Source organism: Halichoerus grypus, chromosome 6 (assembly GCF_964656455.1).
Source record: "Halichoerus grypus chromosome 6, mHalGry1.hap1.1, whole genome shotgun sequence".
Classification (NCBI taxonomy): domain Eukaryota; kingdom Metazoa; phylum Chordata; class Mammalia; order Carnivora; family Phocidae; genus Halichoerus; species Halichoerus grypus.
The window spans coordinates 1,898,123-1,964,688 of NC_135717.1; the positions used below are offsets into that span (position 1 = coordinate 1,898,123).

The 66,566-nt window shown below is 64.4% G+C and overlaps 2 protein-coding genes and 1 long non-coding RNA gene across 6 annotated transcripts; 1 reads left to right on the top strand and 2 right to left on the bottom strand.

The window, feature by feature from the left end:
- The first annotated feature begins 13,440 nt into the window (after nucleotides 1-13,440).
- On the top strand, nucleotides 13,441-23,289 carry LFNG (LFNG O-fucosylpeptide 3-beta-N-acetylglucosaminyltransferase). Of its 3 annotated transcripts, none has more exons than XM_036101696.2 (8): nucleotides 13,441-13,953; nucleotides 18,433-18,481; nucleotides 18,985-19,102; nucleotides 19,212-19,365; nucleotides 19,465-19,550; nucleotides 19,964-20,126; nucleotides 20,583-20,668; nucleotides 21,352-23,289. In XM_036101696.2, the coding sequence occupies exons 1-8, from the start codon at nucleotides 13,525-13,527 to the stop codon at nucleotides 21,416-21,418; spliced, it is 1,152 nt and encodes a 383-aa protein (XP_035957589.2). In that variant the 5' UTR covers nucleotides 13,441-13,524; the 3' UTR covers nucleotides 21,419-23,289. The 3 variants fall into 3 exon arrangements, with proteins under 3 accessions (XP_035957589.2, XP_035957588.2, XP_035957590.2); XM_036101695.2 differs by having other exon boundaries at nucleotides 13,443-13,953; nucleotides 19,961-20,126; XM_036101697.2 differs by having other exon boundaries at nucleotides 13,445-13,953; nucleotides 19,003-19,102; nucleotides 19,961-20,126.
- Nucleotides 23,088-28,008, bottom strand: LOC118541846 (uncharacterized). The gene is made up of 4 exons (XR_004920294.2): nucleotides 27,920-28,008; nucleotides 25,092-25,280; nucleotides 23,839-23,912; nucleotides 23,088-23,251 (listed from the first exon to the last, which is right to left on the bottom strand). It is a non-coding gene; the product is annotated as an uncharacterized LOC118541846 (long non-coding RNA).
- A 645-nt stretch (nucleotides 28,009-28,653) lies between these two features.
- TTYH3 (tweety family member 3) lies at nucleotides 28,654-60,603 on the bottom strand. Of its 2 annotated transcripts, XM_078074247.1 has the most exons (14): nucleotides 60,275-60,603; nucleotides 46,253-46,422; nucleotides 45,927-46,038; nucleotides 45,573-45,793; nucleotides 45,228-45,323; nucleotides 43,997-44,069; nucleotides 43,650-43,725; nucleotides 41,591-41,646; nucleotides 40,874-40,966; nucleotides 39,139-39,231; nucleotides 38,400-38,536; nucleotides 34,460-34,633; nucleotides 33,958-34,033; nucleotides 28,654-31,732 (listed from the first exon to the last, which is right to left on the bottom strand). In XM_078074247.1, exons 1-14 carry the CDS (start codon nucleotides 60,395-60,397, stop codon nucleotides 31,658-31,660), a joined length of 1,575 nt encoding a protein of 524 aa, XP_077930373.1. In that variant the 5' UTR covers nucleotides 60,398-60,603; the 3' UTR covers nucleotides 28,654-31,657. The 2 variants fall into 2 exon arrangements, 1 of the variants encoding a protein (XP_077930373.1); XR_013448657.1 differs by lacking the exons at nucleotides 28,654-31,732; nucleotides 33,958-34,033; nucleotides 38,400-38,536; ... (8 more) ...; nucleotides 46,253-46,422; nucleotides 60,275-60,603 and adding an exon at nucleotides 34,725-38,393 and having other exon boundaries at nucleotides 34,496-34,633.
- Between the last annotated feature and the right edge of the window lie 5,963 nt (nucleotides 60,604-66,566).

Here is a 66,566-nt window from a genome sequence, read left to right on the forward strand (position 1 = left end):
GGCCAGTGCTCGGGGCCAAGGACGGCACCCTCCGCATGGGGGCCCAGGGACCCGGCTTCGGTCCGGGCTGGTCACCCCCCGCCGGGTGAGGCCACACCAGGCTTCCTCATCGTGTACAAGGTGTGTTGAAGGATGTGGTGAGCCCGTGTCTTGGCACAGGTGATTGCCAGACGGAAGGCGCCTTCCGGTCGTTGGGGCAACCACAGCGGGGCAAGTGCTGGGCCTTGCTGGCCCGGGGCCTGGTGGCCACTTGCCCGCTGCTCATGCCCAGACCTGAGGCTGAGACAGAGATGTGCTTCTAGTGAGAAGGCCCAGCAGAGCACTGGGTGTTGGGGGGTGCTGGCCCCCTATCCTTGTGCCAGGCAGGTGCCTGGGGCCCCCAGAATGGGCCGGGGGCACAGAGGCAGGTCACCTGTCTGTCCGTCCATCCCGTGCAGAGGAGGGGGCCACAGGCTGCCCACTCTCGATGCGGCCACCCCCGCCTCCACCATCAGGCAGGCTCTCTGGGAGATGTCAGGGGGCCCCCATGGCCTGAGGCTGCTGGGATGAAGGGCAGAGGGAAGGTGCAGCCGCCCAGATCACTGGCATTTAGGGTGTTTCGGGTTGAATGGTGGCCCCCCCCCCACAAAGATAGGTTCAAGTCCTACTCTCTAGAACCTGCAAAGGGACCTTCTTTGGAGAAAGGATCTTTGCAGATCTAATTAAATCAACGGTCTCAAGATGGGGTCATCCTGGGTTTAGGGCAGGCCCTGAATGCCAAGACAGGTGTCTAAGAAGAGGGGAGGACACAGAGGTACAGAGGGAAGGCCAGCCGTGGCCAGCCGTGGCCAGCAGCTTCCAGGGGCTGGGAAAGGGGCCTCTGGAGGGAACACCCCTGCCCGCACCTTGATCTCGGACTTCTGGCCTCCAGAATTGGAGGACAGTAAGTATCTGTTTTAAGGCAAGTTTGCAGTAATTTGTTACAGCAGCCCCAGGACACTAATGTAGGGGGAAAGGCGTGTGAAAAGGCTCATCCCCCAAACCCGGGTGGCTGGGGGAGGAGCAGGGGCCTGGGAGAGGGGCCCAGCCAGGGGGACGGCTTGGGCCGGCCCTCCCCCAATAGCCTCTGGGGACACGAGTCCCACAGACCCCTGCCCCAACTTGGGTCCACAGCCCATTGGCCCAGGTGAGGCTCACAGCAGACCAGACCTCCTGGGCCCACAGGACTGGCTGGGAGCTCCTCCCGAAGCCCAGCCACGGGTCCCTCCCAGCGGCCACTTTCCCACAGACTGGTCCCCCTGATAGGGAGCCTTCCTTCTCTCTCCTCAAGTTCTAGCTCCTCCAGGACGGACATCTCCCCGTGGCCGCCCAGCCCTCACCCATCCACCCTGGACAGGCCATCCCTAACATGACCTCCCTCTGAGACCCGATCCGTCGCCCACATAGCTCTGGCTCATGGGATATGCCGCATGAATGCCCCATGACGGGTGAGCAGTTGGTCAGGGGGCCTTGGTCGACCCCAGTGCCTTTGCACCTGCTGTTTCCTCTGGCATCTGCCTACATGTCGCCTCCCCCATTCTCTCCTTGACTGTCCAGCCCAGGCATGTTCCCTGGGCAGCTCAATCTCTATCCCCTTCCTATATTTTACTCTGCTGACCCTGATGTGAGCTACATCTGCTTGCTTACAGTCTCTGCTGGTCCCCAGGATACCATGAACCCAGAGGGTAAGCCTGGGTCTGTCTTGCTCCCGTTCTATCTCCAGGTCCATCATAGGGCCTGCAGCCTCCATATGCTGCCAGCTACATGAAAGGGAGGGTTTGGGGGCTGCTCAGGAGGACTGTGAAGGTGGGGTGACCTGAGGATTCCCCAGCAGGAGCCCCCAGCTGTCTGCCCAATGCCCGCCTCTTGGCAACCTCAGTATGGGCTACCTCTGGGCCCCTAACCTCTCTCTGTGTATCTAGAGGGTTTGCCAGGCCTGGCCCAACCTGGAGGATGCACCAGCCCCGAGTCCCAGAACCAGGCTCAGCAGGGCCCAGAGTCGCTGCCCAGATAGAAGGATGCTCTGGAATCAGTGGTCCAGGGAGGGTCTGTGGCTGCCAAAATCAGGAGGGTGCTGAACAGGAGGAAGGTTCCCTAGCGTCCTGCCCTATCTCTCCAGGGCTGGCTATGTACCCCTAAGCACACCCTGCCATCTCGCAGCCCCCAGACCCTCCTGAGGGCAATGAGAACATGGGGACTGTATCTCTCAGGGAAGTAGGGACTCTGCCCAGGAGTGCCAGGGACCCCAAGAGGGTCTCAGCCTGCCCTTGGGTGCCACACTCAGGCCCGTGGGGCAGGTGGAGGGAGGTCCCAGAGCTTCAGCTCGCTCTGGGGCAGCAGGAGCCTCAGAGGCCGGGGAAGGCTCTGGAGGAAGTGCTGGGAGAGGGTCGGGATGAACTCCGGGGGAAGCTGACTCAGCCTCCACGAGCCCACTTCTCCGGCAGCGCCTTCCCGGTGGGGCCAATCTTCCGTCCAAATTGCCGCCACCGGCCGGACAGGAAGTGCGTGGTGGGGCCGCGCCCTGGCCTCAGCCTCCCACCTTGGCCTGGCCGCCCCTCTGGGGAGCAAGGCTGAGGCCAGCCCAGCTGACTCCCCGTTTCCAGGCCTGCCGCTGCGCCGGAGGGACAGGTCCCGCTCCGCGTGTGTGTGCGCACGCTCACCCACACGTCCTCTGCACACGCTCACGTGTGCTTTCCGGCTCACGCCTGCAGCACCTCACCCCTGCACGCAGGCTTCCCCGCACGTGTGAAGGTGTGCACATAGGCTCACACTGGAGGACTTGAGTCTGGGGCACCGAGAGAGTGCTCGGGGCCCCTCCCTGCCGGGCTGGCCTCAGCCTTGCAGCCTTGCAGCCTTGCACGGTCCTCGGGACGCAGCTGAGGAAGGGAGGGTGATGGAGAGGCGGCATGCTCAGGCCCGGGCAGCCGGGGCATCCCACCCGCCCTCCAACAGTCCTACTCATTCCCACACTTGATCCCTCAGGGAAGAAAGGCCGGGCCTGGAGGTCAGCTCCTGAAAGTGGCAGCCTGCTCCCCCTTCTCCCTGCCCCACCTCTGCTTTCTCATCACACCAGCAGGGCCTGGCCTCTGGCTCCGTCAGCAGAGAACAGCCTTGCAATCTGAGCTGGGAGCTGGGCAGCACTTTGCCAAAGGGACTAGAAGGGGTGGAAGAAAGCCTCCAGAGAGGTGGCGGGCAGCCGGGGGAAGCGGGAGGGCCACCGGGCACATGTGTGTGTGCGGACGGGGCACCGACCCAGGGGAAGCGCCTGAGCTCAGCCCGCGCTCTGCTCACCAGACTGCGCCTTTCCCCGAGCAGGGCACGAGGTGCCTGGCAGGGTCTGAGGACCCAGCCCGCCTGGCCGGAGTCCCCGCTTCCCCAACACCCTGTGTGGACGCGCGGTCATATGTACCCGCACCTGCTCTGGCCCAGAGGGTGCCGGGTCGGCCCCCAGGCCAGGGCTCCTGTGGGCAGGGAGGCGCATCCCTGTCTGGCCCACGGTTCCCCTCGGTTCCCACGCCGTCACAATGGCCACACAACGGGGCCCCCAGGGATGGAACCTAATCTCGGGCTATTGAAGACCTAAAAGCCATGGCCCCTGCCCCTAGCCCGCAGACGGCCCCGCCCGGGACATCTGATCCACCGCTGCCCTCGCCTCAAAGGGGGACACTGTCTCCCCAGGGCCCCCTGCCCCACTGGCGTAGACAAGGAGGGAAACTGGGTCACTGGGATAGAGTGACAACAGTGGCCAGCAGGGATGACACTGGAGTGGGAGCGAGGGCCAGCCCCTGAGGATGCTCCAGGCCTGAGGAGCTGCCCCAGAGCACCCAGCCCTCCAGGGGCAGGGAGACTGCCCTCAGAGCCCCACAGAGGGCTTGAAGTTTGGGGAGAACAGCGGAGATGAGAAACTGCCTGCCTAAGACCAGCACATTGTGTTGGGGACGGAGCTAGACTGGGGACCCTCCCTTCCCCCACATCGAGAGGGGCCCATAGGCCACCCTGCTCCCCGCCCCTCCTGGAGCAGGCCAGCCAGCCAGCCGTGCTGCCCCTCTCCCCACCCTTCCCCCCTCCCCCCCACCCTGGGGTATGCCCAGCTCCTGCTTGGTTTCCTGGCCCTCGGTGTCAGGCCTGGCCAGGAGCTACTTCTGGGAGCAGAGAGCCAGTCCTTTGCTGGCTGCGGTCCATTCAGCATCACCACCCTGCCTCTGAGCCGAGCACCGCACCCTCCTGCAGACCCCGCCTGGGGGTCCTGGAGCTCAGTGCTGCTGGGGACCACAGGAGGTTTGAGCCTACAGATTCTTGCTCTCCAGGGTGGCTGGAGATGCATGCTCACCGCTGCGTGGCCTTGGGCAGGACCCTGCCTTCTACCTGTGAAATGGCCTTAGCCCTTAATGCCCCTTCGTAGGTCTAGCAAGTTCTTAGCTCTGTTCTGGGTGTGTGCGGGGGGCTGGGAGGGACCCAGGAATAGATAAGAGGGAGTGAACCCGGAAGCTTCTCCAAGGAGGTGGCCGCTGAGTGGGGAGGCTGGGACGGAGGGGCTGAGGCTTCCAGGCAGAGGAAGTTGGGGGCTGGCTGGAAGGGAATGCCAGGGGCAGGGCCAGCCCTCCCAGGAGGGGAGCGGGGAGGCAGGGATGCTGTCAGACCAGGAGCCCGTTTCTAGGATTAGGGGGCCAGCCCTTGCGTGCATCCAAGACTGCAGGGCCCACTCCTCAGTGAGCCCACGGTTCCCGGGCATAGAATGGGCCTAGAATTATGATTCACCTCCCACCTCGGGCGGCCACGGAATCTGGCGTTCAAGATGGTCCAAAGGGCCAGCCAGCTTTAACCCTGCCTGCTGGACATTAGCCTCACGGAATAAGCCGCCTGGGAGGAGAAAGGGGCCACTGGGCTCTCGCCGGCCTGATGTCACTGTCAGGCGCAGTGGCCACCCAGACTGACCCCAGAGCGGCCTGGGGCATGCCTACCCTGCTCGTTCCTGCAGCTTCCTCTGGCCATGGAGAGATTTACAGCCTGGGCAGCCTGGAGCCAGGTCCCCCCAACCTTGGGTGCCCCGGGGAGGGTTGGGTTCCAGACAGGAGGGTGCTTGGGAGTCCACTTGGGCCTTTTGCTTGTCAGCACTGACCCAAGCATGTTCCAGAACTGGGGTGGGGGCCCCCCGGGTGGACAACCCCCCGCCACCGCTGTGTGACCCAGGCCAGCTCACTTCCCTCCCTGAGCCTCAACTTCCTCATTTGCAAAATGAGAGCGGGAGACACGCCCTGCTAAGCCTGTCACCCTGGCCCCCCCTTCCCCTCCACTTTCCTGCCCCCCCACACCCCCCTGCAGTTGGCAAGCCGGCTGGGGTGCCCTCTCTCCAAGGCCTGGTCGGCACAGGGTGGCACAGCTTAGGGGCTGTGGGATGGGGGTGGGAGCCTGTGTATTTGAGGGCAGGAGCTTTGGGGAGGCCCCCCAGCATGGGGGCAGGAGGAGGGGGGCCCCGGGAGCTTAACCTGGCAGGCGCTTCCGCAGTTCCGTCTGCTGCTTCTGTCAATACGAGCCTTCCTGTTTTGGAGATTAAACCTCGGCTGAGCAAACAGCTTTCAAGGAGGCCCCTCCCTGCCACCTTTCCAAACCCGGGCCAGGCCGGGGCTAGAACCACCTGGAGGCTGGGCGGGGGGAGGGGGTAACAGGGTCCAGCTCGGCCACCCCCAGCCCCCGGCCCAGGGCCACAGGGCAGGCGGCCCCGCCCAGCCCCCGCCCCCACTGAGCTCGCCAAGGCCAGCGCACCAGACGCCCCCTGTGTCATCCTTCCGCTCCCGGGCTGGCGCTCTGTCCCAACAGCCCTGCCCACGGCATCCTCTGCCCTCACGTAACCTCCTGCAGGAACTGGAGAGCAAGCTGCTCCTTGGGCCCTCACCGCCGGGCACGGGCCTACCTGGGGGGGACCGGGGGCACGGCAGGAGAGCCACCCCGAGCGCCCCACAGCGGCCCGTGCCTCGGGAGCGAGGCCCATCACCTCGCTGGCCATTCTTCCACCTGGCTCACCTGACACGGTGGGCTGGGAAATTCTTTGTTTGGGGCCTTAGACGCCATAGGGCATTTAGCAGCATCTCTGGCTCGTAGCGACTCGATGCAGTCCTTCTGCCTTTCCCCAAAAACGTCTCCCAGAGCCCCAGAACCTCTGGGCCAGTCCCCGCAGACCATGTGTATACAAGGAAACCAGGCTGCAGAGAGAGGCCTGGCCTTCCCTCGGATGCGCTCAGCCCCGTCTCTGTCCTATCCCACCAGGGCCCACCTACCCCTGAGGGTCCTGGTCCTGCCCTCCTCCAGGAACCCTCCCTGAACTAGCTTTCCTGTTGGGAGCCACGCGAGGAAAGGAGGAGGGAAAGCAAAGCCCTGGCCGCAGGACACAAGGCCTGGAGGGAGGCTCACGATGGACTCCTGTTGTCTCAGCTGGACCTTCTATAATGCAGCTCGAGCCACATCCCTTTTGCTCACAGACCTTTGGTGGCTCCCCATTGCCTCCCCAGCCTGACCCGGAGCCTGGACTCGGAGGCTCCTGCTCTCCAGCTTCCTGTCCCACCGCTCTGGTAACCACACCCCCACCAAAGCGCACCACCTCTCCAGACCCCTCTGGGCGGCACCCCTTCCCCGCCTTCCCACCCACCTCTGCCTGCTGAACCTTCGAGCTACTGGTCGATGGTCACCATCTTTCCCTGGAAGCCTTGCCCGAAGCACCCTACTCCCAGCCCCAGCACACAGTGGATTACCCCTCGCCCAGGCCCCAGGCACACTTGGGCTTGACCCATCTTCCAACCCCGACCATGCTCTACCTCTTTGGAGGACACCTGGGAGCTGAGGAAGACTGTGAGCTCCCTGGGGCCAGGGGCTGTGTCTGAGTCACCCCCTCAACTACCCGAGAGCCAAGCAGAGCCGGGGGTGGAGAAAGTGCCCAGGGATCCTGTTGAATGGTTGGGTGAAGTGGACAGATGTATGGACAGATAGACAGGTGGATGGATAGGTCCCGTGGTGGTGGCTTATCTCTTTGTGGGTGTGATGGCCACTCCTGGGCATATAACCTTGCCCAGCCCTCACTTCCAGGGCAGCCAAAAATAGATGTCAATGCCATGTCCTTCTCCACCCCTGTGAGTGAGGGGACTTACTCCTTACTCACCTCCAGTCCTGTTGCAGAGAAGGAGCCTGAGGTCAGGGAGTTACAGAGATGAGGCCAGGATCATGCACTGAGCAGGGCCCCCTCTGAGCCAAGACTCGGATGCCCACTACCTCCATCCGGTCAGGAGCCCCTCCTTCCACCGCCCCCAGGCTCTGGTCCCACTGAAATGGGCAGGGTCAGGACTGGGGCGAGGGGTCATGCCTGGGGCCTGGCAGGCACCAGGCAGCCACACCCCACCCCATGGCCACAGCACAAGCTAGCCATTCTTGGCAAGACAAAGGCTGCCTGGGGCAAAGTGGCTCTGGTATCTCCCCGGTGGGTGTCTGGCCTCTGTAGGACGTCAGTCATGTGTGCTCATGGCCAGGGTTCTGCTTCTGGGGGCTGCAAATCAGATTAGCCCCGTCTGGCCCCCGCGCAGAGCCACCAGGAAGAGACGCAGCTGCCCCATGGTCGAGAGATGCCCCCTCCTCGACTGGCTGTGGGGTCAAGGACATGCCTCTTCTCCTCTCTGGACCCCCATGTCCAAAATGCAAGATCAGGAGTTTGAGTGAGACCTTTAGAAGCCTTCAGGCGGTGGTGTTTGGAAACGCCCCCAGTGCAGGGTGGGCACACAGTATACGGTCACTGAGAACTTCTAGGGGCATCAGCCCCTGCCACCCGCCACAGCTCTGCCTTCTGGCCTCATCTCCGTGCCAGCCCGGAGTGCAGTGGGCAGCCATGCCTCCTTACCCTGAAACCCACATTCCCCGAGGCTGGGTGCTTGAGGGAAAGAGGTAGGGGGTGCTCCCTTGAGCCTCTGTATGTCCATATATCTACATCTCTCCATCCCTCCATCCATCTATCCGTCCATCCACCCACCCAGTCTGTTCATCCATCCATCCATCCACCCACCCACCCACCCAATCTGTTCACCCACCCGTCCACCCACCCACCCATCCATCCATCCATCCACCCATCCATCCATCCATCCACCCATCCATCCATCTGTTCATCTACCCACCCACCCAGTCTGTTCATCCATATCCACCCACCCAGGCTGTTCATCCATCCATCTATCCACCCAATCTGTTCATGCACCCATCCACCCACCCATCCATCCATCCATCCATCCATCCATCTGTGATCTAACAAATGTTTCTCAGGTACCTAATACATGCCATGTACTTTTCTAAGCACTGGGGCACAGTCCCAAATGACACAGTGTTTCTGCCCTCATGTAGCCAGCATCTTAGCACCTTCCCAGCCATCCACAGACATCTCTTCTGTCTTTTTGTCTTTCCATCCCTCTGTCTATTCCCTTTACTCATCTGTTCAGCCAGTGTTTACTGAGCACCTACTTTGGGACAGGCACCAATGAGGATCACGATGGGGCCCCTGTCCTTACAGGGCTCCCAGGCTAGCTGGGGAGGCAGGCAAGGACATGGGCAGTTATAATCTCATGTGGTCAGTACTAGGATGGGGGCGGATACCACTGGGGCTTCGGGAGGACTTCCTGGAAGAGGTAGCACTTAGCTAGCCTTGAAAGGTATCCCCTGAAGCCTTACTCGGCCACCTAGGCCAAGGCCCCTGGCCACTCCGACCACGCCAGGCCCCGGGGTTCAGGCCGAAGGGCCAGGCCACCAGTGGTCATTGGCTCTCCATGCCTGCAGAGTACCAGCCCGGGGTGGGTAGGGCAGGGCAGGCAGCAGCCACGCCCTATTACAAAGTCAAGTAAAATTCTGAGCTCCACAGAGAGAGGGAACTGGCCCAAGACCACACAAAGCGTGGCCTGGGGGTGAGGGGCTCCGGGCAGAGGGGGCGTGCAGGCGGGCCGGGCCGGGCCGGGGGCTCCATTCACAGCTGCAGGCTGTCTATTCTTCTCGTGGGGGCAGCGCCCGCCCCAGCTGCAGTAATGGGAATCAGCTGCTGCCGCCTGCAGCCTCTCCCTCCTGCCATGGGGCCGGCTGCACTGGGCTTCTGAGCCAAGCCCTCTTCGTTACCTCTCCTCCTGCCAGCAGGACTCTTTGTCCAGAAGCTTTGGGGCCCCTGTGGCCAGGCCACTCATTGCCTGCGAGGGGGCTCGTGGGCACCCTGGCATGTAGAAGGCTCCGTTACTGCCAGGTACCCTCCCACACCCTCCCAGCAGCACGGAGCGGGGGGCAGGCAGCCTCATGTCCGTCTGTCCGGCCGGGCCGCGCGAGGCCCAGCTTTTCCTGCCACCAGCTCTCATAGAGGCAGAGGCTTCGGTCTCTGGGCTTGGCCGCTGGGTTGGAGAAGGCTTGCACTGGGGACGTGGAACAGACCTGCTTCGGATGACTTCCTGCGAGTTAACCGGTCACCCGTTATGTCTCCGGGATCTTCCCAGAAAAGAGACAGTCCAGACGAAGCCAGCCTCAACGTCCCCAGGAGCCTGTGGAGAAGCAGCTTCCAGAAACTGGTAGGACTGACTCCATCCACAGGAGGCCCCAGGCTGAGCCCCAGCAGGAAAAGCAGGCCCGAACTCAAGTGGGGGCACCATACGGCCTCCGAGCCTGATGGGGGGCAGAGTAGAGCCCCGCGGGGCCTCGTGGTCATGTGGGCCCCCTTTCCTTGGCCACCTCTCTATACACCTTCAATGGGCAGCTCTGAAGCCGTTCAGCCGCCTGCTGCCCAGGAGCCCCACGGACCCACGTGCCTGCTTGTGTGACGATTTGCCCACGAGCACCTTGTAAAGTGGACGGCAGTGCTACCCTCATGCTACGGGAGGAAAACTGAGGCTCAGAGCAGGAACATCCCAGGTCTGAGGTCTGGGAGCAGAGAAGGGGCCCCTCTGGGTTTGCAAGGCTGGTGGGCTGGCTCCAGAGGGGTCCCCAGCCCCTGGGCTGTGCTCGGCCTGCCTGCAGCCTGTGCTCCCAGCCCCCTTCCCCAGGACCCTAAGGCCCCCAGGGGCTTCCTGGCAACCTGGTCAGCCCTCCCCATCCCCTCTGAGCTCCCCATTTCCTGTCCTGAGCCCAGCACCTCCCCTTCCCCCAGGGCTGGGCTAGCCGGCTGGCTGTTTGGCTCAGTGGGTCCCTAGTGGGGGGAGCCTTTGGGCCTAGGGCAAGGGCAGGGGAGGAGAGTGCCCTAGGCTTGGGGAAGGGGGAGGGGGGAGCTAAGCCGGCCACCCCCTTACAGTTTTTAGACCTCAAGGAGTCACCACGAAATTCCATTCTCCTGACAGCAAAGAAACTGAATCACTCTTGCCAAAGCCCACGGCCCCCACAAGAATGCTATAAGGCTTTGTCCGGCTGTTCCCAGACAGGCAGCCACACCCGGGACCCCCCACTCCCCCAGCCTGGCTGCAGAGAGGCGCAGGAAAGCCCCCGCCAGGCTGGAGCGGTCCCTCTCTACAGGTGCTCCCTCTCCTCACTCCCCGCGTGCAAGGCAGCGGTGCACCGAGCTTCACCTTGCTTTCTGTACAACGGGCAGGCTGGAGCCAGGTCACAAGTCAGGGAGAGCAAGGAGTGCCATGTCCTCGGCAGGGCCTTGTCAGGTGGGTGTGTGGGGTACCACGCGGTGTGCTGCTCCCCCTTGACCTCTCAGAGAACGCTCAGCATCTAGAGGGCACCAAGTATGGTGACCTGAATCCCAGGTACGGGGCACAGCTCATGCAAAGATTTGGGGGCACAATGGTGCTTGGGCTGCTGGGGAATAGGGAGGATTGCAGGGTTCAGCAAGAAATGGGGCTGGGAATAGGTAGGCACCAGGCCAGGATTTGAACTCAGAGCAACGGGGAGCTCTGATGGAGCTTCCTCATGGAAGATTCTGATCTGTGTGTGTGTGTGGAGGGGGTGGGGTATGATTAGAGCCGTCTGGTTCGGAGTGCAGAAGAAAACAGAGCAGGTAGATGGGGGACAGGGAGACCAGGGTGGAGACTGCCCAAGAGGTCCAGAGGAGAGATGAAGGTGGCGGAGGAGAGTCCTCAAAATAGCCCAGATCTGGGATAGATGGGAGTTGGTGGTGGGGCAAGGGACATGGGGACTTCAGACTTGAGGCTGGGCTGGGGCTCAGCCTACTGTTTGGGGGCAGCCCATGCAGCCATAGGGAACTTTTCTCCCCTGCCCACCCCCACCCCTCCAGCTGCCTCGAGGCTCCGAGGCTCCGAGGCTGGGCTGATGGGGGAGGGGTTTATGGCAGGAGGTGACACCACGGGGGACTTATCACTCGGGCACAGCCAGGACCATCTGCTCGGGCATCTGCCTGCCTGAGGTGGCGCCTGCTAATTACCTGGGGCGGGGGGGAGCAGGAAGAGGCCTGGGAACCGCTGTCCCCCATCACACCCCATGACAGAGGGGCTGGAGTAGGGCCCCAGGACCCTACGAGCAAATGGGCCACAGCCTCCCTGCTCCCCGGTGGGGGTGGGCAGACATCCACCCAGTGAATCCTTACAGAGCACCTACTACGTTCCAGCCCTGTTCCGCACTTGACCTTCTGGGGGGCAGACACCTACCCAGTGAATCCTTACAGAGCACCTACTACGTTCCAGCCCTGTTCCGCACTTGACCCTCTCGGGGGGCAGACATCTACCCAGTAAATCCTTACAGAGCACCTACTACGTTCCAGCCCTGTTCCGCACTTGACCTTCTGGGGGGCAGACACCTACCCAGTGAATCCTTACAGAGCACCTACTACGTTCCAGCCCTGTTCTGCACTTGACCCTCTCGGGGGGCAGACATCTACCCAGTGAATCCTTACAGAGCACCTACTACGTTCCAGCCCTGTTCCACACTTGACCCTCTCGGGGGCAGACATCTACCCAGTGAATCCATACAGAGCACCTACTACGTTCCAGCCCTGTTCCGCACTTGACCTTCTGGGGGGCAGACATCTACCCAGTGAATCCTTACAGAGCACCTACTACGTTCCAGTCCTGTTCCGCACTTGACCTTCTGGGGGGCAGACATCTACCCAGTGAATCCTTACAGAGCACCTACTACGTTCCAGCCCTGTTCCGCACTTGACCTTCTGGGGGGCAGACATCTACCCAATGAATCCATACAGAGCACCCACTACGCCCTGTTCTCCTGCACTGGACCTTCGGTGCAGGAAGGGGGACCCACTGCAGGCAGAGGGCTAAGGGCTGTGAGGAGAACTGGCCGGTGGGCAGAGCGAGCGCTAAATGGGCCCGGGGCCCCGGGGGTCACAGAGGGCCTCCTGAGGAGGGGACGTCAGAGCCGAGAGGGAGGGGAGGGAGGCTCAGCCAAGCGGAGAGCCGCCCCCAGCTGCGCTTCCGGAAGATGCTGAGGGCAGGGAGCTCAGACCCTGATCCTGCGCCAGGGGCCCCCCGGCCACTTCCGGGCCCCTCGCCCCTCACCCTCACCCCGGCTGCCGGCGCGCATTCCTGCCGCCCCTGCTCGTGCGGTGGGCCGGCCCGGCCCGTGGGAAGGCCTGGGGGTGGGGGCCGCCGTGTGCCGGGGAGGCGGGGCGGGGGCACAGCTGGGCCACATCTGGCCTGAGCGTAGAGGGACCAAATGGGACAGAAAGCAGCCTTTCATCCCGCGAGGGGCGGGGCGACTTCAGTTTCTTGTCGCCACGGGGCGCCCGGAGGACTTCGGGGACCAGCTCCGCACCCCCGCCGCTGGGCTGGAATTCGAGGAAATTAGCTCGGGGCGGGGGGGGGGCAGGGCGCTGAAGGTGGAATTTAGTACAGGTGCTTTCTCGGTGGAAACACGTGTCTCCGCCCGTGGCTCGGCGGGGGGGAGGGGGGCTCAACTCCGCAGTATTAATCACCGCTGCCTTAGGTGCGCTCAGGTCCACCCAGGCGCCGCCCCCTATGCTGGGCACGCAGCACCCCAAGGGGAGGCCGCCGGGCTTGGGAGGGGCAGGGCACCGCGAGCACGTGAGGACGTCTCCTGCGGGACTGCGGAGCCTGAAGCCCCCGGGCCGGAACCCCCTCCGCGTGCCAGACGCCCCGTGCGGTCCCGCCGGCGCTGGCCAGCCTGGCTTCCCCTTCGGGGCCACCGGGGCGAGCCGGGCCCACGGCCCCACGCCCCTCGGCCGCCCGCGGGGGACGACCTGGGCGGGGCGGGCGTGCACGTGCTCACAGGGGGCGGGGCGGCGGCGCCCGCCGGGCCTTTCCCAGACCCCCGCCGCGGCCCCACGTGGGCGCTGCGAGTCTCGGGGGGGCGACCCGCGCGAGGTCCCGCCCCAGGGCCCCGGAGCCAGTGAGCGCGCGGTAGGGGCGGAGCCTCGCGGAGGACCACGCCCCCCGGAGGGCGGAGTCCGGCGGGGAGGTTTAAGAGCGCGGGCCGCGGGCAGTGGACAGCCGAACGCGCCGCGGGACCCGGGCTCCTGGGCGCCGGTGTGCGGGGCAGGGCAGGGCGCAGCGGGCAGGGCGCGCCGGCGGCCGCCACCCCACCATGCTCAAGCGCTGCGGCCGACGCCTGCTGCTGGCGCTGGCGGGCGCGCTGCTCGCCTGCCTGCTGGTGCTCACGGCCGACCCGCCGCCGCCCCCGGTGCCCGCAGAGCGCGGCCGACGCGCGCTGCGCAGCCTGGCGGGCCCCGCGGGGGCGGCCCCGGCGCCCGGGCTGGAGGCGGCGGCGGCGCCCGCTGCGCTCGCCCGCGAGGTGCACAGTCTGTCCGAGTACTTCAGCCTGCTGACCCGCGCGCGCAGAGACGCGCGCCCGCCGCCCGGGGGCGCCCCCCGCCCCGCCGACGGCCCCCGGCAGCCCCCGGCCGAGTCGCTGGCGCCCCACGACGTCTTCATCGCGGTCAAGACCACCAGAAAGTTTCACCGCGCGCGCCTCGATCTGCTGCTGGAGACCTGGATCTCGCGCCACAAGGAGATGGTGAGCCCCCACGGCCTGGGCGGGGTAGGGGGGTGCCGTCTTGTGCAGCCGGGGGCAGTATCCGATGGGCGCCAGGCTGCACATCTGTCCAGCTGCCGGGACTATGTGGGGGGAGTGACGCCAGTCCATCCCTTTCCAGCCCGGTCTGCCTGATGGGGCCACTCTCCCCATTGAGTTGTGCAAGTGTCAGAGGGGGACCCGACCCCATCCAACTTCCAGAGCCCTGGATGGTGTGAATTGATCCTACCAGCTGCCATTGCTTGGGGTTGGTGCTCTGTGATGTTTCTCCCCCCCCCCGCCCAAGCATTGGAGTGCATTAATAAGGTGCTATTGTCCCCAAACCTCCACAAGGCAGATTCTTCGTGCGGCATCCACCTGGGCTCAGACCCTGCCCTGGGGAGGAAGACTTTTTCCTGAGTGGTGGAGTGGGGGGTTAGAACCCCCGGTATAGGGCTGGTCCCCTCTCTCATGAGTCTTTTCTATGGGATGGGGGGCCAGTCATTGTTAAAGATAATTTGGAGTTGGGGTGTGTGTTGGTGAGCCCTGGAGAATCCCTTTCCAGAGAGAGCACTGGGGTTTGGGGGTCTGTGCAGAGATCCTGTCCCCAGAGCACAGGAGTCTCTGGAGCCTTGAACTTTGTGCTTACTGCACCCTAGTTGAGCATTGACTTCCTACACATAATAAAGACACACCCCACTTTGAAAATCTCCCTCGAGGCTGCAGCAGAACGGTTGGGTTGGGGCGGGACGGGGCAGTGTGGGCCCTGCCAGGGGAGGGGTAGTGAGGGAACAGCCGTGGGCTGGGAGATTCAAGGGACTAAGTGGGCATCTGGGGTGAAGCTGAGGGACTCTTGACCAGGGTGAGGGCTCAGAGAGGACCTCACACCCCTTCCTCCCTGTTTAAACCTCAAGGCCTGGGATCTTCTGGCGTGGTGGAGCCCTGTTTGGGGACAGGGTTCTGGTGAGGTCATGATGGGGTCCGGGGGCTGGGGGTGGGGAAGGGTTCTTTCTGGTTCCAGTGTGGGGAGGGGGCCCTGGGAGCCCCGTGGCAGCCTCCTGGGAAAGCAGCAACCCCTTTCCCAGGGGCTCAGCGGGCTGGCGGGAGGGGGCGGCGGGGGCCGTGGGTTTTGTTTGGCCGCCGGGCCGTTAGGATTCCCAGCGCCCAGCGGCTCTCACGCCGGCCGCTTGGGCAAGGTAACAAAGCCCCTTTCTCCAACGGAGAAAGGCGTCCGGCCTCTTGTGCGCAGCTATGCGCTCCATGGGAACCGCCACTGCGTGCTGGCCACTCAGGTTGCTTGGTGATGAGAGGGCCGCCGGGCCCCCCCCCCCATCCCTGACTGACAGCCCTTGTGGGGCACCATCCTTGAGCCAGGCACCCTACCCCCCAGGACCCTGCCTCCCTGCTGGGTGACCTTTGGCAGCATTCGGCTCCTGCTGGGCCACCACCAGCTCCGAGGGAGCACCTCTCGTCTTGGACTTGGGGGGCTTTCTCCAGCAGAGGGGATGTGGTCGAAGGGTCTTGGGTACCAGTCCCAAACCCAGGTGGGTAATCTTGGGCAAGACCTGAGGCCTCTCTGACCCTCCGTCGCCTCATCTCTGGAAGGGGACTGGCAAAACCTGGAGGCAGAGGGAATGAGCCCAACAGTTACCCAGGGTCGGGGTGGGGGCCGTCACTCTCCCGGGCCTTGAGGTCCCTGTTGAAGGGCCACTCAGGTTTCCTTCTTGCCGGCTGAACCCACCCAGGAGAGGCTGCGTCTGCCCCCAGCATCGGCTCATGTGTCACAGCAAGCCGAGGCTGCACATTGCGTTGTGGGGGAGGGGGTCCTTGAAACTGTCATGACCCAGGGCCCTCCTCTTCCAGTCCTGCGCATGGTGAATCAGGCCCAGTCTGATGGGGGGGGACGCAGAGGAGTCAGGGCTTTGGTGGGGGGAAACCCAGAGAGGCTGTGCAAGCTGAGAGTGGGCATCTGACCCACGTGGAGGGTTGGAGGACTTCCTGGAGGAGGTGCCATTTGAGCTAGACAGACAGGACCGGCATGGAGCATGTGTAAGAAGAAACTTCCAGCAACTGGAGTGATGGGGGGTGGGGGTTGGTCAGCAGGGGCCACACTGAGACAGTCCTCAAAGTCCAGGATGAGGGGCTGGACCTTCGGCCCCCACATCCCTCCCCCACCCCTCCCAGGAGCGGGCCAGGCTGCAGCGGCTGCCACCACAGCGGCCACAATTGCTGGGGGAGAGCTTGGCATCCTGTGTTTCTTTGAATCGCAGCTCCAGGAACAATGTCGCTTCCTGTGGGTGTCCCCCCGCCCGCTCTGGGCCAGCCCTGCCGCCCTCGCTGCCCTGCTCTTCCTCCTCCAGCCCCATCGTCGGGGAAGTGGGGAGGAGGCCTGGCCGGCCAGGCGGCGGGGTGGGGCGGGCTCAGTCCCGGAAGGCACTTGGGGCTTGGCTGGCACCACGTCTGCCCCCGCGTATGACCACAGGCTGGAGGCTGCCCCTCTCTGGTCCTCAGCGTCCCCAGTATCCGCTCAGGTAGTAATGGTGCCCACCTCTCAGGGCCGTTAGGGAGACCAGAGAAGGGAGTCCGTGTCCGTGCTTTGCTCTGGGTACAGGTGAGCTCTTGTGCCCATTTGACAGAAGGGGATCCTGAGGCTCTGAACCGCCAGGCAGCCTGTCCCCTCCTCTGCCGGTCGCTCTGATGTAGGGAGACGGGAGGCCTGGCACCCTCACACCCCCACAGCCCCACCCTCCCTTTACTCCTCTCCAGGCCGCCCGCCTTGCTCTCCCCCCAGCTGAACAAAGGTGACTTTAATCTCCGTAGCCTTGGGCTGGGTTTTTAGGGCACCACCAGAGCGCGGGAGAACAGGCCCCGCTTGATCTCATTAAGAAAGCATTTTCCTTCTAATCCGGAGACGGCAGTGGCGCGTCCGCACTGGCCGCCTCAGCCTCCCACAGCATTCCTGGGCTGCGATGCTGGGGAGTGGGCGGGGGGCTGGGTGCGAGTCCGTGCGTGCGGGCTGCCTTGGGGTGCCTGCAGGGCTCTGGAAGGAGGGGCTGCGAGTATGGAGAGGGTGTCCACCGGGCCTGCCCCTTCCCCAGCGCACAACAAGGTGTGATCGGCACCTTGTGGCTTCACCTGAGTCTGGGCTCCGGTCTGGGGTCAGGCTGGGCAAGCAGCCGCGGCCGCCGAAAGGAGGGTGGGGACCCCAGCTGGGTCTCCCAGGTTGCTGGATGCGTACTGTGCTCTGGGCCTGCACATGCTGGATCCTCCCTTGGACCCATACGAGGAAACTGAGGTCTGGTGGGCATGGAGGTGGGGGTTCTGCTGCCTGTGCTCAGAGCACCCGCCCCCACCAGGCCCCAGGCTTGCATTCAGCCAGGCCTGGGTGCGCTGGGCGGCACGCGCTGGGCGGGCCGGGCAGAGGAAGGAACATTCCTCCCCGTGTGCTGACGGGCCCAGGCGGGTGCCGGCAGCTCCTGGCTCCGCCCCGGTGCCCCCCCTCCTCGGAGCGATCTTGGCAGGGGTGGCGCTGTGCTGGCCCAGGTAGAGCCTTGATGTGGCCTTGGGCAAAGCCTGTGTGCCAGCCTGGATTTCCTTGCCTGAGCAGGAGGGTGGGGGGTGCTGATCTGCAGGCTGGCGCACCCGCCGTTTCCCGCCTCAACCCTCCTGCCCGCTGGAGTTTCCAGAGCACAGTGGTGCCTTCTTAGTCTCAGGGAAGGTGACCCGGCCGGCTAGTCACACCGGCCGGGGCGTGGGGGGGCGGCCTTGAAGGCCCAGCCCCAGGACTGCAGTGCTGTGGCCGCACCCCTGCCCGGCGGACCTCTCGCCCAGCGCAGCCCAGTTAACCAGGCCAGCTGTATGGTAATGGGCAGCGCGGCCACTCCCGCTTAACGCGGCCGAGTTAAGGCCAGCCCGGCGCCCCTCGCCGTGCGGCCCAGGACAAAGCTGGCGGACAATGCCTGGTGATTCATCCTCCCTCCGGGCCCTTTGTCCGCCAGGGCTTGGCAGCCGCCCAGCAGAGGCCTTTGTCCCTGACTGATTGAGACTTGGCTTCCCAAAGCCGACCTCCTCTGCCTGTCCCCCCCCACGGCCCTCTGCCCCCTCCCGCAGGCTGGGTGCTGTGTCAATAAGGGTGTGTGCCCTGCCAGGTGTGCGGGGCGGGCGAGGAGCCGGTCACCTGGCGGGTGGGCGGGGCGCCCCACCTGGCTCGTGCCGGCACAGCCGCCGGGCGACCTTGGGCCCAGCTGTCGACATGGGAGGGTGGGGTCTGCAGGAGTCCCGGCCCTGCTTCTGCTTAGGCTGGACACTTGAGACTACCTACATGGGTGCACGTGGGGAAACTGAGGCCCACGGGAGGGTGGAGAGTGGGTGTGACTGAGCTGTAGCTGCTGAAGCCTCAGGGTGCCCGGGCCTGCACCCCCTCCGTGGCCTGGGGCTGGGGGACACAGAGCCGCCTGTTCAAGGCCACGTTTCTCCTTCCAGACGTTCATTTTCACCGACGGGGACGATGAAGCCCTGGCCAGGCGCACGGGTGAGCCCTGGACTTGGGGAGGCCGGGGGGGCTCCACTCCTGGGAGGAACTGTCCCCTCCCTCCTCCGCTCCCCCCTCCCCTCCGGAGAGGTCACGGAGGCCACGGGCCAGAGAGGGCAGTTTACTCAACTGGTTTGCTCAATGCCCCGCCCCATCACTGGGGGGGGCACCCAATTCTCATGCAAATGAGGTCCTTTCAGCTCCCGGGGCCCTTTGAGCTGATGTGGCGGCAACAGGTGGCCGGTGCTGGGAAAAAGCCGCCTGAATGGGCAGGGGCGGGCCGGGGTTGCCCCGGAGGGGGTTGGGCTGGGGGTGGGGGGAATGTGATCCCCGGGCGGGAGCCCTGTGCTGGGGAGGGGGCAGTGGGAGGAGGCCGCCTCGGGGCACAGCTTGAACCCAGGGCGCCCTGGGACGGTCACCCGCCCCGTCCGCTCTGCTCTCACGGGTGGGGGGGGGCGGGTGTCGGCCGCTGACCTCTCTGAGCCAGCTCGACCCGCTTACAGCCCCTCCCTCGCTCCCAGGCAACGTGGTCAACACCAACTGCTCGGCTGCGCACAGCCGCCAGGCGCTGTCCTGCAAGATGGCAGTGGAGTACGACCACTTCATCGAATCGGGGAGGAAGTGAGTGTCCCGAGGAGCGCGCCCCGTCCGTCCCCTGCAGGTCCCCGCCCTGGCGGCCCGCCACTCTTGACGCGCTCTCTCTCTCCCTCTCCCGGTGGCTTCTCCGCAGGTGGTTCTGCCACGTGGACGACGACAACTACGTCAACGTCAGGGCTTTGCTGCGGCTGCTGGCCGGCTACCCGCACACGCAGGACGTGTACATCGGCAAGCCCAGCCTGGACAGGCCCATCCAGGCCACAGAGAGGGTCAGCGAGAACAAGATGGTGAGTGCGCCGCCCTCGCGGGCCCAAGCCGGGGGGCCAGGACGCCTACGGGGTCCCTGGAGCCTGGGGCGAGGGTCTCACCACGCTCCCGTCCCGCAGCGCCCTGTCCACTTCTGGTTTGCCACCGGCGGGGCGGGTTTCTGCATCAGCCGTGGGCTCGCCCTGAAGATGAGCCCGTGGGCCAGGTGAGTGCCCTTGGGCCCCGGGCTGAGCCTGCCCTGGGTGCCAAGGCCTTCCCAGCGACGGGTGTCCCCAGCCTCACGTGCAAGGGCGGGCTGAGTCACAACCCCCCCCCACCGGTCACTACCAACGGGCAGGACTCCTTTCTCCGCTCGCCTGGTAACCCCGACTCAGAATTATCCAGCCGGTTCAGAGGAGGGTGCTGTGCGGGGCCTCTGGGAGGGACGGAGCTGCTGACGGGCCAGCTGGTCAGTGTTCTGGTCCACATCCTGCTCTGCAGGGGGCATGTTCCCCTCCTCTCCTCCCGGGTCTGGCTTCTTCATCCCCGGCTGGGTTCTGGCTGGCTGGGTCCGGCTGGGCTCCCAGTAGGTGTCCAGCTCCCGCCTTTGCTCATGGGCCGGGCCCTGTCCTGCAGCAGGGGCCACTTCATGAGCACGGCCGAGCGGATCCGCCTGCCGGATGACTGCACCATCGGCTACATCGTGGAGGCCCTGCTGGGCGTGCCCCTCATCCGCAGCGGGCTCTTCCACTCCCACCTGGAGAACCTGCAGCAGGTGCCCACCTCGGAGCTCCATGAGCAGGTGCGCCTCCCAGGCCCGGGGGGGAAGGGGAAAATCCAACCAAACGAAGTGGTATGGGGGGGTGGGGGAGGGAGGAGGGAGGGTGGAATCACTGTTTTAAACAGGGAACATAGCAAGGGCCCCACTGTTAGCTGCCCCTCGGACACCCAACCCCACCCCCCCACCAGCGGGACCCTGCTCAAATCCTGGGACACCTACTCTGTGCTGTTTGGGGGTTCTCCTGGCCCTGGCCGGGCACTCCACTAGCCTTCGCTGAGGCCTCCACCCTAGACTTTTCCTGGGTTGTGCGGAGCAGGTGGGGTGTGGTACAGCGGGACTCAGGCCTGCCTTCTTGGGCCGAGGGAGGGCAGAAGGTAAGGCTGTTCCCTCTCGCAGAACCATATGGACAGCCGTGGACAGAGCCGGGGACGTGGGGGCCTCTCCTGGTCTCACCTAGGCCCTCCCTTCCCCCCACAGGTGACCCTCAGCTACGGCATGTTTGAGAGTAAGCGGAATGCCATCCACATGAAGGGGCCCTTCTCGGTGGAGGCTGACCCGTCCAGGTGAGGAAGCAGGTCCAGAGAGAGGCTGGGCCTTACGTTGGATTCCTTGGGGGTCTGCTGGGGCTGGAGGGGTTGTCTGGGGGGGTCTGCTGGGGCTGGTGGGGTGCCCTGGGGGGGATGTTGGGGCACCCTGGGGGGGTCTGCTGGGGCTGGAGGGGTGTCCTGGGGGGATCTATTGGGGCTGGAGGGGTGCCCTGGGGGGATCTGCTGGGGCTGGAGGGGTGCCCTGGGGGGGGGTCTGCTGGGGCTGGAGGGGTGCCCTGGGGGGGGGTCTGCTGGGGCTGGAGGGGTGCCCTGGGGGGGTCTGCTGGGGCTGGAGGGGTGTCCTGGGGGGGGTCTGCTGGGGCTGGAGGGGTGCCCTGGGGGGGTCTGCTGGGGCTGGAGGGGTGCCCTGGGGGATCTGTTGGGGCTGGAGGGGTGCCCTGGGGGGATCTGTTGGGGCTGGAGGGGTGCCCTGGGGGGATCTGTTGGGGCTGGAGGGGTTGTCTGGGGGGGGGTCTGCTGGGGCTGGAGGGGTGCCCTGGGGGGGTCTGCTGGGGCTGGTACACTGAAGCAGCAGGACTACAGACCCCCAGGAGCCTTGCTCAGGGTGGACCAGGGCCCCTCTGCTGCTGTGGGTCTGAAGGTGGGTGCTCAGCACCCTCTCCCCCCCCAACAGACCTGACCCTACTCTGTCCCCACAGGTTCCGCTCCATCCACTGCCACCTGTACCCGGACACACCGTGGTGTCCCCACAGCGCCGTCTTCTAGCAGCCGTGGTTGAGACCCCGTCCTCGGGCGCCCCTGGTATCCAAAGGGCCCGGGGACCTGTGTTGTGCCGCCCTGGCCTTGGCATTCGAGGCTCCCCCAGGGCCGTGCCTACGTGTGTGTGCGCGCGCACCGCGTGCCCGTCCATGGAGCAGGCTGCTGGGCAGTTCTGTTCTGCCGAGAAGCAAGCACAAGGGCCACTTGTCTGCCCCGTGGGGCCGCGGGCTCCAGAGCCCCATCCCAGAGGATGTGCATCAGAGGTCACTCTGAGGGCAGTTTTCTTATTACTGCGGGGTCTTTCGGCAGCGTGGGGATCAGGGGCTGCCCTGCAGGGATACGCAGGTGCCTTTCCCTCCCTGTCGGGTGCAGGCCCTGTGCTGGGGGGGGGGCCCAGAGCCCCCAGCACAGCCGAGCCAGGCTCAGTGCAAGGAAGCTGGGTTTGGGAGGAGCGGCCCGAGCCCCCTTCTCCCGCTGAGCTCTGGACTTAGAGGACTAGCAGCCAGCCCCCACCCCCCCGGAAGCCCCTAGTGGCCGTGGGGCTAGGGAAACGGGCTCCCCTCCCAACCCTCCCTCACCGCCGTCTCTTTGTCTCCCCATGATGGAGAGACAGAGCTGAGCATTTTATCTCCTCTCCGAAGTCGAGAGAACGTCGCCCATAGTGGGCGTGCCTGTAAATATTTGTGACAGTATTTTTTTACTGTGCTTGTTTTTCGTAAGGGGGTGGGTAAAAGGTAGGGTGTTTTTGTTTTTTTTGGGGGGGTGGGTTTATCTTTTCTGTGGATCAGAAAAAGCAGAAGCCAAACTTGAGATAATCTTTGTTGTTTAAACGGAGGGAGATGTCCGCCACTCCGTGTATTTATATGTCCCGGCCTCCGGACTGCCCGCGCCCCGTCCTGCACGGTGCCCGTCTCCCGCAGGCCCATGGGGCGTGTTCTGTCTTCTGTTTTTCTTTCTGCAAAGACATAGCTAGGAAAGCGAACGATAATGGAAAAGTTCTCAGGGAATTGAAGTGTGGTTGCTATGGTGACGTCCTTTGCTGTGAATAAAGGTGCTCTTTGGGGCAACCCGGGGGGTCCTGGTCTTGCTGGAAGTTGGGCCAGAGACACAGATCTGTCACAGGTCTGTCGGAGGGCTCCAGGGGGCCTGGGGGCCTGTTCGCGCTCCTGTGGGGGAGACGGATAGAAGGGACTCCCGAGAGCCACCTGCAGGTGCCCGAGAGGCGCAGCCAGCCCAGGGCGCCGTGGAAGTGGTCGGGGCGGGGGCTGGATCGGCAGGTCTCACCCAGAGGAGCAGCCCATAGGCTCTGTAGCTCCAGCCTGTGTGGGCCTAGCCTTCCCCGGAGGAGGGAGGGGGCTCGTGGGGGCCCAGGCTGGGACCTCCTCATCTGGCTTCATCCCCATCACAAACTCACAAGAGGCCATATTCTTGTCCCATTTTGCAGATGGCAAAACTAAGGCTCAGAGCCAGTGACAGCCGAGGTCAGGCAACTGAGCTGGCGGGGGTGGTAAAGAGCTCAAACTCAGAGGCCTGGTGGTATTGGATCCTGGCCTCCCCTTGTGCTGGGGACCCCACATTCGACCTCGCCTCTGTGAAGGGGCTCCATGCCTGGACTGGTCCCGGAGCTGGGCCCCCAGGCCAGCTGGACGGAGGCTGGACGAGGATTCACACCGACCTTGTTTTCTGCCCACTCCCTGCTGCTCGCTCTTCCTCACATGCAGCCTTGGCAGGGTGGGGGGGCAGCCGGCACGCCCTCTTCCTCACACAGAGCCCCGCTGCACCCCCTGGGCTCCAAGTTCCCTGGGACCTCCATGTTGGCCGCTCTGCTCCACGGTTAACCTTCTCAACATGTCAGAATAAAGACAAGTGTTTGCAAAGCGCCTCCTGTCCCCACCCGACCTGCCGATGCCAGTCCCATCCCAGTAGCCCCGTGCTCACATACCCAGCACCCCCACGTGCAGTGTGTGGCCCGGGAGGCCCCCCCCTTCCTCACAAGGCTTGCTGGAGGCTCCTCGGGCCTGGGGGCAACTGGCCAGGGCCTGACCCCACCTCGGCCTTGTGTAGCCCTAAGTCAGTGGAGTGGGGTTTGCAGAAGGGCTGGAGGGGCAGCTGTCCCAGGGGTGTAGGCAGTGACGGGGGGGGGATGGGGGGACCTCAGCATCACAGCCTGATCCCTGTCCGGAGGGCACTCTCGCGGACATGCTGAGGAAAGGGGGCTGCTCAGGTTTTGGGGGGCAACCACCTGCGGGCAGACGCCAAGGGCCTCCTTCCTGCCCCCCACCCCGGGGGGAGTCAGAGGAGCCCCCTGCCCTGGCCCGAGTGTCGACCCAGGGCCCAGCCACTGGCAGGACCCTCCCCGCGGAGCTGGCGGGGCCCTGCAGCCCTCGCGGGGACAGGTGGAGCCTGCCCCAGAGTTGGGGACGTACCTGGTCACGTGGTCGTCACAGCTGGTCCAAACTGTCCAGTGTGGGGAGGAGGCCCTGGGAGCTGAGGCCTTCATCTGAGAACAGGGATAAATGAGTCCTCAGGGCTCTGGGAGGCATGGGGGTGGGGGCTCAAGCCCTGGGGCCCTTCCCTCTTCTCAAGGAAAAGCTGGGTGGGGGAGGGACGGAGAGGGGAGGGACGGAGGGAGGGAGGATGGTTCCTCCTCAGAAGGGGAAGCAGGTCCAGCAGGGGCAGATTTCTCCCATCTGCTGCCCTCAGGGGTGTGAGGAAGGGGCCCTCCCCCAAGATGAGTCACACAGCAGAAGCGTTGACCTCGCTCTCCCCCAGGGCAGGGCTGAGGGGTGTCATGCTCCCCCCCTCAAAGTACCCATCATTTGTGGGCTTTCAAGATAACACTGCAACCATAGGGGCTGCTGGGTGCCCCTCCACCCCCTCGGCTTCCGTGGTCCAGGTCCGGGAGGGGCCGAGGGGTGCGGGTGGGGCCCTTCCCTGCTCAGTTTAAACACACTTCCCTTCACCTGGGGCCATCCCAGCCCACTGGCCCCAGAGGTGCATCTGAGCCCGATGGAAAGGAGGGCTTTCCAGAGGTGGGGTGGGAGAGGCGGCCACCTGGGTCTCGGCACAGCCCGGCAGGGGTGTGGAGGGGGAACTGCTCAGGATGCCTGGAAGGCTGGGAGGGAGGACGGGCAGCGGACTGGGTCGCCATAAGGCTCTCTTCCCTGCTGGGGGCTTCAGCCAGTCCTGCCCCTTCTAGGCCTGGGCTGGGGGTAAGGGGAAGACCAGAGCCAGCCCCATCTTTCTGTCAGACCAACTGGCCCATCCGGCTGCTGCCCACCCCAGCCCTGGCCTGGCCGAACGTTCTTGGAGGTGACCCCCGCTTCCCAAGCCCTTTCTGAGCCCAGCATTTGGTCCATCACCAGGAGGAACCCAGGGGCCTGGGGGGGGGGGGGGAGGCTCCTGTCTGAGCCCCCTCGCGGTGGTCGAGGTTATGTCAGCATACTGAGTTAGGGCTGAGAGCTGTGCTGCCCCCCCCACGTGCCCCCTACTGGCTCCGGGCAGGCTTCTGGGACCCCCCGACTCAGGGTGCAATCCACCTCGGTCCTCGGGTACCAGCTGGTGGTGAGAGCTGGTGCTTTCTCCCCCTGCCCAAACCCACCTTCCCCAGGACCCCCCAGCACCCCGGGGCACGCCCCTTGCCCTTCGAAGGTCACATCACAAACCTGAAAGTTCTTACCAGTATGTGGTTGGCCAAGAGGCAAGCTCCAGCCGGCCACCCCGGCCACCCCGGCCACCGTCCCGCGCTCTGGCTCTGAGGGGGGCTGGTCGCTGCATGTCCTCGTGGCCCGTCCTGGCGGGATCTTTGGGTCGTCCCCTCAGCAGAGCCACGGTGAGCCCCAGACCGGCCGCGCCGCGGTCAGGGGGACTGGCAGGGAATGCAGAATGTCCTGAGCTCCTGGACGGGTCCCCCCGCAGTCTCCCGTCCTCTGGGCGCCCAGCGCCGCCTGCTGGACATGCCTGCCTCACTCCTGGAGAGATGCTCTTTCCACCACCGACAGACCCTCCTCGTTCCTGGCCTCCCGGTGGTGGGATCGCCACGCCTGCTGCCCACTGTGGGGGTCCGCAGGCCCCTCCTTCCGGAAAATGTTGGCTCCTGGCTCACACAGGCTCTCTCTCCCACCCTGCTCCTGCGTCCACTCCTGCGTCACTCCCCAGACCTTGCCTGCCCTGCGACCCCACTCTGCCTCCACCTCTTGTCTGTCCAGCTCCCTCCCTCCCATTTCCTGACCCTGCTGGACCCCCAGCCCCCTCACACCTCATGGGCTCGTCCTCCCCTGCTTGAAGTCCCAGGTCCACTCAGGCCCGTGAACTCACCTGCACCTCCTGTGGCCTCTTGCTTCCACGTCCTTTGGTATCTGACCTCCTGCGCCCGCCCTCCCCACCTGGTCAGCTGCACGGAAACACTGCCCCCTGGGGAGTCTCACCCTGAGCTCCAGATGGAGCCTCGGGCCCTTGGGGGATCTCCTGTCCCCGCTCTGTCCCTCCTCTCTGGCTCTTCCACAGCCGCAGGGTGGGGGGGGGCTGTACCTTCTTTGCCCCCAGCCCCCCACTTCCTCTGGCCTCCCTACTTCATGAGACCCCCCCAACCCCCACCCATGCCCAAATGCTCTGACCACCAGGCCAGCAGGGGGGCCACACTCCTGTCTATGGACTTGGGTCCCACCCTTCTTGGTGACTCAGGAAGGCCACTCCACCGACGAGCTATGCCCGCGGCCTCCCCCAGGCTCTCCCGAGCCAGCCATCAGGCTTCATCACAGCTGCTCTTGTCCAAGACTCCAGCGGTGTCCAGGTGGCTGAGCACACGGGTCACTTCCTGCACTCGTGGAACCTCGCGATCGGCAGCACGTGACACGGTCCCTTGTCTCTCCTCCACACTGTCTTCGTGCGGCTCTCAGGATGCCCCCTGTCCTGGACTCCTCCTGCCTCGCTGGTCGCTCCTCCCCACTCCCGACCCCAAACATGGGCTCTGCTGTCTCCTCTTTGGCACCCACTCCCTGGGGGACGTCACCCTGGCTCGTGGCTTTCAACACAGTACCCAAGACAAACACTCCAGCTGGCTGTCGCCGCCCAGTGCTCTCCCCTGACCCCCCCGATTCGCTGTTCCCCCTGCTCTCCATACCTCCCCGGGGGGACCCAATAGACATCTTAGGCTCAACATGTCCAAAGTGGACCACTGACCCCTGATCGCAAACCTGCTTCCTCCCCAGCTGCCCATCTCCGTTTATGACACCACAGACCCCCCCCCCCCCGCCACAGCTCCACCCAAACCTCACACCCACCCCCACAGTGTGCCAGAAAGTGCTGTTGGCGTTCCTTCCAGAACCCAGGGCTTTCTCACCACTGCTTGGCTGGCCAGCACCCCGCCCGGGCTGCCCTCAGCTCTGGCCTGCACCGTGGCCAAAGCTTCCTCTCTGCTCTCCTGCTTCTGCCCTGGCTCCCTTCCCAACTCGCCAGCTCGGCCCATACCGTTAAAACGAACGGTATGAGGTGGTGTCGGTCCGCTCAGATCCTCCATGGCTTCCCCTCCCGCAGAGCCAGTCTCCAGGGCCTTATGAGACCCACAGGCCCTTTGAGATCCTCACACCTCTGCTTCCTCTCGGACCACCCTTCCTCTGCTCTCCATTCCAGTGACCCTTGCTTCCTTGCGTGAACACACCTCGGGACCTTTGCACTGGCTGTTCTCTCTGCCCAGATATCCTCAAGACCAGCTTCCCCTGTGGGGCAGAAGAGTAGCCCCCAAAGATGTTCACACCTTCATCTCCCTAACCGATGAATATGTTACCTTCATGGCAAAGGGAACTTCGTAGATGTGAGCAGATTAAGAACCTCGAGGTGGGGAGATTATTATCCTGAACTATCCAGGTGGGTCCCATGCAATCACAGAGGTCCTTGGGAGAGGGAGGCAGGAGGGTCAGGGTCAGACCGAGGGACCCAAAGGTGCTCCACTGCCGGCTTACAAGATGGAGGGGCTGTGAACCACGGAATGTGGCTGCTTCGAGAACCAGGACGTCACTGTGCCCTCCCTGACATACAGGGAGACTGAGGTCCAGGACGGGCGGGAAGTGCCTGGGCTCTCCTGCCTTTTGTGTTCCTTGGTCCCATGTCTCCAGTTCACTCTCCTTACCACACGGCACCTCAGAAGCTTCCAATGTGTCCACCCCTCTTCAGAGCTGACCAGTTCTGGACCCCCTTCCCCTCCCCCCCAGCGGCTCAAATCGGGGACTGGGGGACCCCAGCGCGCCCCTGCCCACCCCCACACTCACAGCAATGCCACTGGAGAGGCTGGGGTCTTCCACAGGGCCCTGCAGGTGCCTCGCCCACCTGCGCCCCAGGCACGGGAGACCAAGGCTTTCCTGGTCAAAGGGCGCGTCCCCCCAGTTCCAAGGGGCTCTGAGCCCCCTGCACGGAAGGTGAGCTCACCAGCAACCTCCCAGAGCTCCGCGCGGCAGTGCGTGGCACCTTCCGGAGTCCATTTCTCAGATGAGAACAGGAATGACTGCTAACCTTCAGATCAGAGCAGCCAGTCATCTCGGGGCAAAACGAGCTTCCCTGGGCTGGGGCGCAGCAACTCGGATCACCCGCACTCGACGCACAAACGCGCGAGAGTAAAGGGGCGGAGCCTGCTTCTGTAGCGGGACGGGGAGGCGGGGCTGCTCTGGACAGGAGCCCATTGGAGGAGACCCGCGTGGCGGCTTCTCATTGGCTGGGCTGTTGCTGGGCAAGGAGACACCTGTCTTCGCTTTGGGTGGGCAATTGGGTGCGTGATTGGAGGCAGGTGGGTCCCTGCTGGCCTCCGAGCGCACACCGGGGCTCCTTTCCTCCTTTTCCCACCACCATCCCGCCTGGGGTGGGGGAACGGCTCCTGGGAGGCCAGGGACTGGAGATGCCCCCACAGTGGGGCTCAGGAAGTGCCCCTCCCGGGCACCCACCATTGCTCCCACGTGGCCCCCTCCAGCACCCCTGCCCAGGGCCAGACCTGTCCCCTCCCCGGGTGGCCGCGCAGGCACCCCGGGCCGCCCCAGGGCATGTCCAGCCTGCAAAGTGAGGCTTTTAGGATGTCAAGACAACCGCTCCGGCCCATCCGGCAACCCACTCCCCCGCTCCTGGGTCGGCTCCCCGCTCCTACCCCCACCCCCTCCTGCTGCGAACTGGGCCGCCCCCCCCCCCTTGGCTCCCCAGCACGCGACCACACTGCCCACACGCTGGGTAGGAGCCAAATCAACTCGGAGAAAGAGCCCTGTTTTTTAAAATTTATTTATTTTAAAACATGAAACCCAAGCTGAGTAGAAACCACAGAAATTACATTGACGAGATTTTTAGTTATCTGCCAAGAAAAATAAAGCCCCCAAAGAAATAAAAATCAAACCCCAAACCCAGTTAAAAAACGAAAACAAAAATAAAAAACCACAGCGACAGCACAGACAGCCATGGCCCCACGGAGGTTGGAGGAAGGTGCCGGAGGAAGATGCTGAGTGGTTTGAGCCCCAGTTCCCCCTTCCCGCTCAGGGCCCTAAATCACACTGGGGGGGAGGGGGGAGGGGGGAGGGTCAGGAGGGGAACTGGGAGGGTCGGAGTCTTAACAAAATTATATTGAGCGATATGTTATATATAACAAAGTGGTACAGCGCACAACCATTATGGTTAAACAAAAAGTCCCACACAGAAGGCCCCAGCCCCTGCCTGCCCCCCGGCTGGAGCCCAGGGAGGCTACCCACCCCCCTGGGGCTGGGCAGGGGTCCCGGGTAGGTAGGGAATGGTGCTTGGGCTGGAATTGCATAGTGAGATGGGGTGGGTGGGCATGGCAGGGGAGCCCCATGGGCCAGATGTCCCAGCTGGACCCCACCTCCTGCTGGCCCAGCCTGGCAGGGCCCGGGAGACAGCTGGACCCTGTGGGGCTTCAAGGCTCCTCCCTCCCACCGGCCACCCACTTTGTCGAGGGCCGCACCCCCCCCAGATGCTGCAGGGCCCGTGGGAAGCAAGGCCGGGAAGGGATGTGGAGAGGTCACTGGGATGGGGGGTGGTTAGGAAGGGGACTCTGAAAACTTAGAACAGAAAGAAAACCAATGGCAGGACCTGCTCCCCTCCACAGACTGAGGCTAGGGTTTGAACCCCTTTGGATGATTCTCCTTTTCCTTTATTCAACCTCGGTGAGTAGAAGGAGCTCGATGAAGTCACAGACGGGGCACGCGCACACGCACACGCCGCACGGTGGGAACTCGCAAGACAGCCGAGGTCCACAGCGGGTCCGGCGGCGCGGGCCTCTCATGCTATGTACATTCACATTGCGGGCGGCCTCCCAGGGCCACGGGCGGCTGCTTGTGCTTCTGAGCAGTGGCCCGAGCGCACGGCGCGCACCAGGGCAGGATGGCTGGGGCCTCCCTCCTGACGCTGGGCCAGGACCGCTCTCGCCACTGGAGGGGCCCAGAGGAAAAACTGGGCAGGTCTGCTGTGGGGGCCCAGAACGACGGCCAGGCGGGGCCTAGAGCACACGGGGCCCTGCAGTGAGGTTTGGCCAGGCTCAGGGCCCCAGGCCTACCTGGGGCACCCCGGTGTTTGCCTGCTCACTCCCCTCCTTTCCCGGGGCAGGGGCGACCCCAGAAGCCGGGCAGATGTGGCCTGGCCCCCAGCCCACCTGCCCGTTTGGTCCCAGACACCAGCATAGAGAAAGGATTATGGAGGAAGGGCGGGCGGCATCTCCCCAGGCCCGTCCCAGGGAAGGGCACTGTCCCCGCTCTGGAAGGAAGAGCCCACATGCCGAACGTGGTGGGCGCCTCCCGCTGCGGGACCCCGGCCCGGGGCCCTCCCACGCGGCTGCTGCCTGGTGCTCTGCAGCCCCTGACCTGACCCACAGGCCAGCGCCTCTGTTGCAGGGTGGCCAGGCCAGGGCTGAGACTGGCAGGGGGCTTCCTTCCCATCCTGATCTGGGGGTGGCGCACCCTCCACGGCAGGAAACACAGCAAACATTGTACACTAAAGCCAAAGCACCTTAGGGAAGCCTTGTTCCCACTTCACAGGTAGGGAGACTGAGGCCGCACGGACCTCAGTCCTACAGCCCAAGGGACATTCGTTCCCGAGGACATAGTCGTCTGGGGCAGCACCTGCCCAGGGATGGGTCTGCAGGCTCTCAGGCTGCCTGTCGGTCTATAGCCCTTCCCCAGCAGCACCCCAAGAAGAAACGGTTACTCCAGCCCGATTCCCAGCCGGCCGGCCTAGGCCTCATCTCTGGCCTGGACTCGGGGTGAGACTTGCTGGCTCTGGGTCGGCCAGGGGTGCCCGCGGAGGCTGGGTGAGGTTAGTGGTTAGTCCCAAGAGAGGGCGGCAGGGGCCGAGGGCACGTTCACAGCCAGCTCAGGTCCAGCCCCCGGCCGGGCTCGGGACGTGTGCCTGTCCTGGACAGAGAGGGAACCGAGAAGGGGAGTGTGCTGCTCGGCCGGCAGCCCCGCCTGCCCTAGGATGACAAATGTGGTTAGTGCAAAAATGAACCAGACGAGCTGCCGAGTCTTGGGGCGGGGGAGGGGGTTTGGCACCAAGAAGGCGGCCAGCACTGGGTGAGCAGCCTGGGCTCGGCGTGGCACCTGCCGTCCCCCTGCCGCCGTGCAGGGCTGGGCTCCACGGGCAGGGTGGGCGCTGGGGGAGAGAGCGATGCTGGGCGGGAGGCTTCTGGCAACCGGCAGGAGGGGCCTGTGGTCAGGTGGACTGAGAGGAGCTCCCCGGAACTTTCTGCGCAGGAGCCTAGCGGTGAGCGCACACGAGCCGAGGCCCCCGCAGCTGCCCGGCCCAGGGCGGGCGCCGCCCAGCCTGTGAACGCAAGAAGTGACGCTCGGAAGCCTGGAGGGCGCCTGGAGGGCGCGGGCGAGCCATGGGAGCTGCGGGGGGAGAGAGCAGGCTGGGCGCGAGCGGAGGAGAAGACGGGTCCACGGGTCGGCCTGCTGCGGAGTAAGCGTCAGGGACACAGCACCGAGCCCGGCTCCGGCCCCGAGCGGGGCTCTGCGAACCCCCCTCCTCAGAGGCAGAGGGGCGTGGGGGGGCTGGGGGGCCCCGTGTCGGTGGCACCGCTCCCGTGTCCAGGTGTGTGACCCAAGGAGAGCCCCTGCGGGAAGGGGAGGGCAGGGGCGAGGGTGGCTGCAGCGGGCCTGGCGGGCGTGCGGAGGGTCCGGCGGGCGGTGACGGGTGGGAGCGGCAGTGCCGGCACGGGGAGGGGCAGGGCGATTGGCACGTGGGCGGGTGGCCGGCCGGGGCTGTCTAGTGGCCGCTGCCGCTGGAGTCGGGGCGAGGCTGGCTGGTGGCGAGGTATTTGGCTCTCATGCTGGAGGTGTACTGGAGGGAGACAAGGGGGGAGGGGGTCAGCGGGGCGCGGGGCGCGGCCACGCGGGCCCTGGCGAGTGAGCCGGAAGCACCCCTGCGGGCAGGACGGGGCGGCGGTGGCACGGTTGGCGGGGCCCCGGCGGAGGGGCTCTGTGAGCAGAGGGCCGGCCCCCGCGCCCCAGGCTCAGGATGGGGACCAGCCGCCTCTTCCGGGGACGGGAGCGCACTCAGGCACTCGGGCACCCGGCCGGGCACAGCTCTGCCCTAAAAAGGGCCAGCGTTTGGAGGCTCCCAGCTGCACCCCACGTGCCCAGGACCTACAGGCCACACGCAGGCTGCCCTCAAGCGCTGGGCTCGGGGGACGTGGGGAGGCTTCCTCCCCCCGCGGGATCCTGATCGAGGAGCCAGGAGGAGAGCATCGTGCAAAGGCGGAGTCAGGCTGGGTTCGAGAAAGGGTCAGGGGGTCCCTGACGGCCCACAGGCCCAGGAACGAGGAGGCCCCATGGCCACTCTGCCCCAGACCCCAGGGACAGGGGGCCCCAAAAGTTGCACAGGCCCCTCAGGCTGGGGGATGCTGCCGCCTGCTCAGTCGGGAACAAAGTGTGGGCTCCTCCAGGCTCCCGGACACAGGGATGGAGGCAGCCGGGGAGAAGGGCACGGACGGCACATCCTCTCTACCCTCATCCCACCTGAAGCACGAGGTGCTTGGTGCACACGTGTGCGCGGGTGTCCTCGTGAGGCATACGCATGGAGGAGGCGTGTGCCACGAGGGGCTGTGGACAAAGGCCAAGGCGTGTGCCAAGCGTCGCCAGAGATGGGGAGCGTGGCAGGCTGACCCCACACCCGAGTCCCCACACCACCGTCCTCAGATGGGGATGGACACTGTTCCCGGGCCCTGACAGCCCTCCTGGAACTCCTGGGGTGCGGGGAGCAGGTTGGCACCGTGGCACACGGGAGCCGTGTCATTCCACGGACACGCAGCAGGGGGCAGGGGCAGCACCCCAGCCCCTGAAGGAGCCCAAGCAGGCACGCGCAGACGTGGGGGGCGGCTGGCCTGCATGCACCTGTGTGCACTTCCGAACATGCAGGGTGACACCTCAAGGGCCGGGCCTGCTGGTCACACCCCAGGGAGCGAGCTCACCGAGCCTAGGCGCCCGGCGCAGGCGCACCCTCGGGCCTGCGGAGATGGTCTCCTTGCTGGGACGTGACAAGGCCGACTGGGACGGCCTGCAGCTGGGCCAGGAGTGGGGAAGGGGCTCCCTGCCCCTGACGGGAGGGTCACGGGCCCAAGGCCAGCACAAGGGCTCTGGCTGGGCGGGGGGCTGACAAGTCTACAGGCTCGTGATGACCCAGAGCTGGCCGGCAGGGGCCGAGGGGAGAGAGCCCCGAGGCCGGCCCTGGTGAGGGGGCAGCCATGAGCGGAGAGCATGAGGCACAGAGGCGCGGTGGGTAGGCGGTGCAGGGCGGGCCACCTGGGGGGTCAGTACCTGTCACTCTGAGGGCACGGCCACCACAGTGTTCGGGTACTATCCATGGGCTTAAACTGCCAGCCTGCATGGCTGTCAGAGTCCAGGGCCGCCAGATAGCGCTAGGAGGGCCCGGAGTGGGGGTGGGAGCGCAGGAGAGGGAGAGAGAGAGAGAGAGGGCAGCCTGAATGCCAGGCTGCAGGGGGCTGGAGCAGAGTGCCGCTGGGGCATGACGGATGGCTTGTGTGCCCACACTGACCCTGGTCCGGGCCTAGGGCACCCCAGGGCTCCTGCCCAGGCACACATTTCTCAAGGCGGGTGGCCCTCAGCTTCTCTGGCCCTGTCCTTTGCAGGCCACCACCTCCAGGAAGGCCACCGGGGCCCCTGTCAGTCAGCAAGCTCCTTCTCTTTGGCACCAAACTGCCCTGTCCCCTCTTTTCTGTCTCATCCCTGAGGCCAGAAGGGACAGTGGCTGGAAGAGCCCGAGGCTGAGTCCTGGGTTGAGCTCAGGAAGTCAATGAAGGAAATGAAAGGAGAGTGGACCAGACTGGGAAAGGAGAAGCCAGGGCCCCTTGGAGTCAAGCTGACCCACCAGGCAGCCGGCCCCCAGCTGCCCACTCGGGCCCCAGGGTACCTCCAGGCCAGCCTGTGGGCCCACTCGGCACTGTGTCCTCGGGCCAGATGGCCCCCGGAGAGGCCTGGCTGGGGAGAGCCCTCACCCCGGCGCTGGAGGCTCACAGCTGCCCCCCTCCCCCCAGGCCTGAGACTTACTGAGGGCGGCGGGGACTCGCGCCCGATGAGGGGGGTGTTCTCACAGCGGGGGTTCTGGAAGTTGGCATTCTGGCTCCTGCACAGTGAGGAGAGAGGGCTGTGAGCGGCGGCCAGCCTCGGCAGGCCCAGCAGCCGTCCCAGCAGCCGTCCGGGGCCGCTCCGGAGCCAGGCAGACCCCCGTGCCCACCCCACTCTGCCACCCACCTCCGACCCTGGGCCTCCTCACCACCGGCCTGCACGCGGCCCACGAGCAAGGGCCTGGGGCAGCAGCGCCACCCCGCCCGAGGCCCGCGCACCACGTGGCCAGCGCCCGCCCTCAGCCACGGCATCCCCGCGCCCTAGACACAGCCTCCCCCTGACAGCGGTCTCACTGGGGCCGCGACCCAGGCTCGCCTGGACGACCGCGCGGCAGCCTGGGCAGCAGCAGGGGTGCGGAGCGCCCTCCCGCGTGACCCCGCGGTCCTGAGGCCCCGCCCCCGCCCCAGCTCCGGGCACAGCTCACATGTACTCGGTGACCGGGGCGTTGCTGACGGTGTGGGCCGCGGCCGGGAGGCTGGTCTCGCTGCCGTAGCTGCTCCCGCAGCTATACAGACTGGGCATGTGCACACGGTAGAGGCTGTCGTGCGTCTGCCTCGGCCCCGGGGCCGCCGCCTCCTCCCCATCCTCGTCGGGGCCTCTGCAGGGAGGGACCCCCGGCGCAGGTCACACCCTGGCCCACGGCAGCCAGCCGCGAGGCCCGTGCGGGGCCAGCTCGGAGGCAGACGCACCTCGTTCCAATCCTGGCTTGGTCACGGATGGCCCATGGCACCGTGGGCAAGTCACCCTGGCTTCGTCCCCCGTGAGACGGGGATGCCGGGGACCCTGACCCTCAGCCTGTACACAGGGATGCTGTCTGCCTTCAGGGGAAGGGGGCATGGCCCCTCCTCGGGGGAGCAGAGAGGGCTGGGGGCCTGGAAATGGAGGTGCCCTCTTCCAGCCCTGCAGGTCCCAGCCTGCACCTTTGGGTGGCCTGAGCCCACAGGGACTGTCCGTCCCAGGAGGCCTGAGCCCAATCCTCCTGCTCTGCTGCGCTCTGGCCTTCTGTCTGCTCCATTCAGGCTGCTGCAGGGCGAGGCAAGGGAGCCAGGGGCCAGGCTTCGGGCACGCTCAAGGCTCATCATGTCCTGCCTATTTCCAGATCAGACTTAGGGCCGGGCTGCCTGGTGGTAATGGCACAGGCCTGCCAGGCCTGGGCTCACGTCCCACCTCCCGACCACCAGCTGGGTGACCTTGAGCAGAGGGCCTCCTCTCTGGCCCCTTGCAGTGAGACGAGCAGGACAGGGGTAGCAACTGGCTGAGCATCAATTACCAGCCAAACCCACAGCTAAGCCCTTACACGGAATGGTTCACCTAGTGCCTACCCGACCCCAAGAGGGGTGTGCTCTTACAACCCCCATTTCACAGTTAGGGAAATGGAGGCCCAGAGTGATTAAGTGACTTGCCCATGGTCACCCAATAAGCAAAAATCTGAAATCCAGGCCACATGGTTCCAGGTCTATCCTCTTAGCCATTTCCCTATAGCTGCCATCTTTATTACCACAGCCACCATCACCATCAGATTCCTCACTGCCACTGCCACCATCACCATCATCATGACCATCAACACCATCATCACCATCATTGTGACCATCACCATTACTACCATCATCACCATCACCACCATCATCACCATCACCACCATCATCACCATCATCGTCATCACCATCATCATCAGCACCACCATCACCAACACTACCATCATCATCATCACCCCCATCACCACCATCACCATCACCACCATCATCATCGCCACCATCACCATCACCACCATCATCACCGACATCATCATCACCACCACCACCACCATCACCACCATCATCACCATCACCACCACCATCACCATCATCACCATCACCAACATCATGACCATCATCACCACCACCATCATCACCACCACCACCATCATCACCACCACCATCACCATCATCATCACCATCATCACCATCACCAACATCATGACCTCCACCACCATCACCATCATCACCACCATCACCATCACCACCATCATCACCATCACCAACATCATGACCATCATCACCACCACCATCATCACCACCACCACCATCATCACCACCACCATCACCATCATCATCACCATCATCACCATCACCAACATCATGACCTCCACCACCATCACCATCATCACCACCATCACCATCATCACCACCATCACCATCATTATCACCCCCATCACCATCACCACCATCATCACCACCATCACCATCATCACCACCATCATCACCATCATCACCACCACCATCACCACCATCAGCACCACCATCATCATCACCACCATCACCACCACCACCACCACCACCATCACCACCATCACCATCATCACCATCACCACCATCACCACCACCATCATCACCACCATCACCATCATCACCACCATCACCATCACCATCATCACCATCATCATCCCCCCTGCTGCACCCTCTGCCCCCATCATCATCACCACCACTATCACCACCATCATCACCACCACCATCATCATCACCACCACCATCACCACCATCATCATCATCACCATCATCACCACCATCATCATCACCACCATCACCACCATCACCACCACCATCATCACCACCATCACCACCATCATCATCACCCCCATCACCATCATCACCATCGCCACCATCACCATCACCATCATCATCACCATCACCACCACCATCATCACCATCACCAACATCATGACTTCCCCCTTCACCACCACCATCACCACCATCATCATCATCACCATCATCATCACCACCACCATCACCATCATCATCACCCCCATCACCCCCATCACCATCACCACCACCATCATCATCACCATCATCATCATCACCACCATCATCACCACCATCATCACCATCATCACCATCACCAACATCATGACCTCTGCCACCATCAACATCATCACCACCATCACCATCATTACCACCATCATCACCATCATTATCACCCCCATCACCATCACAACCATCACCATCACCACCATCATCACCATCATTATCACCCCCATCACCATCACAACCATCACCACCATCATCACCACCATCACCATCATCACCACCATCATCATCACCACCACCATCACCACCACCATCATCATCACCACCACCACCACCATCATCACCATCATCACCACCATCATCACCATCACCACCATCACCATCATCACCACCATCACCATCATCATCACCACCATCACCACCATCATCATCACCACCACCACCATCATCATCACCACCACCACCATCATCATCACCACCATCACCATCATCATCCCCCCTGCTGCACCCTCTGCCCCCATCATCATCACCACCACCATCACCACCACCATCACCACCATCATCATCACCACCATCACCACCATCACCACCACCATCATCACCACCATCACCACCATCATCACCACCATCACCACCATTATCATCATCACCACCATCACCACCACCATCACCACCATCACCACCACCATCACCACCATCACCATTATCATCATCACCATCATCATCACCACCATCACCACCATCATCATCACCACCATCACCATCATCATCACCATCATCACCACCACCACCATCACCACCACCATCATCATCACCACCACTGGCAGCATCACCACAGAAAACAACAGAGCAGAAATCCAGACAGAGGGAAGAGATCAGAGCTGAGCTACCTGTCATCTGATCTGGGCCACCAAGGTGCAGCCACAGCCCAACGGGAGGGGAGGTGGTGAGTCTGGGAGATGAAGTGTAAGGGCCCAAGCAAGGGAAGGGGCTTGGCTCCTAAATACACCACTCAACCCAGTACTGATCAGGGAGACTGAGAAAGGAGCTGCCAGGACCCCCACTTCAAAGATAAGGACCTAACAGCCCAATGGGAAGTAGCTGCCATCCTGGTCACCCAGCTGAATGGGCCATGGAGGCCACAGCCACCTGGGGCCCTCCCTCCCTGCAGAAGCTCCCAGTCCCCACAACTGGACAGCTGTTCTTTCCACGCACAAGCCCTGCACATGCACGCCGAGGGGCAAGGGGACGGAGGAGACATTTCGAGGCCAGCCAGAGGTGTGGAAGGGCACGGTGCATGGAGCCGGTGCGGGTGGGCAGGAGACCTGGCTCCGCCCCCCTGCTCTGGCCTCACACGTCACCTGGGCTGGGAGCTCCTGTACACTTGTTTTCCATCTGTGAAATGGGGCTGCTCACCACAGACTCGCCAGCCTCCGAGCACTGCAGAGGCTTACAGAGAGTGTCAGGAGGTGAGGAGGTATTTGCTCCTGTCTCTGGGGACGAGGATACGGGTGTCCAGAAGGCATGTCCCTAAAACATCCTGCCTGCGGTGTGGCCTGGGGTGAGCTCTGAGCCCCTCACCTTTTCTGCTGCCAGGTGTGGGGGACGCTGCAGACGATGGAGCTGAACATGAGAGCCGTGACGAAGGAGAAGAGAGCCAGGTAGATGAGGCCCTCAACGCCATCATAACAGAAGCCCGTCAGGGCCTGCACGTAGTCCTGAGGCCACACGGCACAGGGACAGCACGGGGACAGCATGGCCCACAGAGACCAGGAGAGAGACAGGGAAGGCAGGGTGAGACAGGACATGCCAGGGCCTCAGCCCGGCCCACTGCTAGCGGCCTGACCACCCCGGCTCCAGACTGGGCTTCAGGCCAGCCACCCATGGGTGATCTCCCATCTCCAGGTCCCCACCCCCACAGCTGCACCTCTGCCCCCCATCCCCCTGCTACATCCTCTGCCCCCCAGCCCGCTGCTGCACCTCTGCCCCCCAGCCCCCCAGCTGCACCCTCTGCCCCAGCCCCCCAGCTGACCCTCTGCCCCCATCCCCCTGCTACACCCTCTGCCCCCAGCCCCCCAGCTGCACCCTCTGCCCCAGCCCCCCAGCTGACCCTCTGCCCCCATCCCCCTGCTACACCCTCTGCCCCCAGCCCCCAGCTGCACCTCTGCCCCAGCCCCCCCGCTGCTACACCCTCTGCCCCCCATCCCCCCCGCTGCACCCTCTGCCCCCAGCCCCCCAGCTGCTCCCTTCTGTTCCCAACTCCCCCAGCTGCAGCCTGCCCCCCAGCTGCCGTGCCCTGGCTCCAGAGGCTGGTCCCCACCAGATGCAGACTGCGGCAGTCCACCAGGGCGGTGAGATGCTGCAGGTTCACCTCCGTGCCGTTCAGCACCTCCTGGACACGCAGCAAGGGGTCCTGGGGGGGGGGACACAGCACACAAGGTCAGTGCCACAGTCGGGGGGCGGGCCCAAGGCAGGCATAGGTCCTCTGGGAGCCTTCTGGGTACCCATCCACCCACACTCCGCCATCAAGACCACCCTTGACCCTGTGGTCTTGGCACGGACCCTGAGGACCCTGGGCTTCTAGAAATGATGGCCAGAGTCTGTGTCCTGGCCTCGGAGGGACTCTTGAGGACAGGAGTACACAGGGGAAAGTGGGACCCACGAATGCCTGTCAAAACAGGAGAGACAGCAAATACCCACGTAGCTCCTGACGGGGGCCTGGTCCTCTGAGAAATCTTACCTTAAGGAACAGTGAAAGGGAAAATTTTCATGATATTTTAAGTGACAAAACGTTACCCAAACGCTCTGTATAGAGCAAGCCCGGTCCTGTAGCGTGTGCGTGTGCACATGTGCGTGTGTGTGTACACGGGACCTCTCCCCACATCGCGGCCCCGGAGAGATGACCTCAAGAAACTCTTCGGGGCTGAGGGGGCTGCCTCTAGACCGGCCGCCGGACCCAACACCGCGTTACGTGGCGCATGTTCGAAGAGCGCCCCGGGATTCTGAAGCGGATCCCAGGGTAACATAACTCACCAACAGGGGCTGAATTGGGTCCCCCCCCAAATTCATATGTTGCATTCCTAACCCTAAATACCTCAGAATGGGGCTGTATTTGTTGGCGGGGCCTTTCAGGAGGTAATTAAGGCAAGAGGAAGTCACGAGGCGGGGGGCCCATCCCACGGGACTGGCGTCCTGTAAGAGGAGGGGGTCGGGGCCACAGACAGGCCCAGGGGGACGACCACACGAGGACACGGGGAGAACACATGGGGAGACCTACATGCCACGGACAGAGGCCTCAGGAGATGCCAGCCCAGCCCACGCCTGGCCTCCATCACGGTCACTTCCAGCCTCTGGCGCGCGAGGGAGTGAGTCCCTGCTAAGTGCCCCCAGTATGCGGAGCTCCGCTGTGGCGGCCCCGGCTACCTCCCCACTCACTCGCAAAATACCCAGCGCAGCTCTGGCCCAAACAGAAATAATAACAGGAAGTAACTTTAATATGCGTGTTTACGTGTCCATCTTTTTTTTAACTCAAATTTTGCGAACAGCTTGTTACAGAAGGTCCAGCTGGTCACGAGAGGAGCCTGAGCCCAGCTGCGCACGGACGGCCCCCCGCGCTCTGCGGTGGTGCGCGCACGGGCAGGGCCCCCGCAGGCTGACCCCCCCCCAGGACGCTGGGCTTCATCAGGAGCGCGGTAACAGACGTGTGGGCGGAATGCTCAGGCCCCAGAACACCGCAGGGGAAAAGCCGCCGCCCCCCCAGTTCCTGCAACACCCCCAAGGGTGGGGGGCAGACCTTACTTTGTTACTACATCTGTCCCCATTTTCCCTTTTTATTTTTTTAATTTGAAGAGTTTATATTACTTTTACAATAAAGAGCAGGATTATTTTTAGAAACCTACCCCAAGCCCCCAGGGCAATGAAGGGCGAGCGGAGGGGAGGAGAAGCCTCTCCGTAAAGGGTGGGAGAGAGGGGTGGACCCCCGGCAGGGTCCCGCCAGGAGGCCGCCTGAGCTGGGGGCGCCGGGGTGGGCATGGCTCACCGTGTGGCCCACTCACCTTGGTGGCCGGGGACTCCCGGGGGACCGTCTTCAGCAGCTCGGCCACCACGTCCTGCATCTCCACCAGCGCCTTGTGGCTGCCAGACAGCTTCTGCTCCACAGACAGGCTGGCTGATTCCAGCCGGGGCGGCCCCCTCCCCCACCCCACGCACACCCAGCTCAGGCGGGCCCGGGGCCCTGGGGGCGCCCTCGGGGAAGCTGCTCCCTGGTCCCCGCGAGGCTGCCCGCACGCGCAGAGGTGAGACAGATTGCGAAAGCACGGTGACCTCAAAGGGGTAGTTCTCCAGGAGCCCTGAGGGCCGTGCAATCGTGTGCACGACAGGCAGTGGGCCAAGGCGTTTCCCTCCAAACCCCACCACGACACGTGCCCAGTTATTCCACAGCGGGCCCGGACCCCTCCCGCGGTGAGGCATCCCTGGGCCCCTGCGCGCCTGCCAGGCGGCTGGCTCTGCCCTGCAGGGTGGCCACGGGCAACCCAAGAACTGAAAGGAATCCCAGGTATTTGGGCGGCATTAAGCAGTCCACCCCGAAAGACTCGCACCGAGGGCACCAGGGCGCGAACCCCAGGGGCGGTTGGTGATGTCAACATGGCATTCATCCAGCTGTCCCCCAACAGCTCCTCGGGTCCCAGGGTCTAATGACGTCTGAGAGGGGCCGCGGGGCTGCAGACATCGGGGCTGCGGCCTCCCAGGGGCAGGAGTAGCCCAGCACTCACCTGCTGGAAGGGGTTGGCGGCACGGGGCGAGCAGGCCAGGTAGTACTGCAGGATGTCTGCAGAGAGAGGTCCCGGGAGCTGCGGGAGGTCTGCCGCGTGCGGGTGTGCACGCACGTGTGTGCTTACGCGCATCCGCGTGTGCGTGTGTGTGCACGCGTCTGTATGTTGTACCTGTGTGTGCTCGAGCACGTGTGCGAGGACATGTGGCCTGCAGTGAGCCCAGGGCCAGGGCCCAGACCCTTCTGCTCCAAGCAGGGTCCTTGCAGCACGCACGATCGCCTCTTGGGGCGCAGCCCTGTTCCTCCCCTCCCCCCGGGGCAGCAGACGGGGCACGGGGGTGGGCAAGGAGTCAGAAGAGCCGCAGGGATGCATCTGCTCCTGGCTCACTGGGGCAGGATAACAGTTCTTAGGCTGGAGCAGCACCCCCCAAAGGAGGGGACACGGCCTGGGTGTGGCAGCTGGGGGGGGCCAGGACTCAGGTGGCCTGCCTGTCTACTCCCCATAAACACGTGTGTCGATTTGGCGTCCAACATTTGAAGATGGGGGTTCACTTACAATTCTGATTCTGAAAACCCCAAGAGACCCGAGCCTGGCTGGAGCTGAGGGGGAGCTCAGACCCTGTCTGCCTGGCCCCATGTCCACGAGGCCCTCCGGCCCGCAGGCCCGCTCGCCAGGGTCAGGGCCCTAAACCTGAAGCAGCGACACCGGCTTTGGAGTCCCAGGCCACCCTTCTGGGGGCCCCCGAGGCCTGGGGCAAGAGCTGGTACACACGTCGGGCCTGCGCTTCCACCCAGCTTACGGGAAACCCAGTTCACTTTGGCCACTTGTAAATGGAGCCAGCACGCCGGCCTTGGCACTGGCTGGCCCTGGGAGGGGTGGCCTGTGGCTCACAGGCAGGGGCTCACGCTCCCTTGAGGCTGGGGGCCGCTCGCGCTTGCTAAGGACCCAAGAGTCCTGAGCAGTGAGGACCTGGGGAGGCCGCGGGGCAGACAACCCTCCCTCCTGGGGGCTCCTCGGGCTTCGGTGGAACTTGTTCCTTCAACCAGAGAAGCTAAAAACCAGCCCACATGCTCACCCCTGTGGCTTTCTCAGGCAAAGAGGGAAGACGGTCCCATGAGACCAGCATCTTAAGGCCACTTACAACAGCCCCCTACCCTACTCTCAAGGAACCCGCAGCACTCGCAGCAGGGCAAACCCACGAGCTTGGCTGCACCCGAGCCCGAGTCCCATATGCATCTGCCTCCTGCGACGGCCAACGTGCACCACACCGCGGGCTCCCAACCCCAGACCTGCTCCCCACCCACCCCACTCGGTCCAGGGCTCCTGAGACCACAGCGGCTCAGGCAGAGAGCAGAGTCCTCGGTTTCTCCCTCCCTACACCCTGCTTCTCCAGGAGCCCCGTCCTGCTGCCTCGCAGCACGTCCCCATCCACCTCTCACCCCGCTGGCTCAAGGCACTCCATCTCCTGCCTGGAGGGACGCCTCCCTGCCTTCCTGCTTGACCTCCTTGTCGCTCCAACAGCTTTGAAAGAAGCTTTGAAAAGGCTATCCAATCGTAGACCATGTCTCTTCAGGGCTTCCAACTCTCCAACGGATCGCCCAGAATTAAGCCCAAATTCCTGCCCTCAACCTGCCCTGCTGGCCTCCCCACCCTCTCCTCTCCCAACTAATCTATTTTCTGCCTCACAAACATATCAAGTTTGTCTCTGCCTCAGGACCTTTGCACAAGACACACAGCCTTCTGTGGTTCAATTTTAATGCCACCTCCTCAGCAAGCCACTGTCTGCTCTGAAGCAGTCTGTCACCACTTGCCCACCCCCCCGTCACCTGCCTCCACCCTCACCCCACCCCCATCATGGGCCTCACACAGCACCTGTCCTCATTCTCAGCACCCCCCACTCACAGAAGGTGTTCCTAATCACTCACTAGCTTCCTGATCTGCGTGGGTCCTGCCTCCCCCAGACTGAGGGCCCACGAGGGAGGGGATGCTTGGCCTCGCTCAGTTGGGTCTCCCTAGCCTGGCCACGGGGGTGCCGGCTCAGACACAGCTGCAGACTCACCCCCACTCAGCACCGAGTGCTCCTCCACCATCCTGGTCACGTAAGTGTCGGGGTCCACACAGAAGTCACTGGAGCCCTGGGGGGAGGTGCAGGCAAGGAAGAGAGGGTGACCAAGCTAGGTCCCCCATCCTTCAGCTCTCGTGGATAGAGCCTGAGCCCCAGGTCTGCTCTCGGCTCCAGAAGATAAAATATGAATGTGGGGAGGCACTGACTTGCTGTGTGCCCACGGAAAGGTCCCCACTCCTCGTGGAACCTTGGTGTCCCAGGGGAGAGGCATGTGACATCCCCTGCCCCCTCCCCATGCCTCACCCAACAGACCGGGATCACACATCCTCTCTACCACTCACCACAGACACGGCCAGCTCCAAGCCCAGTGCGCCCCAGCTGATGACCAGGGCCAGGACCCCCAGTAGGCAGACCCTTGGGGCAAAAGAAAGCCAATCAGCACCCCCCAAAGGCTGGGGTGGCTGCAGGCCAGACGGCCAGGGCCCCGGGGAACATCTGGGGTGTGCCCACACAAGGGCTATGACTCCTACTTAGCTAGAGCCACCTGAAGGCCGGGCACGGACAGACAGACCTCCCTCCCAGCTGGGGCGGGCCGGGGTGCAGCTCATAGTAGGGCCGGGGGTGGGGGGCTGGTCTTCCTGCTCCCCCCTCCCCCTAGCAGACAACGGGTCTTGGCCTTTGCCCGGCTCTCCACAGTGTGGCCAGAGGGACCTGTCAGCCTGGGCCAGAACCCGCGGGGCCCAAACCCTGCAGGGCGCTGTCTCGGACCACCCGGCAGGGTTCTGGCTGGCCCCTGCCTCACCTGAAGCCTGACCTCACCTGCCTCCCCGTTCCCTGCAGTCCAGCCACCCCAGCCTCCCCGCTGCTCCTCACACTCCCCACTGCAGCCATGTGCTGGCGCTCAGATGTCCCTGGGTCCCTCGGGTCTCTGCTCCAGTCTCCCCTCCCCGCCAGGCCTCCTGGTGGGGCATGCGCACTGCAGACTGCCCTGCCCACCCCCTGCTCTCCCTTTCCCCGCAGCACTGTCACCCACAGCGTCTGGCCCGCGTGGGGGCAGGATACAGCTGTTCAACTGTCCCGGGGCGGGGGAAGGGGGACAGCTCACCACTACCCTACAGAAGAGCTATCCCCGTCTTCATCTTTGAGATTAGGAGATGAAGTATCATGTCAGTGGGCCACCCACCCAAGGCGGCCGGCTGAGTGAGCGGCACAGCGGGGGTCTGAACCCAGACTGCCTCCAGGCCAAGGACAGAGCCTCCAGCTTGACCTTCTGGTGTCCCCACGACTAGCTGACCCGCACAGGTCCTCAGGTGTCCCTGGGTTAGTGTGTGGACTCAAGGGGGAGGAGCCCAGCAGGAACCAAGGACCGCCAGGGCAGATGAGCACACCACTGGGGGCACAGGCCAAGGGTGCAGGAGGGCCAGAGTGGGGCCCTACCATGGGGAGCCCACCCTTGGGCAGACCAGTGTCTAGACGCACAGATGGGGGAGGGAGAGCAGGGCTGATTCAGAAGATGGTGCTGTGGGTGCCCCCCTGCCGTCCCCCCCTTGTCCCTCAGGCCCACAGACTCACCCAACCAGAATGCCCTTGGAGCTACGGATGAGGCCGACCAGCACCAGCAGGCAGATGGCCACGTCAAGGAGCAGCAGGCCCAGGTAGCCCAGCCACCTGTGGGCACACAGAGGGTGTGAGTGGCCCCCAGGACGGGAGCGGTGCTCAGGCAGGGCCCAGCGGACCAGAGGCACATCCAGGGGCACTTCTGGAATACGGGGACCACAGGGGCTGGCATCAGCCTTCTTGTGAAAGAGGTCCTGGGGAACTCGGCCCCTCCCACCCCTAAAACCTCAGCCCCCCAGGCCCTGCGGCCTGAGCCCATGGAGGACGACCCCTAACACGGGCTCCAGGGGCCAGCCGCACCTGTACCAGTCGTAGAGGTCCACCTGCTCCGCCAGCACCTCGAGCGACACGGCGGGGTTCCTCCAGAACGGGATGGCGGCCGTGTAGCCCAGCAGCGTCTGGAGAAGGCCCTGCAGCCGCTGGACTGCGCGCAGGGGCTCGGGCCGCGCGGCCAGCTGCCGCTCCAGGCTCTGCAGGCTGGGCTCCGCCGAGCGGTTCAGAGCGGCCGCCGTGTCCCACACCTGCGCCGGGCCGGGGGCCGGTGAGCCCGGGCACAGGCCCGCTCCCAGCACATGCCCACCCCTCGGGCACACACGCAGACACTGGGTTTAGGAGCAGGGACAGAGCCCCCCTCCCCATCGGACGGCCACTCACGCGGTCCTGGACCCCTGCCACTGTGCGGTTGGCGTGGCGGAGCGAGTAGGTGGCCCGATGGATGCCGTCACTGGTCTCCCCGTTGCCATAGAACCCCACGGCGATGCCGGCGCTGGGACGGGGGCGGGAGGGCGGCCTGTGAGGGCGCGGTCGGGCCCCTCGGCGGCCCGCCGGGAGCCCCGGCCTGGCCCTGCCCCGCCTGGCCCCGCCCCGGCCCGCCCGGCCCCGGCCCGCCCGGCCCCGGCCCGCCCGGCCCCGCCCCGGCCCGCCCGGCCCCGCCCTGCCCCGCCCCGCCCGGCCCCGCCCCGGCCCCGCCCCGCGCTCACCTGCAGACCAGCGTGGCGATGATGACGCACCAGGCGGTGCAGCAGCAGTCGGCGTCCAGGTGCTCCTCGCTCTTGCGCCGGCGGCAGCACAGCCAGAAGGAGTAGAAGAGCAGGAAGAGCAGGTCCAGGGCGAGGCAGGCCAGCGCGGAGGCCCCCAGCAGCAGCAGCGCCTGCGGGAGGCGGGGAGGCGGCGCTGGACGTGCGGGCGCGCGCCCGGCCCTGCGGCACCTGTGAGGCCACGCCCCGGCGCGCTCCCGCTGGGCCGGCCTCCAGCTCTGGGCACACCTGGGTGCTCGCCTGCGACGCCCAGACTCCCGTCCTTAACCCCGCACTAGCCACCAGGACCGCGCCTAAGCCGCACTCGGAGGGGCCGGGTGCGCAGGGCCGGCACAGCTGCTGATGGCCCCGTGGCCGAGGAACACCCCTAATCTCCAGGAGCCCGTTTTCTCTTTTGTGAAAAGGGGGCCGCGCCCTCCCAGAAGAGGCTGGTGGGGAGTCTCAGCGAAGCCACCCTGCCGTCGGGCCAGGCACACAGCAGCGCCCTCCCCCTCAGCGTGGACTCTGCTCCGGACCTGGCTGCCTCTGCGAGGCCCCGGGCCCTGGGCAGCCAGAAGGGCCCCGAATTCTCCAGCCACATCCCAGGAGTCACCAGGGTGGAGGAAGTGCCCGCTGCAGCCCCCTCCTGGCACCGAGGTCGGCACCCCCCAGGGGAAGTGGTTGACTTGATCCAGCAGGGACACCCACTGTGGGCCGGGCCTCCATCTGTTGGAACACAGGCCAGCCCTGCCTCCCCTGGGCGCCACGCTCTCCCTATCGCCTGGCCCAGGGCGTCGCCTCCGTTTCACTGGTAAAGAAACTGGCTTCAGAGAAGATATGGAGGAAGGACCCATGTGCCCACATCATGGCCCCTCTGGGACCTCTGCCACGTCCTGTGTTGGGGTGGGGGTGGTGGCCTGACCTTGTGCCCCACATGGGGGTGGTGGTAAGTGCCACGCAGAAGGCCCAACACACAGTGGCACCCACCCCACGGGGACCATCAGATTTGTGGTGTGGCCGCTGGGCACCCACAGCTGCCCTCCCAGGCACTGCCGCAGAGACGCCGGGCCTCGGGGACCTGGAAACGCCCTCCCTCCCCATGTCTGAACGCTCAGCAGTGTGGCTGTCCCTGGAGTACCCTGGGGGGTGGAACGCCCACCTGCCCCCCCCACCCGCAGGGCCCCCTTGGGAAGAGAGGCTCAGCCACAGAGGCCCTGGGACCCTACCTCGCAGCCCTGGCCCCCAGCACCCGTCTCCCAGGAGATGGCTGCCAGGCAGCAGAGGCAGGATGGCACTCCCTGCCCCCCCAGAGCCCGCTGGTCCCGGAGGTCTCCCACCAGGCCCACCATCCCTGGCCAGCCCCCCACACCCGAGGTGGAGCTCTTCCACCTCCCGCCTGACCAGGGCCTGCACCTCCAGCCATGCTTCAAAGCAACATCGGTGCCCTGGGGACTGAGGAGTCAGGCGGCACCACAAGGCACAGGGTGGGGGCCCATCTTGGGGAATACCGGGGTGGCACCGTGAAGCTGCAGTCACAGGCCACGGCCATGCCCCGCAGGCTGCCCCCGGCTGCCATCTGGGGCTGGCGCCCTCCATTCCTCCTTCAGGCCGGGGGTGCAGCCGCCCGCCGCCCCTGCACTGGCAGGAAGCCTGATGGGCCCTGGCCGCCCCTGCGCACGCGCTGGCGGGGGGAGGGGAGCTGGCCTCGGGCCACCTCCTCAGCCCAAGGCTCCCGGAGGCCAGGGCGCTCATGTCACAGAGGGTAGGTGCTCCCAGGACCCAGGCCGCAGGCAGGGGTCTCCAGGCCGGAATCGGGTGTGTCATGGGGCCAAGGGCCAGTCAGGGAGGCGTGTCATGGGGCCAAGGGCCAGTCAGGGAGGGGGCTCGCCTTGCCGGTCCTGGGATCAGGACCGCCCTCACCCCGCCCAGCACCGGACGCCAGTGAACAGTAGAGCGCTTGCAACAGCACGGTCTTACGGGTTCCCTGGGTCTGCCTCACACACACGGGCCGGACATTGACCCAAGGTGCCACAGGCCCTGCCCGCCCCCCCCCCCACCTCGTTGGGCAGAGGCAAAGGGCAGAACACAACACGGCCCCTGGGGCCATGGCTCGCTCGGGACATCTGCGCTGACACGGCCAAGGCCGCCCTCCAGCCCCCAGTCACCATGTCCTGACAACGGCCACCTGGGCTCCTCCCCTCCCCCTCCCCCTCAGAGACCACACCACACCCAGATCGAGCCCCCCTTAAGGCCCTGCTGACCGTGGTGCCCATGGTTCTAACAGCCTTCCCTCGGCCCCGGCTGGAGCAGGCACACCCTGCCACCGCCTCTCCTGCCCGTACCCCCCCCCCATGGAGAACAGGGCGGGCTCGGAGCGGGTGTTCAAATCCGCACATGGACGCACATCCTCCTGAGCTGGGGGAGCCGGGGCCAGAGGCACAGGGCCCGAGAGCCCACCCAGCCCCTCACAGTGACGACAGGCCCAGTCGCTGCGTCGGGGTGTCAGGATCACACACTCCCATTTGCCAGATGGGAAAACTGAGGCAAGAGAAGCACCACCGGCCAAGCGGGTCCCTCACACCTGGAGCCAGGCGGGGCTCACCGCGCCTTTGGGAGCCGAGGCAGGTGACAGGCCCCGCAGGTCCCCGACAGATATTGCTCGCAGCCCCCGGAGCTGCCGGGCTGGTGGGGGGGGGCGGCGCCTGCTGGACGCGAGTTGGACCACGCAAACCGAGACAGCAGGACGGGAGCGCACCGGGACAAGTCTGTGGGTTGACCGTGGCCAGGCACCTCCCTGAGCCGGCTTGTCCTTGTCCCGAAGGTCAGGGAGGGGCGCTGCACCCCTACGGGCAGGAGTCACACCTATACCCTTCTTGAGTCCTCTCCCACAGCTTTGATTTGGTTTGTTTTGTTGTTGTGGGTCTCCTGCGGTTTTCTTTTTTTGAAAACCACACACTTGTACTAACTTTATAATTAAAATGCAGAACCAGAAACCTGTTGGTAGCTCTTTCCAGCTGAGCGTGGGAGGCCCCCTGGTCTGAGCCCAGCTCTGCCACGTGAGCGTTCCCGTGCAGTCGGGCCCTGCTGCTCTCTGCACCCCATTTTCACCTTTGTGAGGTGATGTGAGTGTCCCCCGGCCCCCGGGCTATCCTGCAGGAGAAGGCCCCTGGCAGCCGAATTGGGCCCCTCTCAGTCTATGGCGTGGTCACACAGGCCCTGCTGCTGCCCAGTCCCCCAGGAGCCACAGTGGAGGAGAGGGACACCCTGGCTGGCTGCCAGGAGGCCCAGAACTGCCTGCAGCTAGACAGAGGTACGAGGGAGGGGTGCTCCCCCCGCCCCCCCAGCCACCCTAAAACTCAGGCCCACGTGGGGCGGTCCAGCGTGCTGGGAACCAAAGCACCAAGGTTCTAACGCTGCTCAGCCTGGCTCAAAGACGTGACCGTGAGTCAGTGACTTCAACCTCCATGCCTCAGTTTCCCCACCTATAGGGGGAGACAGGAACCTCTGTCTCCTGGCCGGGGACTGTGAGGACCTCAGGAGCCAGTCTCTGCAGACACTCAGAACAGCACCTCCACGGGGGTCCCCCAGGAAAGGTCAGGGTCCCGAGGGCTGCTGCCCAGTGGGCTGCACGGGGGCAGAAAGCGGACACCTTGGCCGCTGGGGCGGGGGGGGCGGTCCAGGACAAGCTGAGCAGGTCCACATCTATACCCACACGTGCACTCCCGCACCCATGCGTTCCCAGACGTCCACACCCATATTCACACTCACACGTGCACATGAGCGCTCACCCTGTGATCTCCCCAGCAGCCTGTGGCTGGAGCTCCTGGGGGTCGTGGGCAGGGAGGGGGGTCCCAAGCACCTGGGTGTTGGGCCACCTGCTGTGACTGGGAAGAGGGGAAGGCCGCCTCACACACGGCCACCTGCCTGGGGACAGAGCCGCCACGGCCACAGGCTCGGAGGACACCACTCCCATCCCAGCCCTGCCTCACGGCGCCCAGTCAAGGAGCAGGGGCTAGGGGAGGACCACTGCCCAGGGAGCCCCAGGGCCAGGCTTGACGGTGATCATGTGTCCTGGGGCTCAGAGCTGGGTGCCAAGGGGGTAAGTTACTTTGCAGAGGCTTCCCTGGAGGCAATGACAGGCAGAAGCCCAGGTGCCCCTTGCCACCCCCACATCACCCCTATAACCCTGCCCACTGGGAGCCAGGCGTCCACACACCCAGGGTGCCACCTCGTCCCCTGCTGGTCTGTCTGCCCAGCTCCAGGAAGCCCCCTGACCAGGAGAGTGGGGTCTGTCTGCCCACACCTTCCCCGGGGAGTGCTGGAAAGGCCTCCTGAGCTCATCAATTTAGCAGGGGTGGTGTCCCCTCTGGCACTCTGCCCTGGCCCCCCGGCTCCCCACCCCAAGGTCTGAGTGGCTGGGAGCTTTGTCTCTGGCAGGACGGCGGGCTCCGGGGCCCGGACCACCACAGCTCCCCTCAGCCCCAGGGCAGGTGCCAGCACCCTCCCGGTTCACACAGGGGGGCTCGGCGGCGGTGGGGAGGGTGGAGGTTCAGCCCATCACGGCGAAGCTGCAGAGCCTGTCGCCAGCTGGGTGCCCGAGCCGGGCACGGGGACGCCCAGCGTGATCTCTGGCCCCGTCTCCTCTTCGGCTGGCGTCCCCGTGGCAGCCCCGCCTCCCCTGGCCAGGGGCTGGTGTCCCCTTCACTTCCCCCGGGCCCGTTCAGAAAGAGAATGGGAAATGTTTGATCAGCATCTGGGCTCTGACCAAATGGAATTTTCCGTCTGTGATGGAAGTGATGTCAGCGCTCGGTCAGGCGAGGGGAGATGCTCGGGCCTGGATCCTGACCACTGGCCACGGTGCCGGCTGCCGGCCACCTGAAGAAGCGCTGAGAGCACGCTGGGCTCTGTGAGGGGGCCTGCAGCGGGGCCCCGTGTGGCCGTCCTGCCCCTCCAGCTCATTTCTCAGCCCTGGACCACCCCACCCTCCCAAGGCCCCTGCAGCCCCTGCCAGAGCACGGCCCCGCCTTGGCCTGTGCCCACACACTCTCCTGTGAGCCCTAAGGCCCCCCAGAGCCCCCATCCACTCTGGAAAACACCCCATGAGCCAGAGCTTGGGATCTAGAGCCTCCCCCGGCCCAGGTCTGAGGTCTGCCGAGGGACCCAAGACCCCGGCCTCGGCAGGCGAGCAGGGGGCAAGACGGGCCCAGGGAAGCAGCTGTTTTCCGTGTGAGCCTAAGCTGGTTCCCTGCACGGGGTCGGGGGGATCCCTGGCTCAGCCCCAGGCTTGCTGGCAGTCGGGGTACTGGGAGCCCCAACTAGCCCTGGGAGGGGAGGGCCCTCAGTGTGCCACCAAACCTTACTAAGAGCTTTGCAGCAGGAAGCTCGGCCCCATCCATGGATGGAGACCACAGTGTGAGGGGCTCAAGACTACGAGCCCGTCCCTTCGACACCCCACCACTGGCCTAGACACGGCCTGTCAGTGGCCGGGCCTCTGCACCCCACCCACTCACAGCATCAGGCTCAGCTCCAGGGCAGGCCACACTGATGTGCCCAAGGCCACCAGACCCGGGTAGCCACACAGGACCCCGGCCGCAGCCACATGCAAGCCTGCGCGGAAGCACACCACATGTGGACCACACGTCGGGACCCCCAATGGACCGTCTCCCCACACACCCCCCTCCCTGGAGAGGAGCCTCTGTGCCTGAGGTCCCCCCACTGCCCATGGCATGAGAGGGGCCGGCAAAGCTCCAAAGCCCTCAGAGGTGGGTGCCCCTGCAGAAGGCCGTGGTTGGCAGGCCTGCCCCTCAGCTCGCCCCCACTCCTCCCTGCATCATCCCTCCCTTCGAGGCAGCTCGTCCAGCAGCAAAGGGCGAAGCTCCAAAGAGAAGGCAAGTCCAAATTCCTCCAGGGGCCCGGGACCCCACTGCCCCACACCCCAACATCCTCATGTTGGTCACCCCTGCCTCACTGGGGTGGGGAGGCCCTTGGTCCGGGGCCAGCCTGAGACCAAGCACATCAGCACGTGCGGCGTCCAGATTCAGCACCAGGCCTGACATGGGGCCCCGCGGGGCGGGCGTCTCCCAGGACCCCGGCAGTGCAGGCCCCGCAGTCTTGGAGGCCCTGGGAGCCAGGCAGACGACCAGGGGTGCAGTAACACCTGTCAGAGAGCACCAGCAGGGCACCATGGGAGGTAGGGCCCAGGCCCGGCAGGGGATCCAGGCTGCCCACCTGTGTCCCGAGGGGCGCTGGTGGATAGGGTGGGGGCAGACAGGTGCGGTGGGAGGGGAGCAGCATGCCCCTCCACTGCTTCCTGGGGCGGGGGGACGTCCTACCCCAGCCCCAGAATGGCCAAGGGCCTTCCTCCAGAGGAAGAGACCGGGTTAGGGTATCCAGGAGGCTGGCGGGATTCCAGACCCCAGGGCACCATCTAGGAACGCACACATGTGTCGGCTGGAGCCCTGGGGCTGGGCCGGGCCGTGGCCCTAGCTCCTCTGTCTGGGGTGCCTCGCCGGGAAGGGCTCCCAGCACACGGGGCTGCCCGTTCCCCGAGGGCTGGCTCTCGGCCTCAGCAGCCACAGTGGCCCAGCCGCACACACAGCCTCGCTGGTCCCCGACCACCTGGGGAGGGGGCGGCACCCCCCTTCCAGGCCAGGGGCCTGCGGCCAGAAGGGACACGGAGGCCCCTACACGTAGGTGCCGCAGGAAGCAGGGTCTGAGCCCACACAGGCCTCCCGAGGAAAGCCCCGGAAAAGGCCCGCCTCACCTCCCGGGCCAGGCTGCGTGGGTGCCGAGGGCCCTGGCCGTGCGGCGGAGCTGGGCGCCGGGCTGGCTGTTCGGCCCGCAGCCCCCCACCCCTCTAACACACTTGGCTGCAGCTCCCAGATGCCGACCAGAAATTAAAAACAGATTTTCCACTGAGCTGGGCTTGGGTTTCACGAATTCCATGACGGTGAGCTCGTGGCCATCCTGGAGAACGCGCAGCCAGAGCCCGGCCAAGCAGGAGCCCAGAAGGGGCCCAGCTGTCTGTCCGAGTCCCCCCACGCTGAAGTCTGAGACCCGGAGCACCAGGCCGCGCATGGACACGCAGCAGCTGCGCCCCGATGTCCCCATGGGGTACACACCACACTCGCCCTTGTCCTCCAGGAACCACGGGGACAGAGGCGTGGCGAGGCCGGACCTGGGCGGAAGGCCCCGAGGAAGCTCTGGCGGGTCATGTCCCAACCCAGCCCCCGCCCACTGCCCTCCGGGTGCCCGTGCCACACAGGCTCACGGAGTGAACGGTCACACGAGAGCATGGCACAGGGGCTGCCCTCCCCACGACGAGGGTGTCTATTTTGGGCCTGGTGCTCTAACACATTTCCCAGCATGACACCCAGAAAAGTCCTCCGCTCCTCCCCAGGCTTGTCTGTAAGCACCTCTCCACTGGCCACCCCTAGAGACCCAGGCCACAGGCCTCACAAACAGCCCGGAGCCACCAGACATCACTGGGCTGGCCCGAGCCCAGTCCCAGGACATACATCAACCAGGGAGATAGGGCTCAGGGGGCGCAGCCTGACCCCAGACTCGGGGGCCAGGGCTGGACCACACAGCAGAACTTCCGTAGCAGCCCTCACGATAGTCAGGAACCCAGCGGAGTGCACGGGGCCAGAGCGGACAGAACTGGGCGGGGGCCACCGTGGGCCGGTACCCTCCTCAGAGGAAGAAGGCAGCGGCCACTCGGGCTGTGCACAAGCCGGCCTTACCCCACGCCCTCGGCCAGTAGGGACAGGCCCGACCGCTGCGGGTGCCTGTGGGACAAAACAGAGCCCCTGTGGTTGACACCTACCCCTCATAGCCCACCTGCCTCTCCTGTGGGGACCCCGGGCTCAGCCAGCTTCCTCTGGGGAGTGGAAGGGGCCTGCCAACTGAGGCCCGAGGGGGGGCCCCCACGTGCGGGTTTGTGCGTGTGCACGAGCCCATCTGGGCACCTAACAACCCAACCCTTGGGCAGGGGGCAGTGGAAAGGGAGTCTCACGAGGGGCCCCACACAGCCGCCCTCCCACAACCCACCCGCCACCTGCAGACCCTGGCGCAGCCTGGGCCCTCTACCTGGTCCTGCTCCGGGGGGCACACCCCATACCCAGGCGCCTTCTCTGCAGCCTTCCTCCTGCCCCTGATATTGGCCTGGAGGCCTGGCCTTGACTGAGGCCCACCGAAGTCCTCACGGCCCCATCCAGAGCATGAAGCAGACTCGCTGCCTTGGCAGATGTGCGCCATGGACCCCCCAGGAGCCCTGCTGGGCAGGTGGCAGACCCGATTCGGGGGGCATGTGCCGTCCCATCTCTGGCAGGGACCCCAGGGCAGGCCCCGGCATTCATGGGCCCCTCCTTAGGACCTTAGCTCGGGGCGCCCTCTGGACGGTGGCCCCCACCAATGACAGTGTGAGCAGCTCCTGCTCTGGACGACCAGGCCCAGCGTGGCCCATCAGAGCCCCACCACACCGAGCTGCGGGGCCTGTCTGTGGGTCTGAGTCCTCACCCTCCCCAGACCACGAGGAGCTCCGCAGAGCCATGCGAGGGCCGTGTGCGTGTCCTGGCCCAGCGCAGGGCTAAGGGCAGGCACTCCTGGGGCTCTGCCACACCCATCACCAGCCCGGTCACATGCCCCAATCCCGGGGAGGGGGTCACATGGGGGCACTTCCCATATCTGTGACCCAGTCCCTGGGCTGCAGATTCGGTTCCTCTTCCCCAGTCAAAGACTCAGCAGAGCTGCCTGGGGGAGGGGGCCCGGTCCTGACACCCGCTGCGCTCCCCAGAACCAGCTGGGGGGCCCAGGAAGTCTCTGCATGGGGGCTGTGTCCATGGAAAGGGGGGGGTGACAGGCTGGACCAGGAGCCACCAAGCCAGCGGCCTGGACTCTGCTCCTAGAGTGGCCACGACGCCCACCCCGAGGGCCACTGTGTGGCCGCCCAGAGAAACGCTGGGAAAAAGAACAGCAGGGGCCCCTCTGGCAGCGCAACTGTGGCCCGGGCTAAGAGCCACAGCGCAGCCTGCCCAAAGCCTGCCCGAGAGCCCCTGGCCGGGGCCAAGCAGCTCGTGTCCCTTCCTGCACGTCCCTGCGCAGAGCAGTGCAGCGCTGGGGACACGGCTCCTCACCACATCCCCAGACCCCTGAAAACCAGGCATAAGGATGGGGCCCGATGATGCTGACCCCACACCAATGCCAAGTTTCCCATGACCTCCCCACCCACACCGCCACCAAGGTGTAGACCTGGTTACACAGGTAACCAGAGGCCACGCCCCCCCAACCCCCCCAAAGGAAACAGTCAATCTGTTCCACAGGGGCTACCCTGTCCCCCCACCCCTGCATCCCCATCGTCCAGCTCCTCAGCTCTGTCCTTGCACGGGGTACTCCCGAAGCTTCCGCCCACTCCTCAGTGAGCTCTGTCCCATTCGGTGTGTTTCTGTCACTTGCAGCCTCAGCATCCTATTACCATGGGACGCTGGCCAAGCATCAAGAACCAAGGGCCAACAATAGGGTCCAAAAGGCAGTGACAATAAGGATGCACGGTGTGAATGTAGTTTTAAGTGACAGCCACCCCACAAGATTCTGCACGGACAGAATCCAGCCAGAGGGGCTTTTTGGTTTTTTTTCATGCTTTTTCCTATTTTCCAAATGTCCCATGAATGTTTATTATTTTTGTAAATGGGAAGACAGGTGACACACACTTTTCTGAACCTCCGGATGAGTGAGGAGGGTGAGGACAGGGCCAGCCCACCCACAGGGCACGGCCGCTATGCCACCACCAGCCTGCAGGCCGGTACGCGGCTGACCTTGCTTGAGTCTGTGGTCGTAGCTAGGAGACCACTGGCCCCCGATGGTCATAGGACCCAGAGCTCAAAATGCCCTCTAAGCAGCCACCAGATCTGGGTTCACACACCTCCGGGCACAGAGTGCTCACTACCTCCCAAGGCAGGACATTCAGACTCCCTTATTTGGGGCTGAGGCTCAGGCTTCTCTCTGCCTCAGGGCCTTTGCATGTGCTCTTCCTGGTGCCAGGAACTGTCTTCCCCAAGGTCTTTGCGTGGCTACTTCAGTCTTATCTTTAGGGTCTCAGCGGAAACATCCCAGCACTCAGAGTTCCAACGGGAAACAGGCCCCACACGCTGAGCAAACCTGAGGCAAATGCTACCATCTGACCTGGAAAGTGAGCCAGTGTGCCCACTTAATGCCAGGCTCCAAGCAAGTCCCAGCCCTCTGGACGTTCACAGCCTAGCTGACACCCTCCATGGCAGGCCAGGTAGCACCTCCTCCAGGAAGCCTTCCCTGACCACCGAGCTCCTAAAAGCCCTGTCCTGATGCCCCCAGCACTTCAGAGCTTCCAGCCCACCCCCACCAACCCCGAACTGGCAGAGAGAACAAGCAAGAACAAGAGAGGCTAAGGGCAAAGGGAGTGAAGTTGACTTCTGTCTCAGGACACAGGGGTGTGGAGACGCTTGGGACGGGGAGTCATGAGGGCTGGTGGTGACTGATGGGGCAGACACCCTAAGGGAAGCCCAGAGAGATGGCTGGTCGCACCCAAGGTCACACAAATAGGAAGCAACAGAGCTGGTGCCCAGGCCCCCACTCTCCAGCCTGAAGAGAAGGCTCCGGGACCCCTGCCCGAAGCCAGGACAGGCCCTACCATCACCACAGAGCAGGCTGGCCTCAGGCCACATGAGGCCCCCAGACGTGGGGCCCAGCCGGCTCCGCTCAGCCGTGACAGCCACTAGGGAGTCTCCTCCTTCCTCTGGGCCTGCAATCCTCCTACTGCCCCCCAGAAGTGAGAGTCCCCACCCACTGAGCCACCCCTGGTGCGGGGAGCTCTGGGCCCAGCCCCAGGGGAACCAGATCAGCAGCCCCTCCTGCCAGGCAGATGGGGGGTGGGGTAACACAGAGCAAACTCCAGAAGCTTCTCTGCCTCCCTCCAGTATCTGCCTACCCACAGATCCCATCAGCCCCCACACAAACCACAGTGGCACCCTCCCTGTAATCTGTCCATTCAGCAAACATCACGGGCCCCCAAGAGATGGATGCAAAGGCCATGGGGCCCCTCCTCCCCAGGATGGAAGCCTTGGGAACATGGGAACCTGAGACCCTCAGCCCCAAGAGAAATGCCATCCTTGCTCCTGCAGAGGCTCCAAAGCCCCCAGTGGAGGACCAGCCAGGGCTCTGGGAGCCCTCAGAATCACCCTGCGTGGGCTCCTTGCCCCTGCAGGGGGCCGGCAGAGGGGGACCCCAGAGGCCCCCACCCTCCCACGACTGACTCTGGCTCCTTCCATCTACTCATTATGTGATTCTGAGCCAATCCCCTCTCTAAACTTCAGTTTGCTAATCTGTACATTGGAGACAATCATCCTCATCTCCCAGGCTTGTGTGAGAAAGGGCTGGTGAGAGACAGCCCCACACAGTGTCCCAAAACGGCCTAGCTCATGGGGTTTTCCAGTGGATTTTACCAGGGCTCCCAGCAGTGGATGGTGGGGGCAGGAAATAGCAAAGGCTGGTCTCCTCATGCCACACCCACCTCCTCTTCCCTGGACCGAGGCCCCACTTGTCCCCTGGGTAGTCCAGAAGGCAGAAGCCCTCCTCCCCAGCTGGACCCAGCCCACACGGGGGGTGGGGGACTGCCAGATCCTGTAGCCCAGGTGGGGGCCGGCATAACAGGCTCCCAGGCCAAGAGGGGGTGCCTGGGTCAGGAGGATGAGGGCTCCACCACCCACCAGCAGGAAATGGGAATGGGAACAGCTGCCCCCCATCCACGGCGAGGAGTACTCCACCAGGGGAGGCAGGAAGGGGCTGCAGGCCGTGGCCCGCACTGACCCCCTGCCCAGCCACGCAGGAAAGGAGCTCTGTTGCAGCCAAAAACAGAGCAGGGGCACAGGGCCCTCGCACCCCCACCGCGACCACACAGAAGTGTGCCAGCCCAGATTTCGGGATGCGACAATGAAGGACCAGAGAGCTCAAGTGCTCACCCAGAAGCACCAGCACGGGAGGGCAGGGGCAGGATGTACGTCCAGGCCTGGCTCATTCTACAGCCCCCAGCCAGGAGCGGAGGCGGCGGGGGAAGGAGACAGGCTGGTTTCCACGCCGTGAATTATTCAGCGGCTAATTCTGCTCGGCAGAGAGGAGGCAGGAGAGTGAGTCAGAGCCCTCCCACAGCGGAGGAGGGAACAGTGCTCACAGAAGCTGGGGGCAGACACCAGGGACCTCTCAGGGGCACAGGGCCCTGCAGGGGGTCAGGCTGAGCTGGGGGGGGCAGCCACCATTCTGGAAGCCTCCACAGGCTGTAGGCATCGGCCCCTCACTCACTCCCACAACGTGTCCCAGGAGCCCCAGAGGGCAGGAGGGGCAAGCAGCCGGTCCAACTGAGGTTGGCAGCATGGCAGGTGCAGCCCGCAGGCCAGCAGGCCAGCTCTGTGCGGATCCCAGACACCCCAGGTGGCCCCAGGGGCAGCCGCAGAGCCTCCCAACTGATAATTGGCAGAGAACTTCCTAAAGTAAAGCACGGCCCCTGGCCTGCGGGTGCCAGGGGACGGACATGACAGAGCCATGACATATGGAAGACCCCGGGGAGCACAGAAGGGTGCTGTTCCCACACTGGTCAGCACCCCAAGGCTGGGCTTCTAGAACGTGGGCGTCAAGTTTTATAAAAATCTTGCCGTCTCTGGGCATGCCTGGGCCAATCCCTGGCCCCCTTCTAGTCTGCTTGGAAACAGATCAGCAGGGCCGGGGGAGCAGGCCCCAGGTGAGCACTGAGGCTCGGGGGGTGGGCGCCCATGGTGCCCTCACTCTCTGCTTCCGGTTCTCATCCTCTAGATTAAAGGGCGACCAGGGAAGACAGAGTTCTACATAGGCGAGGTGTGATCATGTCCACGGAATCCTGGATTCCCAGGCCATCTTGACAAGCAAGGCCGTTCCTTTCCACCCGGGGCTCTGCAATGAACACTGGAGAGAAAGAACCCCAGGGGTGTTCCGGGTGACCAGGCATCCCAGTCATGGGGCTTCTGGAATCCGGATCCCCAGGCAGGAAGGAAATGCCCACAGCCTGGTCCCCTGGCCCTGCACTCAAATGACAGTGGCTCAGTGAGGGGGGTAGTGCTTGGGCTTGGCATGACCCCAGGCCTTGGGTTCTACTGGGAGAGCCTGGCCTGTTGGGGAGAAGGCTGCAAAGGCTCCCACTGCCCCCCACTCTGCCCAGGCTCAGCCCCTTTCCAGCCTCCCTGACAGAGGCCCACCTCGGGTTCCTGTGGCCAGGCCTCCCTTCCTCAGGGGCTCCTGGCAGGCCAGGTGTCACCACATCACACACTGCACTGTGTGCGTCCCCACAGCCTGGCCACCCAGCAGGGGGTCACTGCCGCCCAGAGACGGCTGGCATCTGCCCAGCTCACTCACCCACCAAAATCTTGGCAGGGCATGGGATTCCCCAGCTTGGGGGGAGGGGAAGAGGGCCAGGAATCCCCTCCCGGCTGCACCCAGTGCTCTCAGGTATCAGCTTGGTCTCAGAGCCCGGGGCTCCTCTGGGCTGGGGGCTGTGCAGGGCCCCAGGTCAGGGCTGCCCCAGGTGCTGGGCAGGGGCCTGGGCTGGAGCTGACAGCTGGCAGAGGGGGCTCCATGGAGGGAAGCGAGGAGGCTGCACATGACCCCAGAAAGGAGGGCCTAAGTGACACCAGAGAAGGAGGCTAGAATCTGCAGGAGGGCCGTGGACCCCCGATGCAGGATGGGGGTCTTTAGACGCTCACGGAGGGGAGCCCCAGGACGCAGGAGGAAACCCTGGAGAAGAAAGGGAGCTGTGACTCACAAGAAGGCAGAGGCTGTGACCCTCCAGGAGGACGGGGGCGACGGCGACCCTGGGGGAGGGGGACCCCCGAGACCCTCGATTAGGGAGGGGGGTTTCGGGAGTCTTCAGACCTTCGAAAGGAGGGGCCGCGACCCAGGGCCCTGACCCCCGACCCGGAGGGGCCGCGTCACCTGCTGGTAGTCGGTGTCCTCGGGCCGGAACTGGCTGCTGGTGGTCTCCCAGCGCAGATCGAAGTGGGGCAGCCGGTGCAGGAGGTTCACCCACCAGGGCGCCGCGTAGCTGACCCCGGCCATGGCGGGCTGGCCGCCTCGGGCGCGTGCCGCCGCGGGGCTCCCTCGCTGGCCAGGGGGCGAGGGGTTCAGGGGTCCGCCAACCCCCGCCTGGCCGCCCGCATTGCCCGCGCGCTCCTGGGCCCGGCCCGGCCCGGCTCGGCCCGGCTCGGCTGCACTCGGCTCCGCTCGGCCGCCCGCGCCCGCCGCCTCTTTGTTCGCCGCCGCCGCCGCCGCCGCCGCCGCCGCCTCCTCGCTCCCCCGCCCGCCGCCCGCCGCCCCGCCCTCGCGCCGCCATTGGTCCGCCGCCCGCGGGCCCCCCCCCCGCCGCCCGCCCCGCCCCCCACCGCCATTGGCCCGCCGACCGCCGGCCCTGCCCCTCTGTCCGCCGGCCCGCCTCCCGCTGGCCCCGCCCCCCCGCGCGCCCGCCCGCCGGCCCCGCCCCCGGTCCCGCCATTGGCTCGCTGGATGAGGCTCCGCCCACCAGGGGGCCCCTTCCCGCGGCCGAGGGGCGCCCGGCGGGGAAGGCGGGGTGGACGTGGGGCCGCCGTCTCTCCACCCGCAGGTGGGGGCGGGGGCTGCAACCCTGGCAGCACGTCCACTCGCCTAGCCGTGCTTCCCCGGGCGCTCGCTCGTTGGCTCGACCATCGCACGTTCCTTGAGCTTCTGCGGGGCTCGGCCTGGAGGGGCTGGGCCGGCCTCCCCAGCACGCAGCCTGTGTAGCCGCAAGCCTGTCTGTCAACTAACGACGGTCTGGACTCACAGCCGGACTTGGTCACCGATGGCTGTGTGATCTTGAGCAAGTTACATGTGCTCTCTGTTCATCAATGCCCCTGTCTGTGAAAGGGAAGTACAATGAATGTAAGTGCTCAGGACATCAAAGCGTGACCCAGTAGAGCGTGTAAGGGGGTGGACGCTAGATCCAGTCCCTGCCTGGCCACCCCTTTGGGGAAGGTGGCCTCTTCTGTTAAGACCCAAGAGAAACACAGTGCTCTGTCCTGGCCTCCTTGAGCCTGGAAGTTAAGGCAACGGCCTGGGAGGGCCCAGCGTGGACTTTGGAGCCACATAGCTGCACTTCCTAATAGGCATCATGCTTATTAAAGTCGAGCTGGGAGCCCCAGAACAGAGGAGGCTGGAAATGCTCTAAGTACTTGGCCCAGCTCGCCCGTCTCTCTGCACCCCAGGGCAGTAGGTTCATATCCTCTTGGCTCTGGCTAGTCACCACCCTGCGGCATTATTTCTGGGCCTCTTGCATTCAGAGAAACAGGTCCCTCCCTACACCTGGGACTTTGCCACCTGCTTTGGTCTGGCTCAGCCAGCTCTGTGGGCAGACAGGCCCCTTCTGGCGGGCTGGGCCGGGCTTTTGCAGACACCGGGCAGTGGCTTCCCAAAAGGCCTGTCCCTCTGCTCACCTGATTGCCCTGACTTGTCTGTTTTCTTGTAATAAAGCTGGGTGGCCTCACTCAGCCTCCGGCAAAGGCCCGTGGGTATAGGAGAGGCCTTTGCAAAACTGTGGTTTCTACCCTGGGGATTATTTAGATACCACCCCGTTGGGGAATAACGGCCTGGCAGGAAGAGAGAGGTCATATTCTCCATCCCTAAAGTGCATAGTTTCTGATTATTAGCAGCAGGTCACACAGCCACAGACCCCCTGCTTCACCCCAACTCCCATGCCCCCAACACCAATGTGGCAGGCCTACCAGGGTGCCCCTGGAGAGGCATGGGATCTATGAGCTCTTTTCCGTGTTTCTAGAAGCCTCCAAATATTGTGCATTTTCCACTGATAAGGCCAGAAATCCTGACCCAAACATAGGAAATGATAACTCAGCTGTACTGAGTTGGCTTGTGTGCCCCCCTCCAAAAAAGATATGTCCCTGTCCTAACTCCTGGTGCCTGGGGACCGTTGCAAATGTGATCAAGTTTTGAGGTCATACCAGATTAAGGAGGGCCCCAGTGCAATGGCGGTGTCTTCATAAGAAGAGGGGATTTGGACACGTCGGCTAGGAGATACAGAGACACGGGGAGACACCATATGAAGACAGGGGCAGAGATGGGGTTCCTGCAGCCCGGCACCCAGAAGGGCAAAGGGGAAAGAGAGAATACTGGGTGGGGGGGAAGTGCACAGGAAGGCCTGTCCCCACCCCACCCTCCGTTGGCCTGGTGGCACTGGCTCGAGTGACAGTGGTATTTCCTGCCTGTCCTAGGTGACTGTGGCCAGACCCTGGCCCCACTCTACAGATGGAGAAACTGAGGCCCAGGGCCCACCCTTGCTCTGGAGGCATGAGAATCACCACCCAACCAGGGAACAAAATCCAGCCTTGTGCTGTTGGCCATAAACGGAATGACCTGAAGGAGGGCCCGAGCGGGCCTAGAGGTCAGAGAGGACTCAGTCTGCTACTCGGGGCACTGACCAGGGTACCAAGGGACATACTTTGAGTGACTCAGCAGTGACTCAGGAGAAGGCAGCGGATGAGGAAACAGCTAGTCGTCCCCCAGCTAGGGAAACAGCTGGGGCATCCCAGGGGGGTGATAAGCCGCTGGGGCATCCCATCCCCTCTACCATGGGGACCTGGGGCCGGGAGCCCCGAAGGCCTCAGCACGGCCGGTCCGTGAAGGCGAGGATAGCTGGCAGTCCCCAGCTGAGCAGCCCTGAGCCAGGCGCCCCTGGAGCGTCTACACCCACCGTGTCCTCCGGCCCTCGGCCAGGTGCCCTCATCACAGAGGGGGGAAGGGGGGGAGGGAGGGGTTTCAAGGCTCAGAAATGAAGACACTATTCCTCATCCACACAGTCAGGTGGGAGACAGATGAGCCCCAGTGTCCTGTATTTGAAACTGGATTAACACCCGTCGCATGTCCTGCGGAGGTGACATGGGGGAGGCCGTGTCTGGAGACCGCAGCAGGAGCCGGACTCCCGGGCGCGCTCCAAGAGTGGGCACCATTCTGGGGCTCCCATGACTTCACCTCCAAGCCCTGAATCTCTTCTTTCCCCTGTTCCTAAGTTAACTTTCCCACACGCCCGTCTCCGATCCTCTGTGAGCCTTCGCCTTCTCGGGGCTGAAACGGGCAGAGTCAGGCGTAGCTCAGGGGCCGGTGAGAAGCGAGTAAAGCGACCTCACATAGCAGCACTGTTCTCGACAGCCGAGAGGCAGAAACCACCCACGTGTCCATCCGCGGGTGGACAGACGGGGTGCAGCCTCCCAGCGGGGTATTCTACCCAGCCATGGAAGGAATGAAGCACAGACTCACTCTACAACGTGGATGAACCTTGAAAACGTGACGCCGAGGGACAGAAGCCAGACCCCAAAGGGCCACGTCTCGTGTGACTCCATTTCTAAGAAATGTCCAGAGTGAGCAAACCCATAGAAACCGAAAGTGGATGAGTAGTTGCCAGGGGCTGGGGCGGCGGGGGTGGGAGGAACGGGGAGTGACTGATTCACGGGTGTTGGGGTTTCTGCTCGGGGTGATGGGGATATTTTGGGAAGAGAGGTGGTGGTTGCACAACATGTGAATGTACCGAATGCCACTGAACTGCTCACTTAAAAACGGCCAGAATCCTTATGTAGATCCTACCGCACACACACACAACACGATTGCAACCCTCCCGCCCCTCCCTCCCTTCCTTCCTTCCGGTGAAGTCGAGTTTGTGAGTGAAGGACAGAGACCGAGAAAGCTGCTTGAAGCATCTGGTAGAAGCATCTGGAAGGGAGTGGGAGGGCAGGCCAGGCCAGGAACTCCCCAGGCTCCGTGTCCCAGACCAGGAAGGTGGCTGGGTTGAGGCTCCTGAATGGCTGTCCCAAGACCTGTGGGCGCCAAGAGAAAGGCCAGGCAGGGCCGGGTCCCCAGATGCTGGGGCGGAAGCCAGAACAATGGCGTCCCCCGCGTTTGGACCCCTTCCCGAGAGGTTCACGTTTTCCATGGAGATAGCACTCATGAGAACTGGCAGGGAGAAGAGAAAGCCAGCGGCCGGGTTTCCCTGGCGCCCGCTGTGATGTGGCTGGGTGACGCTCCACTGCATGGCCAGCCCCACGCCCACTCCCCGCAGACACCTGGCTCCTGGGTCCTGGCCCACGGGAAAGCCTCGGGAGCACTGCTTTCAAGGTGGCCCGGTGGAGAGATGCCAGCGTGGTCCCCGAGGGGTCCACAGAGTGAGCCGAACACAGACCCAGCCAGAGTGAGGAGGTGAGCGCCCCTCGCTTGTCGGAACCACCTCCCCAGCAGCCTTGCCCATCCAGAGGGCCCCTGGAACCAATACCTCAGCAGGCATGGCCCCTGGCAGCCAGGGATCCCGGCCCACGTCCCGGCCTACAAGCCTCGTCTTGCTCAGGGCCTCCTTACTCCGTGCCCAGCGCGCAGCACTGACAGGGCTGGTCTCCCGGCCCCAGGCTGATATGAGAGAAGACTGGCACCCAGATGGAAAGCAATCACGGAGACACCCTCCCCCCGGGGTGGGGCGATTTCCCCACAGCCTCTCAGCCCAGCCCAGCAGCGAGGTCTCACTGCGATGAGCAATGTGCCAAGAATCACGGGAGGGACCTGGGGCTCATCTCGGGCTTGGTCCACCAACTACGAGCCCTTTGGAAACCCGTGTCACCTTCGGGGGCTTTATGCTCGCTAAGCCCTGCGTTCCCGTTTTACAGCTGGGAAGACGGAGGTTGCAAACCGCAACCCTGGCTCATCAACAAAGCGGGAAGCTGCGTTCCCTGGCTCTTCTCGTGCAAGGAGCGAGACTACCCACAGGACATAGCACAGCCCTCCGCACAAACACACCGGGCCGGAGCCAGACGGCTCAGCTTTGCAGCCCACGAGGGAACCGTCATCACTCCCGCATGTTACGCACAAGGAAACCAAAGCCCAGAACATGAAGCCACTCGCCCCGAGTCCCGAGCCAGGAACCTGGAGACAGCGTTACCCTCGTGGCAGGCACCACGGGGCCACTGGGTCGTGAACAACTTGTCCTCGTCCAAGTTGAGGTCCGGACTTTGCCTTCAGCTTCAGGGAGATCCACGTCATGTCTGGTGGCCGTGTCTTTGTTTCGGGCGGGGACTCGCCACATCAGAAAGACTGGCCGTGTGATTTAGGATGGGGGCTTTGGGTCACATGGACCTGGTAAACCGTGTGGGCAATCGATCGATCCATCCATCCATCCATCATGCCTACGTAACGGAACCCACACACAAACTGTGGACGCTGGGGCTGGGGTGGGCTCCCCGGGCTGGCCACACTCCGTGCCTTTGGTCACACATCAATGCCGGAGGGTCACACACCCCGAGGGCAATGGGAACCTCGCCTGTGGGCCCCTCCCGGACGGCCATCTTGCGGCGCTTCCTTTGGCTGATTTTCATCCTTTGCTGTAATGAACTGTAACGGTGAGTCCGTGAGTCATTCTAGGGAGTTCTCGATTCTCCGTGTGGTTTGGGGAGCTCTCCAAACTTGTGACAGGTGAGGTGAGAAACAGTGCCCTCAGACTCCTGGCTGACTCCCCTGTCACACTCAGGTCCCGCTCACCCCCGCATGAGAGGGATGACCACCACCCCCGTGTCAGGAGGAGGAAAGAGGGCTCAGGGAATCAGTTACAGATACAAGACGGAAACCCCTGTCTCCTGACATTTCTGGTCTAACTCTGTCTGCCGTGCAACCCTCCAAGTCACGGATTTTGGAAAGGCCAGCGTGTGACTTACTTACGGCTGCAGAACGAGCCGCCCCAGAACTCGGTGGTTTAAAACAACCTCGGCCCTGTTTGTTCACGGCTCCGGGGGCCAGCCGCTTGGGGTCAGCTGGGTGGCTCTCGGGCTGCTGTTGCCCAGAGTCCCCTGCAGTCACTGGGCAGCTCCGCTGGTGCTGGAATGTCTCAGATGGCCTCGTTCGGGGCTGGAGGTTGGTGCTGACTCAGTGGGCCGCACGGCTCCAGCCACAGCTACGGCGGGCTTCCTCCCTGGTGTCTCGGGGAGGCTGGGGAAGGCAAGCCCTGAAACACACGCACTTGTATGCTCCTGTCCCATTTAAGAATGCTCCGTTGGCCAGAGCCAGTCACGGCCAAGCCCAGAGACGATGGGCAGGATGGAACGAGGCGTGGACACAGGAAGGCATGGACACAGGGCCGTGGCCATGTCCGTCTTGACTGCTCGGGCTTCCAAAAGGGGGACAGATTTCGTCAAGTCCTGGTGCTCTCAAGGGATGGGCTGTGGTCGGCCAG

Excerpts from the sequence above, each read along its gene's own strand:
- LFNG (XM_036101695.2), top strand. The coding sequence starts at position 13,525 with ATGCTCAAGCGCTGCGGCCGACGCCTGCTGCTGGCGCTGGCGGGCGCG. Across the intron at positions 19,366-19,464 it reads GGGTCAGCGAGAACAAGATG|CGCCCTGTCCACTTCTGGTT; the intron begins GTGAGTGCGCCG and ends CCCGTCCCGCAG. Across the intron at positions 19,551-19,960 it reads AAGATGAGCCCGTGGGCCAG|CAGGGGCCACTTCATGAGCA; the intron begins GTGAGTGCCCTT and ends CCTGTCCTGCAG.
- TTYH3 (XM_078074247.1), bottom strand. The coding sequence starts at position 60,397 with ATGGCCGGGGTCAGCTACGCGGCGCCCTGGTGGGTGAACCTCCTGCAC. Across the intron at positions 46,423-60,274 it reads AGGACACCGACTACCAGCAG|GCGCTGCTGCTGCTGGGGGC; the intron begins GTGACGCGGCCC and ends CGCCTCCCGCAG. Across the intron at positions 44,070-45,227 it reads TCCAAGGGCATTCTGGTTGG|GGTCTGCCTACTGGGGGTCC; the intron begins GTGAGTCTGTGG and ends TTTTGCCCCAAG.